Source organism: Littorina saxatilis, linkage group LG5 (genome assembly GCF_037325665.1).
Source record: "Littorina saxatilis isolate snail1 linkage group LG5, US_GU_Lsax_2.0, whole genome shotgun sequence".
In the NCBI taxonomy this organism is placed as follows: Eukaryota; Metazoa; Mollusca; class Gastropoda; order Littorinimorpha; family Littorinidae; genus Littorina; species Littorina saxatilis.
The window spans coordinates 32,848,353-32,920,441 of record NC_090249.1 but is presented as its reverse complement, the minus strand read 5'-3'; the positions used below and the strand labels follow the sequence as shown (position 1 = coordinate 32,920,441).

At 40.9% G+C, this 72,089-nt stretch overlaps 3 protein-coding genes across 9 annotated transcripts in view; all 3 read right to left on the bottom strand.

Annotated features, from left to right (window-relative positions):
- The window catches only part of LOC138966911 (protein FAM133-like), a 22,186-nt gene extending 7,185 nt beyond the window's left edge, over positions 1-15,001 (bottom strand). For both annotated transcript variants that reach the window (XR_011455790.1, XM_070339308.1), the window contains exons 1-5: positions 14,896-15,001; positions 11,426-11,929; positions 9,231-9,474; positions 2,855-2,934; positions 981-1,178 (exon numbers count right to left, since the gene is read on the bottom strand). Coding sequence is in view for 1 of the 2 variants with exons in the window: in XM_070339308.1 (XP_070195409.1) it covers positions 981-1,178; positions 2,855-2,934; positions 9,231-9,474; positions 11,426-11,929; positions 14,896-14,911 (1,042 nt within the window). In the remaining variant the exon portion in view is untranslated. The remainder of the gene's footprint in view (positions 1-980; positions 1,179-2,854; positions 2,935-9,230; positions 9,475-11,425; positions 11,930-14,895) is intronic.
- Positions 15,002-23,776: 8,775 nt separating this feature from the next.
- On the bottom strand, positions 23,777-58,988 carry LOC138966906 (acetyl-coenzyme A synthetase, cytoplasmic-like). Its single transcript, XM_070339296.1, has 16 exons — positions 58,658-58,988; positions 56,315-56,406; positions 55,673-55,776; positions 44,256-44,328; positions 39,933-40,008; positions 36,506-36,635; positions 35,870-35,985; positions 33,368-33,560; positions 32,765-32,898; positions 31,918-32,050; positions 31,442-31,498; positions 29,820-29,900; positions 28,997-29,105; positions 28,437-28,636; positions 26,519-26,564; positions 23,777-26,179 (listed from the first exon to the last, which is right to left on the bottom strand). Exons 1-16 carry the CDS (start codon positions 58,975-58,977, stop codon positions 25,980-25,982), a joined length of 2,064 nt encoding a protein of 687 aa, XP_070195397.1. The 5' UTR covers positions 58,978-58,988; the 3' UTR covers positions 23,777-25,979.
- A 4,982-nt stretch (positions 58,989-63,970) lies between these two features.
- Positions 63,971-72,089, bottom strand: part of LOC138966907 (uncharacterized) — a 272,207-nt gene continuing 264,088 nt past the window's right edge. For all 6 annotated transcript variants that reach the window (XM_070339303.1, XM_070339301.1, XM_070339300.1 and 3 more), the window contains one exon: positions 63,971-70,129. In XM_070339303.1, coding sequence (XP_070195404.1) covers positions 69,592-70,129 — 538 coding nt within the window. In that variant the 3' untranslated portion in view covers positions 63,971-69,591. The remainder of the gene's footprint in view (positions 70,130-72,089) is intronic.

Genomic DNA, 72,089 nt, shown 5'->3' with positions numbered 1-72,089 from the left:
GCCTAACTGCACGGCAGATTTGAATGAAATGTGTATGAACTGTTAGGAAAGACACCAAATAAACTTTTTGATGTAAAAAATGTAAAATATCATTCAGTTTAAGTCACCGTTTTGACGGTTGAAAGTGAATCATACCATCAAAAAACGCCATTTTTGAGGGTAGGCGTGGTCACGGACCTGTGACGTCATACCCACATAATATAATTAAAAATAACACAAAATGTTCAGATATAGACATCTATTCTAACTATCCCTTACATATAATGCTCTTACTTCATAGTTTCCATATTAAAGGTAAATGAACATAAGAAAGACAATCTAAGAACTAATGTTTCTTCATGTAAGTGCAGAGTGTTTGTAAGTGCATTGCCTTCTCCGAAAGTGTGAAGGCAATGCGTTTGAGAGTTACTCAAATGTACCATTTTTTGTCTCATTACCCGCTAAAAACTGCCTTTTATGCCTGCTGAGAGGATTGACACCTACACCGCTCAGCATGCCATAGCGTCCATGTTAGACAAGATATGTGAACAAAACTGACTGATTTGGATGCAGATTTGATTGTTCTGTCTATGGACATGCTAAACATGTTTCGATTTAGTTGTTCTGATTTTTTATCGCGGGAACATTGATTTTGCGAATTTGATTTTGGGGGGTGTCTGTGTTGTAGGTTCCACTGTATTGACACTACGTCATGTAAACTCAATCTGTTTTTTTAACAAGGTAGGGGAATTAATAGCCTTTTCAATGATATACTTGGTAAAAAATTACAATCAACAGCCTCATCAGAAAGATCTGCCCTCTGTATGGTTTTTTTATGATGAGTAGTGTAGAAAGCTGTTCCTAAAATAGTTCTTGTGCACTTTCACCTCAACATACACATATAATAATAATAATAATAATACGAGAATTTATAACGCGCACATATCTCACCACAAGGCGACTCAAGGCGCACTCATATATATTGAAACTTTCACCCTTACCTGTGTCATAACCTAGCTCGTTTTCCACTCTAGCGATAGTGGATGCAGCAAGGTTTTTGCTGCGCAGCACCAGGACGGACTTGGCTCTGCTCAGCAGCTGTAGGTCTCTCCAGCTCCCCTCACCAGAGGCGCTCAAACATTTGAGCACTGCTGCTACTTTGTACCCATCCTCCTCCACACTCTCTCCTTTCAACCGGGCTGGAGAGAAAAACGTGTCGATGTACAGTGGGACCCCTCTTTAAACATCTAAACATTCTGAGAAAATCTGATCTTAAAAGGGAGGGAGTTTGAAAATTGATGCAAATAGATGATGTTCGGATATAACTCTGTCAGGATTTCCAAGCAAATAACTGACTCCGATGTGTATGTTATGCAGTGTCTGCTCGATATAATGGCTTATTCTTTTGAAAATCTGAACGGAGCCACAATACAATGGTAATGGCCTGCAGTGGTTGTTGAGCAAGCGTGTTTACCAAACTCCCGTGATCTCAAGCGAAACTCACATGACCTTCGGCAATTTACACAAACAATCTTTGTCTCAACAAATCGTAACATCCCATGCGTATATTTTCTGAAGAAATTACTCCAACACGCCAGAGGGCTGATCGTACACCTGAAAGCGGACTCTACCAGATGGGTATTTTTTGGAAGCTTGGGGCGTCAATCCACCATGACGACCGATAAGTTTCAAATGGAAGCATGTTAATGTTATTGTAATTCAATCTGACAACGATCTCTTTCCTGCGGTTGTAAACAGACAGAATTGGTTCTGTTCTGTTCGCACACTACTTTCAGCCCACCTACCTACAAGGGTCAAGTCCCAAGAAATATGTCTCTGTATCTTATCAAGTGCTCTGCTCCTGGAATTTTTTTTCTTTCACGTATACATTTTCCCTTCTTTTTTGATGGGTTTCTGGACAGCAAACTCTAAAACAAATTCTTTTCATCACAAAAGCGATCTTTGGAATTGACTGACGTAGTCCGGAAGAATTCATGCATCAACTTACGTCACGTATTCGACGTCATCCCTTCGCATAACTTATGGTCTCGGTATTTCGTTGGCCTTCATATTTCCTACTTGTAAAATGACTCTCAAAGCTAACCGAGACTAGTTGAGGTTGTATCAATGCGCCTCGAGTGTTCATCGACAATTAATGACCAGTAATTTTTAATGAGTTGGGGCATTCTGACCAATCACAGGATCTGTTTCATTAAAACACCAACTTGATTGAATTACAATTCTTGTTAACATCGATTTTTATGTTCGGCAGGCCCCAAGCTTCCAAAAAATACCCATCTGGTAGAGTCCGCTTTTGGGTGCACGGTCAGCCCTCCGCAGTGACGGAGTAAATGGGGTCATATCGATCGGACACTGCGTAACATACACATAGTATATAAACTATGCGGCTTGAACTAGCTAGCAAGAGATCCTTTTTCCCCTGGAATGTTAGGCCATTCTGGGCTGATGATGTTAATAAGTTTTGAAGAAGAAACAGACCTTATAAAGAATCATTCACTAGCTCAAAATGTGCATGTTTTTCTTTGTAAAATGATGAGAGAACAATGCACACATAAAACCAAAAAAAACCACATGATCTACCAGCACTCATAGAGAGAGAGAGAAGGGGGGGGGGGGGAGGAGGCAGAGGAAGGGAGAGACAAGAAGGGAAAGAGAGAAGAGAGGATGAGATGGGAGGGAGAGATCAAGAAAGATAGAGGAAGAGGGAGAGAGGATGAGAGAGAGGATGATAGGGAAGTGAGATCAAGTAAGGTAGAGAGAGACCAAAGAAAGAGAGATAGAGAGAGGAAGCCAACCTGTAAAAATAAAGAATCCTAGCTTTTAATTTGTGCTTATAAAAAAAGAGTAATCTTACCTTCACTACAGTAGACATCCCATATGGCATCCAGAAATTCTGTCACATCCTCTATCATGGTGCGCAATTTTTCTACACTACTGCAAAAAGAAAAGAACACATGCAACTGAATTTCTTTTGCATTCCAACTCCAACTCCAAGCTACTTGCAGCGACAAAACAAAATGCTCATCTTTTGATTCAGTAACGAACAATAGTCAATACTCATTCACAATTTATTTGTGCAAAAAGTAAAATATAAAATAAAGTAATAGTACTAATACATGTACCTTTATATTTTCCTGGTAAATCTGCGCAGACAATCATCTTCAAAATTGGTCCTGTTTTGTGAATGATTCTGTTACATGTATCACACATTCTGAAATTGCTTCAGAGAACGTAGCTAAGGGACCAAACTGGTACGAATTGGTTATTTCCCTTCAATTAATATGAAGCTTTAAAAATGTTCCAGGAAGAACAAAGTGCTAGTGAAGATTGTTCTTCAGGTTAGACAGACAGAGTAAATCGAAAATTTTTAAGTAAATTTTCATTTCATTAATATACTTACCCGAATCACATAAAAGCATTGACGCAGTCTTACATGCTTAAGGTCTGAAAAGGCTACCCGTCTGAAACAATTTTAAAGGGGAGCAACCCAACACAAAAGTGTAAATACAGGCATGGTAATGACCATCTACCCGGGGAGTTACCTCCCGTCCGGGTTACGTGACGTCACTTCCCCTGTAAACACCACATGTCTTCATACGACTTAATAGACTCAAAAAATCATATGCGGGGTTGGCGGGAGGGCATACACTATGTGATTCGGGTAAGTATATTAATGAAATGAAAATTTACTTAAAAATTTTCGATTAAATTACATATTCTTACTCCGAATCACATAAAAGCAGATAGCTTCAACAAGGCGGTGGGAAAGAAAAATCTAACTCACCCTAAAAACCTTGCCGAAACCCTGGCCTGCTGCCAAAAGGTCAGGAAAAGGGCCCAGTGAGAAAGAAAAACTAACTCACTCTAACCCTTGCCAGGAACTGGCCCGCTGCCAAAAAGCAGAAAAGGACCTGAGAACTATCCTGATTGACAGTCGTGATGTCTCTCAGGCAAAAGTTGCGAAAGACGACATCAGAGAGCCAGAAATGTGTGCCCAGCACTTCTTCCAATCTCCTGGACCAAGCGACCCAGAAAGAGAACCCAGCCTTGGATAAAGCTGAGCCGAGTAGAGAGGGAAAGACAAGCTGCCCCCCCCCCCCCCCCCCTTTCGGATGGAAGGAAATGCACATGCACCGAAAAACGATCTATGCGTAAGGTAGTCCGATCAGTGAGGTGAGGGACAAACCTCGCGGCGACCATAAGACGATCACGCCAAAGTAATCAAACTTAAGGAATGGCGTGAAGCCCAAGTCGGTGAACCTCTTACTTCCGGCCGAAACTGGAAGCAGCTGTCGCGGACGACTGCTGACATAAGTCGAAGCTCGAACCGGGCGTGACAGTAGCCTGTGCACTAGCCGGTGAACCTCTTACTTCCGGCCGAAGCTGGAAGCAGCTGTCGCGGACGACTGCTGACGTAAGTCGAAGCTCGAACCGGACGTGACAGTAACCTGTACACTAGCCAGTGAACCCCTTACTTCCGGCCGAAACTGGAAGCAGCTGTAGCGGACGACTGCTGACATAAGTCGAAGTTCGAACCGAACGTGACAGTAGCCTGTGCACTAGCTGGTGAACCTCTTACTTCCGGCCGAAGCTGGAAGCAGCTGTCGCGGACGACTGCTGACGTAAGTCGAAGCTCGAACCGGACGTGACAGTAGCCTGTGCACTAGCCAGTGAACCTCTTACTTCCGGCCGAAACTGGAAGCAGCTGTAGCGGACGACTGCTGCTGAAGTGACCGGTGACCCAAAACAAAATGACTAAAAGCCAGAACAGTCTGCTTGAAGGTAAATGAAGGAAATTCAAAAACCCCAAGTAAACTTCGTAGCCAAAAACCTGAGAGAGGAGATAAGCCACAAAGAATGACTCCTCCAACATGCATTGCCAAAGACAATGTCCCCTCAGGAAAATCTGAATGTTACTTCCGAGGCCAACTCAAGCGCAACTTAAGTTTGGACGAAACACCAGAACACGTCTGATCGCTAGAGAAAGACGGAGTCAGACTCTGCGAAAGACGCCCAGGACCAAGTCCAGCAGCTTGTGGCAAACTGAGAAGAACGGGGAAGCCTGAAAACAGCAGCCCCACTCAAACGGAAATCGTCCTATCTCATCTCCTGCCTAAGATGAAATAAAGGAAAGAAAGTCGAAGTCCGAAGCCACAAGAACAGGGAAAACAACAACCATCCCGCCCACAGGTGGAATGGCTGTTGCACCAGCCGAGGCTAAAAACCCTGGATGCCCTAAGGTCAGCCGCTGTTCCGAAACTCAGACGTACCTATGAAGCGTCTGTGAAAGAAACAACCTCTCCGGTAAAACCGGAAGTGCCACTGCAGCAGCCCGTGGCTGAACTGCTGTTACACAACTGAGGACTGAAGCTGTAAAACCGAAGGACAGCGCTAGCACCGACCAGAAGAGACCTCAGCGGGTGCTCGAGCTGATGGGCCTAGATCACTGTGAAAGGATCGGCTGACGCATAAACAAATATGCACTCATTAGATCAATGGGAGTCCCCCGACCTCACCACTCCCACAAACTATTGGCTGTGTACAGAGACCATCCAATGAAAACTTGCAAGGAGAAGACCCGCCCCGCCATCACCAAAGTGGAGGGCGGAGGGGGGTGTGTGATCGGGGGCACTTCCTAGGGGAGAGAGGCTTGCTGCTAGGGCTGCCCTTCTCCCTGCCCAAAGGTGATCTAATTCTCGACAATCAGACAGAGACTGCCCATTGGCCGCCTGCTGAAAAAATCCCGAGGCCTGAGCCTGCTTCCCGTGAGGAGGCTAGCTCTGCTTTAACCCTTGTAGAGAGAAGTCAGAGATCCGCTGATCTCTAACCCACGGGATCTACTTTTCTTTCTGGTAACAACACCAAAGTTCAAAAAGCAGATCCCTCTACTCCGATCAAAGCCCAATTGTCCCTCCTAGCCTGCTCAGAGACCTGAGCATGCGAGAGAAACAAGTCCTCCCTACACCCGACTGTAAAGCGAGGTGAAGGGAGGACAGCCTCTTTGTTCCTCGTTCGCCCTAGCCAGGCTGAACGAGTGGAGATGCCATCAGAGTCCTGACACACACTAAGCGTGAAATGTTCAGTGACTCCAGGAAAGAGCGCGAGAGCGCTCTGACGATCATCTCCGAAAAAGAGGCAAATTCCAAAAACTGACGTCCAAATTCCTCTAAGTTCCTGCGTTCCCATTAAGGTGTACGCGGAAGAGCAAAGACGCCAGCAAACTCCGACCCAGCTTCAGCCAAGGGAACTTCCTATGACAGGAAGAAACAAAAGACGAAGCCTGAGTAGCCGAAGACAGCCGAGGCTGCGCGTGTTCCGGAACTGACCCGTGAAAACCGAGTAGCAGAACCGGAACCCGTGGATACCACTTCCGGTAGGAGATGGCCAGCCAAAACCTGCGGAAGATGGTACCCACATTGAAGGTGACTATCAAACCGGAAGTAGGAAAAACTCCTCCTTCGCGGAACGGAAGTCAGACATCGCTGAATGCAACCAAAGAGGAAGCCAATGTCCCTCCATAAAAACTCTGGAAGTAATCTCCATCGAGGCCTCGAGAGAAGCCGAGAGATTCGACAGAACGTGTCTGGTCTCTGGCTAAAGACTGTATAACAGAATAGCCCAGAGAACTGACACTGACCGAAGTCACAGTTGCAAGTGGAAAGCTACTGAACAGGATAACCGGAAAACCGGAAACCCGTTCAACCGGAAACCGTCCTGTCTCACCCCTCCCATAAGAGGGTAAGACAAAGAGGAGGTAACATCCGAAGCCACCAGAACTGAATAGACAGTAGACGCAACACCCGACCAGTGAAGTGACTACCGTCCCGGCCGAGGCTGAAAGCCTGCATGCCCATAGGCCAGCCGAAGTTCCTCACTTCGCTAACAGTGTTAGGAAGGAGAACAATGCATCCGGACAAAGCCGGAAACGCAACAGACAAAACCGCACAATGCGGAAGCAAATGTTGCGTGGACTGAGGACAGAAGACCGAACGCCCGTAGGCTAGTCCGCGGTCAACTCCAGTAGAGACACACAGTGTAATCGCAAAGGAAGACCTATGCTCCCAGTAAACCGGAATGACGACTGTCCGGATGTCCGTAGGACGTATCCTGTTCCTCACTCACTGCCTCCGTAAAGGAGCAGCAGGAGGAGAAACGGCCACTCCGGGCGGAGCCGGCAAAGCAACGGACGAAGCCGCATAAACGGAAACGCCTGTTGCGATGACTAAGGCCGAGGCCAGAACACCCGAAGGCCAGTCAACGGTCAACCCCAGCCATGACCTCTGTGAGTGCACGGGATGGAGGACCTTCGTTTTCGGGAAAACCCGGAAGCGCGACTCCCGAAAACGGAAGCCGCCCTTGCCTATTCATAGCCGTGCACGCGATGCAAACAGGCTTAGAAAGAGCAGAAGATTAAGCAACGGATGAAGCCGCATACAGCGGCAGCGTCTGCTGCGAGGACTTGGGCTGGAAGCCCGGTGGCCCGAAGGCCAGTCCACAGTCGACACCAGCAGGGACCTTCGTGGGTGTGCCAGATTGACCTTCGCTTCCGGGAAAACCCAGAAACGCTACTCCCGCAAGCGGAAGCCGCCCTTGCTCAGTCACGGCCGTACACGCTGTGCGATCAGGCCTAGAAAGAGCAGCATATCCTGACTAGCAGGAAGTTTTGCAGTCGACACCAGCAGGGACCTTCGTGGGTGTGCCAGATTGACCTTCGCCTCCGGGTAAACCCGGAAACGCGACTCCCGCAAGCGGAAGCCGCCATTGCTCAGTCACGGCCGTACACGCTGTGCGATCAGGCCTAGAAAGAGCAGCATATCCTGACTAGCAGGAAGTTTTGCAGTCGACACCAGCAGGGACCTTCGTGGGTGTGCCAGATTGACCTTCGCCTCCGGGTAAACCCGGAAACGCGACTCCCGCAAGCGGAAGCCGCCATTGCTCAGTCATAGCCCTACTCGCTATACGATCGGGCTTAGAAAGAGCAGCATATCCTGACGGGCAGGAAGTTTGCAGGTAGTGAGCCTGCGACCAAGAACTGTTGCTCAAAAGAGAGCGTCCGGTGGCTTCACGAGAGCCAGTGGAGCAGTTCGACTTACCGTCCATGCCCCCCAAGGAGGCAGCAGACGCAGCTGAAGGCCCGCGACCGGAAGCCGTGGCCGACAGGAAGCCAAAGAGCGGCCGTCACCCGCCGCCGGCGGAAGTACAACGCTGGAGACGGCGTGTGAAGCTGCAATCTTCCCTCCCAAACTGCGAAACTCTGGAAAAAGAGAGCAAAGCAGTATAGACACCAGAGCGCCGCGCTCCGATGCCAAGAGAGGGCAAGCAAGAAGCAAGACACGTCACAGACGTGCTAAACTGCCCCCCAAATTCATTTGGGGCAGAAGAAGTAACGGACAAAGCGGTTATACAAGCTTAGCACGAAACAACAACAAATACCAATGGTCTGAAAGACCAATGACACACACCTAGCCATGTTATCTCACAGTCAGACGCGCTGACACAGACAACAGGCGGCAAAACAGAGAGTTACTGGAAATTAACAAGTCCAAAACGGACGAAAAATTCAGCAACTACAACGAACTTCCTGTCAAACTAATGACTAAAAAAGGAAGCGCTTACCAACTAACAAAGCAGAAGGCAAGTAAAGAGGTAAAATAAGGTTTACCTAACCAAAACATAGGCCGTGCCACATTCGCCGTCAGCTAAGCTGACAAGCAAACATGGGGCTCCAAAATGCGTTACTGAAAATTTTACAAGTCCGCAAAACGGACGAAAAGTCAGCAACTACAACAACATTCTTGTCAAAATAATGACCAAAATGGAAAGAGCTCACCAAACACGTAAAGGCAAGCCGTTAAGACGGGTTAGGAGGCCGGTGGGTGTCCTTACAAACACCAGCACGCAGCCACACACGGAGCCAAAAATTCGACGACCTCTCTGCTGTAGGCTGAAATGTCGTATGAAGACATGTGGTGTTTACAGGGGAAGTGACGTCACGTAACCCGGACGGGAGGTAACTCCCCGGGTAGATGGTCATTACCATGCCTGTATTTACACTTTTGTGTTGGGTTGCTCCCCTTTAAAATTGTTTAAGACGGGTAGCCTTTTCAGACCTTAAGCATGTAAGACTGCGTCAATGCTTTTATGTGATTCGGAGTAAGAATATGTAATTTAACCTATTTTTAAGCAAAGTTTGAGGACAGACCAAAAAAACAAACACACAAAACACTTACTATTGTTCATTTTCACTAGAGTAGATGAACTCTTTAGCTCTTTGAACTTCGATCCTGTTGAGAAGGTTTCTCCGTTTCTTTTTCTTCTGCTTTTTCTTCTGGTTCTTTGACAGGTCCATACCGACAGAACTGTTTGTGTTCACTGTGGTTTTGGTGTCTGAATGATCTCCACTCTCTGCTGCGTTCTCTGACTTGATTTTCTCTGACGAGCTGTCTAGCCGCATGCGTTTCTTTTGGCTGGAGTCTGCAAAAGTAACAGCATACGATGCAGGTTTTAAACAAGCAGAAGAAATAATCAAAAGTTTGGGCAGGATCAATTTTTGAATTCAAATACAGTTTTAAGCTCCTCACCAGTGGTTTACTTGTGAAACAAACAAATTATCTCAATACAGTTTGTTTGTTTGCTTAATGCCCAGCTGACCACGAAGGGCCATATCAGGGCGGTGCTGCTTTGACATATAATGTGCGCCACACAAAAGACAGAAGTCGCAGCACAGGCTTCATGTCTCACCCAGTCACATTATTCTGACACCGGACCAACCAGTCCTAGCACTAACCCCATAATGCCAGACGCCAGGCGGAGCAGCCACTAGATTGCCAATTTTAACTCTTACCAGTTCGGGGGTTTTAGGGCATATTTTACAGTGCTGTTGGTGCCTACTTGCCGAGTGGCTATCTGGGGTCATATTCTAAATGAAATATAGAAAGTTATATATCAAATGAAAGGAAAATGAGTAAGCTTTTCATATTTGCAAAGAGAATTGTGCTATCTTTAAAAGTAAAAAAGGTTATGGGGGTGACAACATGAATTTTTTTTAAATTTGTACGCCCATTTTTTGGAACACGTGACAAACACAAAGAAGACATTTTTTTGTGTTCAGTTTATTTTAGATATGCTGCTTACTAGTCTGTTTTGGCATTCATTTTACATAACATAGCAAAGTTTTATTGAGTTTTGCTGATAAACAAAAAAGTTATTGTCACCTGAATACCCCCACCCAAATTTCAAAGTTGGACTTTTCATGACATACGCATGCCTAAGGCAAAAAAAAAAAAAAATAGTCTGTTACGGTATCCCGACCGACCCTATTTGTTCGCACGACCCCAGACTTTTTTTTTGCATTTGGAGGGGGAAAAAAAAAGAAAAAAAAATCCTTTGTTTTTTGGCAAAATAACTTAAAAATATGGGTTTTTGAAGAAAAAAAAATAATTAAATAAAAAAAATAACTTAAAAATATGTTTTTGGGGAGAAAAAAAAAAAAAAGTCCCGACCTACCGACCCTATTTTTTTGGCCTATATTACCGTTAACAGACTATTTATTTTTTTGGCCTAATAATGCATTCCTATAACTAACTTGTAACAAAAAACCAGCTTGTTTCTGTCATAAAGTGTGTCTAACATATGAGTTTATCCACTGTCCAACCCATCCAATGTAAAATAACCATTTTTTTCTTCCGATAATTAGATAATTGGTCAGTGGAAAACTACAGGTAAGGGAGCGAACTGGTAAGAGTTAAAGTCTTAGGTATGACCCGGCCGGGGTTCGAACCCACGACCTCCCGATCACGGGGCGGACGCCTTACCACTAGGCCAACCGTGCCGGTATCTCAATACAGTGGAACCCCCCTTTTAAGACCCCCAATTTAAGACTTCCTCCATTTTCAGACCTTGCTTATTCAGATTTTCTGTTCATAATCTCTGTAAATTTACCCCCATTTTAAGACTACCTCCTTTATAAACACCCGATTTTCTCAGCTTGTTGAAGGTTCCACTGTACCCACTTCCAGAGTTCCTCTCTCTTTTCACCCCCTACCCTCCATCACTTTCTGAGCAACAGAAACTGTAAGATTTAATCATAACCTAGAAAATTAGAGCGGTAATGACAAGAGCTTGGAAACATAAGGATGTACAAAAATATGTATAGACAAAGACAGTAAATGAGAGTTATGCAGAACCCGTCACCCGGCTGCTGGAAACAAAATAAGAAGCATTAACCAAACAGACACCCAAAGGATGAAAGTGATTTAATCATTTCAATGTTTCTTATTCTCTCAGGTGCCAGGAGACTGGTTCCGTATAATTCCCTTTACAGCTGCTCTCTTTATTAAGAGTAGAGCGCTCGCTTCCCTTTGTTTCTGGCCAAATATAGACAGCATTTACTTCAATGTTAGGCTTTGTGTCAACTTATAATTACCTGTGTCCTGATCAGAAGCGGACCGCAAATTGTGATCTCGGTAAGGACTTCGCCCATCAAGCGGAGCCATCAAAACACTGTAGAGGTGGGAGGTGGTGGTTGTGGGAGTGGTACGGGGGGTGGCGTTGCCCTTGCTGCTACTAACACTTTTGTCGTGGTTGTCATTGGCAACGGTGCTGCTATCTCCGTTATTGTTACTGTGGTCAGTTTTCACATCCTCTATGTCTTTATTGATACTGCTTTCTTTCAACACTTCTTCTTTTTCCGTGTCTGTCTTTTTTGCAGATTCGTCTTTTTCACTTTTACTTTCACTTTCAGTGGCAGTGGTCTCTTCTTTTAATTTCACAAGTGTATAATCTTTCTTTTCTTCATCCTTGTCTGTTGACTCTTTGGTGTCTTCAGATTTGACGTCTTCAGATTTGACGTCTTCTGAAGACTCCTCCTTTGCTGACTCTGTTGGGTCTGATATCCCATAGAGGCGGCTAAGGACTTGCTTTCTGAAGGCTGTTGTCAAACAAAAATAAATCAATTGTATAAATTAACTGAAAGGGAGAAAGACATTACTGAAGACAATTTAAACAAATATAATCACATAAAGCAGGCATGGGAATAGAAAAAAGTAAAAAAGGCTGAACATTTGTAAGTAATAGCAAAGTCGCCGGCGCAAAGCGCCTAGCCCTCCTAGGGAGGTTCGTCATGCCCCCACCAAAGCCCGGATTTTTGTTTTCTCCAAAGAACCCAAATGGTGCAATTTGGTGTCATCTAAGCTCCAAGTTTGCCATTAAATTCAGTTTTTAGAACCATTTTTGCCTCCCCCATTTATTTTTTCGGCGAACACTTTTGCATTTTCGGCGGAACAAAAAAAATTTTGGCGGAAATTTGCCTTTCGGCGGACAATTCCCATGCCTGATAAAGAAAGAAAAAAAAAAAAAAAAAAAAAATAAGTAAGAAATTTCTTATTTTGCAATGCAAATTATGGTTCACAATCCACGCATTCACATCAGCTAGATGTACGTATAATAATAATAATAATAATAATACGAGAATTTATAACGCGCACATATCTCACCACAAGGCGACTCAAGGCGCACTCATACACATTCTTTCGCATTAACAACTCATGCACACTCATATAATAATAATAATAACACGAATATTTGTAACGCGCACATGTCTCACCAACAGGCGACCCAAGGCGCACACACACTCATTCACACACACGGAGACTTAAAGTCATTAACACACACGTATGCATTAACAGTGCAATTTATGTAACATTGCGAGTAAAAATGAGTACAATAAGGTGCCCAAGAGATAGGGATAAAAATAAATTGTCACATTCAAATCAACCTATATATACCATTACCACAGAACAAGAAATCTACTACATTAAAGCTTTGACAAACAAATTGCTTACAGATGAGATTTGTTTTTGAAAGAATAATCCAAGCTCAATGCAAATTCAAAGCTACTTGGACTATTTAGACATTTTAACAACTTCATCCATGCCACTATTTGAAACTTCTGACATACTGAAACTTGTTGAGTCATGGCTTTCGATCAGTTTTGTTCTCAGATTGTGTTATTTGGTCATTGATGCAATACTTATTTTGATCAGTACCCATTATTCTGACCACTGGCTGGTCAACTGCCCAATATTTTGTTTACATGCAAGAGGTTTTCTGACAGAACAATGTTTCTGTATCCAGGGCATTTAGAACAATACATACAGTGTATTTTCATTTCAGTTCCTACTGACCTTTTGTCCCCCGAGTCTGGGAAAACACTGGGAACACAAGGGTTTTTCCTCTTTTGTTACTTTTAAAGTACATCTGAATAAACTTTACACACTGGCTATACGCACTCGGAGTGTATACAAGACCTGACCACTGTATACACTCCGGCTTTAACTTCCGGTCGCGAAGCGAATTTGCCATTCGACACCACTTTGCGATAGGAACGCAGAGCAGTTGATAATAAGAGTACAAAGAAACAAAAACAATCTGATGCTGCACGGCCTTTGCTGTGACGTAGAACACATTTTCAACACTGAACCGCATCAACACTTGGAGCGTCATTCGGCGATGCCATTTTGCGAAGGTACGCTTCACTTTCGATTCATGGTATCAAAGTATGCTGGGAAGAAACACAGACAAAAACAAACACACACACGAAATTGATGCTTCACGGCAGTTTATTGTCGGAGTTTGGAACACACCTGGAGTGTGTATCGACCTAGAAACGGTTGTACATTATTTGTCAACACTCCGAAAAAGAGTTAGCGGAAGTCCATACGTCAGACTGATTTTTCATTGGCTACTTCCTAACGACTTGTTAGGGGGCATTTCATTGGCGACAGATTTGTAACAGAGCTTTTCATTGCCGGAGTGTATACAGACTCATCATTCCTGTATACATGGGTGCAACCTGGAAAATTCCAAAAACCGGCAAAAGTTGGGGTCCAGCTTTTTTAGTATTTAAAATGAAAAAAAAAACCTCTCCTGGAACAAAAACATCGGCAGCCGATGAAACCAAAAACCGGCTGCCGGCATGTAGTCGGCAGAGTTGCACCCATGTGTATACACTCGGAGTGCATATAGTTTTTGCCTAAACTTTAAAATGATCAACCCTTAATCCCAATGACCGCACCTGAATAATCAGTCTAAATAAACCCTATATGGTGCAACGTTTATTTTATTCAGTTCCTCTTCAGATGTGTGAAATTTCAGTGATTTTCACAGCCTAGTGTCATTTCTCGTGGAATGGTACCTGCCTCTAGCATGGTGCATATGGCTAGTGTTATATAATATCACTTACACGAAAGTCTGAACTACAATGAGAACCTTATAATGTAAGCATCAGAATACCCCCGAAATAAGGTATTCGTGATCAGACGGGCACCTGGGGTACTGGGACGGTGTCTGTTCCGGTCTGCATGGTGCCTTATTACATAACTGCTTGGGAACTTATAATATCGGGTAGGTCATATTTATGGGATTCTAGGCTGGAAAGTAAATGTTAAATTAATTGCGGTCTCTCGATCGACCTGCGTCCGGCACGCCTGAAGTCTTGATCAGTTTGCCGCTACCAGATTGTTGACCTCGTTCGGGTCAGGGAAACCTGCCGCCTTTGTTACTTTGCGCAATCGTTGCGTGAACAGTGCGATCTTCGCGGTTAGTCGCTTGTGACCGCTCAAATTCGATAATTGAACGAATTTGGAGTCGAAATGAATAAACGTCCTTCAACTTGGCCTGTACAGAGCTATTGAAAAGATGTAGGTTGCTATTTTTGACTGACCCACTGCACTGACCTAGTTCCACACTGATCGGGTCCCTTTCTTCTCTCCCTTCCTTTGAAGCCGAAGCGAGACCGCCTGGCCTTCTTCGAAAGTTTAGTTCGAAACAAATCATACCATAGATCGAATTGCGATTAAGACTAATTTTATTTATAAAAGCATAGCTAAAGCTTACCTTCGTTCTTTTCCATGGCTCCGTGGTAGCGGAGAATTTAAAACCGTCTGCATTTGTGCCGCCTTTCTGCTCCTGATGTTTTGACTCAACATGTGGTTAGTGAGCAGTGCCGTCTGGAGGAAGGAGACAGAAACTGGGTCAAATTTAGTGAGGCCTTGCGCGGGATATTTCAAAGTACACGAAGAAGCTGTGTTTTTACCAGAGATACTCACACCGTATACCGTGGTTGCATTAGAAAAACGCAGCCGCCGGTTTTGGTTGCGCACTTCCGCCGTTTAACTAAGACACGCGACGTAAGTATCTCCACAAAATCACCTGTAACTTCTCACACATGACATATCATCACAGAAACATCGATTGTACTTTGGCCTAAGATGTTGCTGCATCAAACGATCGATCTGTTTCATTGCTTTAATGTGCTTGTGAACGTTGTGCTTCAATTATTTACACCTTTTTATGCGTATTCTGTGCAAGTTTTGACTTTCCACAGTCACGACGGACATTTAAGAGCATGATAATGATCACACACTATTGTGCTGTAATCAATGGCCATTCCTTGACATCTCGGTCAAATAATAAGTTTTAAAGTGGAGCAGAAGCGTCATATTTTATGAATCTGTGAGGACACCCCAAGATTTTTCGGTTGCACACTTCCGCCGTCTCTTTTTTGTTGCGGTTGCACACCGCCGTCGCAAGTGGTTGCACACCGCCGCCACTGTTTTAAAGAAAGAAACAGGACTTTATTTGTGTCTGTCTCTAGGCATGTTCCATACAGGTCTGGAAAATCATAAACCTTCTGGTGTATACTAATTTGGTAATATATTAAATTAAATAGCCTCTCTCTCTCTCTCTCTTTCTCTCTCTCTCTCACTCACTCTCTCTCTCTCTCTCTCTCTCTCTCTCTCTCTCTCTCTCTCTCTCTCTCTCTCTCTCTCTCTCTCTCTCTCTTATGTGGTTTTTTTGTTTTGTTATTGTCATTACTCACTGTGACACCAACATTCTGTTGTGATATGGCAATAGATGCCAAAACCCCGGTTACATCGGGGGAGAGGATTTCAGATTCTACTCAACACAACGCAACACAATACAACCAACGCTCAACCACGAATTCGAAAGGATTGATATGAACAACACAACGGAAAGGTGTGTGCTAAAACAGCAAGAAAGTACACCAAAAGGTTATGAAATCATCGTCTCCAGTGACTTTTCACCAACAGCTGGCGCAATTTGATTATACCATGTACCTTCCGGGAAAGAAAGCAAGTTTTGTTGTATTGTGTACCAAACAAAGCAATTATTTTAAATTTCCGCACTGCAAAACTTTCCCCTTCTCTTTGTAAAATATTTTGAGCCTATCTATGTTTTATGTCTTAAGACGGCTCTGTGTGGTCAGTTAGACGTTAAACAATGTGAAGAAACTCTATTTTATAAGCGAAGTAGAAAAAAAAAGCGGCGGCGGTGTGCACCCGAAGCAAAATTTCAACGGCGGCAGTGTGCAACCGACTGTGGCGGAAGTGTGCAACCGAAAATTCGTGGTGTGTCCTCACAGATTCATGAAATATGACGCTTCTGTTCCACTTTAAAACTTAATATTTGACCCCGATGTCAAGGAATTGCCATTGATTACAGCACAATAGTGTGTGATCATTATCATGCTCTTAAATGTCCGTCGTGACTGTGGAAAGTCAAAACTTGCACAGAATACGCATAAAAAGGTGTAAATAATTGAAGCACAACGTTCACAAGCACATTAAAGCATTGAAACAGATCGATCGTTCGATGCAGCAACATCTTAGGCCAAAGTACAATCGATGTTTCTGTGATGATATGTCATGTGTGAGAAGTTACAGGTGATTTTGTGGAGATACTTACGTCGCGTGTCTTAGTTAAACGGCGGAAGTGCGCAACCAAAACCGGCGGCTGCGTTTTTCTAATGCAACCACGGTATACGGTGTACATTTAGTCAAGTTTTGACTAAATGTAAAAACATAGAGGGGGAATCGAGACGAGGGTCGTGGGGTATGTGTGTGTGTGTGTGTGTGTCTGTGTGTGTCTGTGCGTGTGTGTGTGTAGAGCGATTCAGACCAAACTACTAGACCGATCTTTATGAAATTTGACATGAGAGTTCCTGGGAATGATATCCCCGGACGTTTTTTTCTTTTTTTTGATAAATACTTTTGATGACGTCATATCCGGCTTTTTGTAAAAGTTGAGGCGGCACTGTCACACCCTCATTTTTCAATCAAATTTATTGAAATTTTTGTAAAGCAATCTTCGACGAAGGCCGGACTTCGGTATTGCATTTCAGCTTGGTGGCTTAAAATTAATTAATGACTTTGGTCATTAAAAATCTGAAAATTGTAATAATTTTTTTTATATAAAACGATCCAAATTTACGTTCATCTTATTCTACATCATTTCCTGATTCCAAAAACATATAAATATGTTATATTTGGATTAAAAACAAGCTCTGAAAATTAAAAATATAAAAATTATGATCAAAATTAAATTTCCGAAATCGATTTAAAAACAATTTCATCTTATTCCTTGTTGGTTCCTGATTCCAAAAACATATAGATATGATATGTTTGGATTAAAAACACGCTCAGAAAGTTAAAACGAAGAGAGGTACAGAAAAGCGTGCTATGCAGCACAGCGAAACCACTACCGCGCTGAACAGGCTCGTCAGTTTCACTCCGTTATGCACAAGCGGCGGACTACGGTCATTGTGAAAAAATGCAGTGCGTTCAGTTTCATTCTGTGAGTTCCACAGCTTGACTAAATGTAGTAATTTCGCCTTACGCGACTTGTTCGTTCTTGGGAACGTCTCAGCATACTTTTCTTCAGATGTTTTTTTTCTTAGTTTTGTTACAACGTCTATTAGAATTTATGGAAACATGATCAAGATTTCTCATCTTAAAAAGGAAGTTACAGCACATTCAGTAGGCAAGTTCCCTCCCCCTAGAAACAAATCTAGAACATTTTAAACTCAAGTAAAACAAATTTAAATTGAATTTGGTTTCTTATTCGTCAGACATGTAAAGTGACACAACTAGTCACATGTATGAACAGATATGTTTAACTCTGAAAGCAGGAATTATCACTAAGTTGCTTTTTCTGCAACAGTAATTGTTAATAACCTGGCTTAGAACTGTACCCACGGAATACGCGCGATATAAGCCTCATATTGATTGATTGATTGAATAACCTGGCTATTGAACAGACCTCGCAACTATTCTGATAATCATCGGTCCACGCTATCGCCCAGTCTATGAGATCCGAAGGGAAGTAACTCATTTTGACCGGAGTTCAGGATGACCTCACAACAAAACAAGTCGCGTAAGGCGAAAATACAACATTTAGTCAAGTAGCTGTCGAACTCACAGAATGAAACTAAACGCAATGCAACGCAGCAAGACCGTATACTCGTAACATCGTCAGTCCACCGCTCACGGCAAAGGCAGTGAAATTGACAAGAAGAGCGGGGTAGTAGTTGCGCTGAGAACGATAGCACGCTTTTCTGTACCTCTCTTCGTTTTAACTTTCTGAGCGTGTTTTTAATCCAAACATATCATATCTATATGTTTTTGGAATCAGGAACCGACAAGGAATAAGATGAAAGTGTTTTTAAATTGATTTGGACAATTTAATTTTGATAATAATTTTTATATATTTAATTTTCAGAGCTTGTTTTTAATCCAAATATAACATATTTATATGTTTTTGGAATCAGCAAATGATGGAGAATAAGATGAACGTAAATTTGGATCGTTTTATAAAAGAATTTTTTTTTTACAATTTTCAGATTTTTAATGACCAAAGTCATTAATTAATTTTTAAGCCACCACGCTGAAATGCAATACCGAAGTCCGGGCTTCGTCGAACAATACTTGACCAAAATTTCAACCAATTTGGTTGAAAAATGAGGGCGTGACAGTGCCGCCTCAACTTTCACGAAAAGCCGGATATGACGTCATCAAAGACATTTATCAAAAAAATGAAAAAAACGTATGGGGATATCATACCCAGGAACTTTCATGTCAAATTTCATAAAGATCGGTCCAGTAGTTTGGTCTGAATCGCTCTACACGCACGCACACACACACACACACACACACATACACACACACATACACACACACATACACCACGACCCTCGTCTCGATTCCCCCCTCGATGTTAAAACATTTAGTCATAACTTGACTAAATGTAACAAGTCGCGTAAGGCGAAAATACAACATTTAGTCAAGTAGCTGTCGAACTCACAGAATGAAACTGAACGCAATGCCATTTTTCAGCAAGACCGTATACTCGTAGCATCGTCAGTCCACCGCTCATGGCAAAGGCAGTGAAATTGACAAGAAGAGCGGGGTAGTAGTTGCGCTAAGAAGGATAGCACGCTTTTCTGTACCTCTCTTTGTTTTAACTTTCTGAGCGTGTTTTTAATCCAAACATATCATATCTATATGTTTTTGGAATCAGGAACCGACAAGGAATAAGATGAAAGTGTTTTTAAATTGATTTCGACAATTTAATTTTGATCATAATTTTTATATATTTAATTTTCAGAGCTTGTTTTTAATCCAAATATAACATATTTATATGTTTTTGGAATCAGAAAATGATGGAGAATAAGATGAACGTAAATTTGGATCGTTTTATAAATTTTTATTTTTTTTTACAATTTTCAGATTTTTAATGACCAAAGTCATTAATTAATTTTTAAGCCACCAAGCTGAAATGCAATACCGAAGTCCGGGCTTCGTCGAAGATTACTTGACCAAAATTTCAACCAATTTGGTTGAAAAATGAGGGCGTGACAGTGCCGCCTCAACTTTCACGAAAAGCCGGATATGACGTCATCAAAGACATTTATCAAAAAAAGGAAAAAAACGTTCGGGGATTTCATACCCAGGAACTCTCATGTCAAATTTCATAAAGATCGGTCCAGTAGTTTAGTCTGAATCGCTCTACACACACACACAGACAGACACACAGACAGACACACACACACACACACACGCACGCACATACACCACGACCCTCGTCTCGATTCCCCCCTCTACGTTAAAACATTTAGTCAAAACTTGACTAAATGTAAAAAGAGGAAGAAAACGAATTACGGTAAAAACTCCAATTACTAAACACTTTTACCTAACACCCAGACACAAACAATCAGAACAAGCATCAAAGTACACATAAAAACACAAAAGAAGAAATACATTTGATTTGCATGAACCCTTCATCCTCACAGCCATGTATGTTCTTCCTTTGATGTTTGCATCTGTGTGTCTGTGTTTTGGTTTGGTATATATCTTTTTTCTCTTCTTTTTATTTTATGATCTTCTTTCTTTCTCTATTGTTTTAGTTTGTTGTTCTTTTTTTTATGTGTATTATTTTGCTGCTAATGTTGTTTTCCTATGACTTGCACTTGCATAAAATGTTCAAGTAAACTCCTACTTTCTCCCTTAACACACATAGATACATGTGCTGATGTGTGCATGTATCTTTACATACTTTTTTGTTAGGGGGAGGGGGTGTTGGTGTTGTGAGAGTATGATATTAAATTTATAGAGAGAGTGGGCGTGTGTATGCACGTGTGTGTTTGAGAGAGAGAGAGGGAGAGAGAGACTGGTGCTGGCGTGTACCTTTATGTATTCGTGTTTGTTATGGTAAGGGGTGGGGGACGGGGTATGTGAATGATCGAAGCAGCGAGCTAAAGAGAGAGAGAGCTAGACGGGAGAGAGAGAGAGAGAGTAAGAGAGGATGAATGACCTCATGGTGCCATTTTGTCCACACACACACACACTAATTATTAGTTCCATCTATCTTTGCATTTTTTTTATAACGCTGTTCATTCTTTTTACATTTAGTCAAGTTTTGACTAAGTGTTTTAACATAGAGGGGGAATCGAGACGAGGATCGTGGTGTATGGGTGTGTGTGTGTATGTGCAGAGCGATTCAGAGTAAACTACTGGACTGATCTTTATGAAATTTTACATGAGAGTTCCTGGGAATGATATGCCCAGACGTTTTTTTCTTTTGTCTTTGATGACGTCATATTCGGCTTTTTGTAAAAAGTTGAGGCGGCACTGTCACACTCTCCTTTTTCAATGAAATTGATAGAAATTTTGGCCAAGCAATCTCTGACAAAGGCCGGACTTTGGTATTGCATTTCAGCTTGGAGGCTTAAAAACTAGTTAATGACTTTAGTCATTAAAAATCTGAAAATTCTAATTATTTTGTTCAAAACTATTCAAAAACAAGTTCATCGTATTCTTCATCATTTTCTGATTCTAAAACATATAACTATGTTATATTCGGATTAAAAACAAGCTCTGAAAATTAAAAATATGAAAATTATGATTAAAATTAAATTTCTGAAATCGATTTAAAAACAATTTTATCTTATTCCTTGTCGGTTCCCGATTCCAAAAATATATAGATATGATATGTTTGGATTAAAAACAAGCTCAGAAAGTTAAAAAGAATAGAGATGCAGAAAAGCGTGCTATCCTGCTCAGCGCAACCACTACCACGCTATTCTGGATTGTCAATTTCACTGCCTTAGCCACGAGCGGTGTATACGGTCTTGCTAAAAAAATGCAGTGCGTTCAGTTTCATTCTGTGAGTACGACAGCTTGACTAAATGTTGTATTTTCGCCTTACGCGATTTGTTTGTAATACTTTGTTATGCAGGATGGGAGTGATCTGCCATGTGTGATTTTCCTGCTAAGTTTCTAAATGAGCTTTTCATTGGCAAATTTCATACTAAACAGGCAGTGCTCTTTGGTATCCAGGTTTCCCAATTGCTTCGTTTCCGGCCGATTTATGTGGAGCACGTGATGCGCACAAAAAATATTGGCGGTCTAGAAGTGTCGTCTGCGCAATGATCGCAGCGGCTTTCTTGACCGCCAAGGACGACCACCCACGTTGTGAGACGTCATTCGTTAGACCTCTATAGCTAGCTCTAGCCATGCTAAACAGATCACCAATTATATCCTGTATTATCACTCCAGTAGTGCTTTTAATATTCCGAAATCAAGCCACACAAAACTGAGGCGGTTTTGTTTACATTATTATTATTACTCTCTCTACAGGTTAAAAGAAAACATGGTGATCAGAATAAATCTACCATTGTCCCGTTCTATCACCGTAAAAGATATTAATTTAAAATAATGATTGACTTACTAAAATGTGCCACTTATACTTTTTCTGAATTTTGAAAATAACACTTTGATCCAGTTATGGCAATGCCCTTGCATCAAACTGGTGGAAATGTTTTTCTGCAAAACAGCAAAATCCTCTGGTATTTGCTTTGCAGGCTTGTGACCCGATTTTGAACTTCTGAGACATAAACAGTGGTCAGCAGAGAAAATAACTGCAGGCTAAGCTCCACTGATTTCACATGCTTATTTAATTGATATTTCTAGCTATACTGGTGACATGAAATAACAAAAGACATATAACATACAAAATGAACATGAGACACACGCTCTGAAGTACCATTGAACAGTTTATTTGTTGCTATACCCATAAGAAAACCTTGATGAACTCAGAGCTGTTATGCAAGACTATTACTATTATCAAAACAGTGGAATGGAAAGTGCATGGATGCATCCATTCACTGATTGAAATCTACAAGAGACACAAGATATCTACAACTGTATTCTCTCCCTCTGTATGCATACATTTGAAATAAAATCAACAGCTAGCGCTCACATTGTTACATAAACTCATGCGTACACACTCTCATACACATGCACTTGCACAGACAACAAAGTCTTTCATGTGCAAAGAATAATTTTATGAATGTAAAACAAAAATCACATGAAAATAAGTACTATCAGCAGCAACTCATAAAAAAAACTGTTCCAACTATAATTTCTTTGTAAAAAAAATTTAAAAAAAACAATAACAAAAAACACAACCAACAGGGTTGTGTATACCCTCAACAGCAGAAGTAGTATGAAAAGGAGCAAATACATGATATAAAAAACAAACATTGTTTATTTTCGTCAAGAACTTTAGCATGTGAGTTCAACAGAGTATTGCTTGAAACATAAGATCAGCAAAGGAAAAGACATTTAAGCATAAACAAAAAACATTAAAAAAAGGAGAACAAAATTAAACATAGAATACATACATTCAATTTGATTATGTGCACACACAAAAAACTACCAACTTTACTCCTTACAAATTAGGGTAGAAAAATAGCAACACAACACCATATAATCTTCATTCTTCTAACAATATCCGAGTAAAGATCCTACCTCATATTTACTTTTTGGCAAGATTTTTAACTTGGCGATTGTAAGAGCACATTATCAGTACTTTGATACAATGCATCCCCCTTTTAAGACCTACACAAATCTGAGAAAGTTAGGTCTCACAAATAAGGGAGTCTTATATGAACATTTCTTTTTACATTTAGTCAAGTTTTGACTAAATGTTTTAACATAGAGGGGGAATCGAGACGAGGGTCGTGGTGTGTGTCTGTGCGTGTGTGTGTGTAGAGCGATTCAGACTAAACTACTGGACCGATCTTTATGAAATTTGACATGAGAGTTCCTGGGTATAATATCCCCGGACGTTTTTTTCATTTTTTCGATAAATACCTTTGATGACGTCATATCCGGCTTTTTGTAAAAGTTGAGGCGGCACTGTCACACCCTCATTTTTCAATCATTGAAATTTTGGCAAAGCAATCTTCGACGAAGGCCGGGGTTTGGTATTGCATTTCAGCTTGGTGGCTTAAAAACTAATGAGTGAGTTTGGTCATTAAAAATCGGAAACTTGTAATTAAAATTATTTTTTTTATTAAACGATTCCAAAAACAATTTCATCTTATTTTTCGAGGGGGGGGGGGGGGGGAGGGGGGGGGAGGGGGGGGGGGAATGGGATAGAGCCACTTGTTAATTGTTTTTTGTTCACAATTAAAAAATTGCTCCAGGGGCTTGCGACGTAGTACAATATATGACCTTACTGGGAGAATGCAAGTTTCCAGTACAAAGGACTTAACATTTCTTACATAGTGCTTGACTAAATAAAATTATTTACAAACATTGACTATATTCTTTACAAGAAACACTTAACAAGGGTAAAAGGAGAAACAGAATCCGTTAGTCGCCTCTTGCGACATGCTGGGGAGCATCGGGTAAATTCTTCCCCCTAACCCGCGGGGGGTAGCTGTGGGGTTTTCGGTACATATGACGATATGTGAATCAACATTAAAAAGATGTAGTGGAACTGCAATGACCTGTGTACTTGTCAGGACATCCTCTCTATTCATGGGAAACAGCTACACTAACATCAGTTGTTTCAAAAATCATCTGAATCATCACCTGACTTTCAAAGTTTTGATGTTGATGCTTAAAATCAATGCATGCATTATGCAAACAATAAATTTACATAAACTGATGGGATGTGAATTGGCTTCAAACAGACACATTTGTTAAACTACAACTCCATTCCACCATGTAAATTATGCTATAAATGGTCAAAATATGTGTTTGTGAATCTAGCTGATATGCACATCGCAGGCAGTTTTGCTGCTACATGTATTCTTGTCCTTGGCCTAAAACAAACAAGAGTTCTCGTGACAAAGTACTCCTGATGCAAACTCTTGCGCTCAAATTACGCAATCTCAGACAAAGTTTTTACACACACGCATAAACGCATACAAAACTTTATAGACATATGTATACATGCAATTAAACCCTACATCCCACACAAAAATGATGTCTGTATATGTATGCATAGAATACCTCAACCCGTTCCACCAAAAATGGAGTTTACATAAATATTACCCAAATAATATTGTACAGATCTGGTCATATACATCTGTAACTACAATGCATAAAACAGTATCCTCGATAACATATTTGCATTCAAGATAATGAAACTTTAGTACATGTATACATTCCTTCCCTCACCCTCCAAAACAAAGCATCTGTGCGCATATGAGAACCCAAAAATGAAACAACACATTGACAAACTATCATATCTATGCCATTGCACATTCTTTTTCTTCAGACATGCTACTGATATAAAAGTGATTGTGTTCAACCAGAAAGAAAGAGATCAGAAACACACTTCCAGGCTAATTGCTGAATGATTTCCTGAGCTTTTCACATGAAACGATACTGCTTGTAGGAGTTAATTGCTATTCTACTGCAGTAACACAACTTAACAAGAGCACATCTCTACATTGCACACTACCACACATATTCAAACAGTATCAGTTCTGAGCAGACACAAAATGTCTTCATGCAAAAACAATGAATATGTATGGAATTACATTTCCACCTGACAACCTGCTGTTCACCTCTCGTATAGTAGCAGATGACTGCAGCTACCTCACAGCGACAAGAGTATTTTTGATGGAAAGGTTATTACAAATTGTTGTCATCTCTCTTACAATAACGTGCTTCCCCATTAGGGTTTTGTACGTCACACTATACAACACACGCTAGGCACAAAATTGCATAATACTCAAAAGATTTGCATGGGGATGCTGCTTTTAATGCGCAACTGCTCAGATGTGAATCAACAAAAGTTTGATGAATGGAAAAACAAACAAAACATAACAGTCAGACAATCAGATGGACAAGTAATTAAACAACCTAAAAAGAAATGAAGAAAAATAAAATACAGAAATAAAAAAGGGAAGCAATGTTTTCACTCGTTGCTGTTAAAAAATATAATACTTAAAAAAAAGTTGGTCATCTGAAGAAGATCAAACACAGGAAAAAGAAACATGCAAAAAAATAAAACAACAAAGAAAAAAACACCTGTAGCAAGCATTACCACAGCACTACAGACTTCCTATGAATAAACAACATAGAAGATCCATAAAGGAAAACCTAAACAACAAAAAAGTTAAACAAAAAAAAAATACCCAGGAAAAAAAGAAGAGAAGAAACAGAAAGAGAGAGAAAGAGATAGACTGAGATGGCACAGTACACAGAAAAAGATCACAAGAAAGGAATGACGATCCAGTGACAGAAACTTGCAATTTCATGTGGAGTCTTTTCTATACGTATCTAAATCCTATCTAGACCCAATTCTGCAATCAATCAGATCTACGCATCAGAAGGACGGAACTGGAACAAGAGTTCAATCACACTCTCGTCTGCCAGAGTGGAGGTGTCTCCAAGGTCGCGATCACCTCGCGCTATTTTACGCAGGATACGGCGCATGATCTTTCCTGAGCGTGTCTTGGGCAGAGCTGGAGCATTCTGTAGAAAGTCTGGCTGAGCGAACGGGCCAATCTTTACGCGCACTGCAAATGAGACGCAAACAATCAGTCTGACTGATACAATCATCGAAAGAATTAAAGAACAAAAGAAGTGCAAATAAGTGAAGAAATACTCACTAAACATTTTCTTCAATACTAACCTTCATTTTCTTATGCCAACATGATTATGATACAGCAAGTTGCTATTTTCTTGCCCGTGCTAAAATGTACCTGCATCTTAAACATTTCTGAACAATTCCTGTGTTCATTATACCACACACACTGAAGTAGGTCAAATAAACAATAAATTCCAACTTCAGCAAAGACATGAAAACATTGAAAAAAAGGAAAATGATTGAAAGTTAATTTCAAACTTTTACTCACCCATATTTTTAAGCGCCACTTTCATCTCATCGGTGAACTGCTCTCCCTGTACAAAGAAAACACAAATTTCAAAATAAAATCAGGGTATGTCATTACGAGTTCACTGTCTGGAGTAATGATTTCCTTTTTAGTTCTTTGCTTTACAACTGATCTTCTTGCCTGACATCGAATGCACACTCAGCTAAGTCTTCTATATTTTGTTTTTTTTGTCTCATAATTGTTTGTTTGTGTGTCCACTATAAAGACCATTGAGTTGATGTACTAGTGAATGGCTTGTTTTGCAACAATATCCATTGAAGAACATTCCTTGTTTTTTGATTCTGGATTTTGGAATGTTGGCAGTGTGTCTGTTATATGGGACTTCTTTTTTTATATTTAGTCAAGTTTTGACTAAATATTTTAACATCGAGGGGGAATCGAAACGAGGGTCGTGGTGTATGTGTGTGTGTGTGTATGTGTGTGCGTGCGTGCGTGTAGAGCGATTCAGACTAAACTACTGGACCGATCTTTATGAAATTTGACATGAGAGTTCCTGGGTATGATATCCCCATACGTTTTTTTCATTTTTTTGATAAATGTCTTTGATGACGTCATATCCGGCTTTTCGTGAAAGTTGAGGCGGCACTGTCACGCCCTCATTTTTCAACCAAATTGGTTGAAATTTTGGTCAGGTAATGTTCGACGAAGCCCGGACTTCGGTATTGCATTTCAGCGTGGTGGCTTAAAAATTAATTAATGACTTTGGTCATTAAAAATCTGAAAATTGTAAAAAAAACAATTTTTTATAAAACGATCCAAATTTACGTTTATCGTATTCTCCATCATTTGCTGATTCCAAAAACATATAAATATGTTATTACCAGCTATTGTGTTTTCAGCGTAGCAATAGGGTCCGATATTTAGACGAGACAAGTATAATGCGACGAGTCGAAGACGAGTCGCATTATACTTGTTCGAGTCTAAATATCGGACCCTATTGCTACGCTGAAAACATAATAGCGATTATATAGCTGTTATGACCTTGATTTGTTGTTCCAAACTTACAAAATGACAGTTTTTGCGTCGATGCGTTGATCTCAGGTTTTGATAGCAGACAAACTTCTTACGCGCATCATGTTTGCGCAGACATGCACACCGCTACACGCTTTCTGACTTTGGAAGAAAAACTGACTCCAAGTGCATTCGATTTCACAACACAGTTGTTGAAACAGCTTTTTAAGTTGTCAGTGTATGCTGTTGTCGATAGAAACATCGCCGCGTGGTACAGATGTGTAAACTGGAACCATGCGTCGGCCATTTTTCTCAATATGCTTTTGGATATTGAGAAAAATGGCCGACTTCGGCAGCAATATGCTTTGATGATGAGGAGAGACCATCCAATCACAGCCCCCGAATTCCCCCACGTGTTCATCAGAATAGCTATATATTCGGATTAAATACAAGCTCTGAAAATTAAATATATAAAAATTATTATCAAAATTAAATTTTCCAAATCAATTTAAAAACACTTTCATCTTATTCCTTGTCGGTTCCTGATTCCAAAAACATATAGATATGATATGTTTGGATTAAAAACACGCTCAGAAAGTTAAAACGAAGAGAGGTACAAAAAAGCGTGCTATCCTTCCCAGCGCAACTACTACCCCGCTCTTCTTGTCAATTTCACTGCCTATGCCGTGAGCGGTGGACTGACGATGTTACGAGTATACGGTCTTGCTGCGTTGCATTGCGTTCAGTTTCATTCTGTGAGTTCGACAGCTACTTGACTAAATATTGTATTTTCGCCTTACGCGACTTCTTCTTTCTTTTTTTCTCCAATTTACAAATTGACTGCCGACCCACTCATGCCAACCTCACAGTTTTCAAACACACAGCAACAACTCAGTGTACACATGTCCAAACAACAAGGCAAACACACCTGTTTGAGAGTGACAAAGCAGTAGATGCACTCCCCCTTGATGGAGTGGGGGTGGGACACGGACGCAGCCTCCGCAACAGCCGGGTGTTCGATGAGCGCAGATTCGACCTCTGCCGTCGACAGAAGATGACCCGACACATTCACCAGGTCGTCGATACGCCCTGTGATCCAGATGTAGCCATCCTTGTCTCTGTGAGCTCCTGTTGTCATTGAAATAAAGATCATTTTAGCGACAGAATGCTGCTGCTATTTTTAGTCTGATGGCCATCTATTACCATTTAGGATGTAAATGGTTTCTTCACTTCCTGGGAAATTTCATACACTCATGTACACATAGTGACTATATATACACAGAGTTAATAAAAAAAAACCCACACCCAGCTAACCCTGACCAGCATCAAGTATATTGTATTCTGCTTACTCCTTCCTCTCTTTACCTGCTACCCCGCCCCGCTTTTCCTTATTAACCCCCCTTCCTCCCCACCACCCTTCCCTAGCCCCCTCTTTGATTTGCCAAACTGGCAAATATATAAAGGAACTCATGTGAGAAATCTGCTTACCGTCTCCTGTGCAGTAGTAGCCTGGGAATTTCTTGAAGTAGGTTGTCTCAAATCTCTCAGGATCTCCGTACACTGTGCGCATTATTCCTGGCCATGGCTTTTTGAACACCTTGAGAGAAAAACACCCATCACAATAACTCAATTTGTGAAAACAGACATCCCCTCATAACTGTACTAAAAATCAAATCCAAAACCAGAGATACCCTCATAATTGCACTAAAATCAAAACTATGGATGAAAAAACTGAATCACAAATGATTGTACTTGCAAACATAAAACACAATATTCACATAGAAGTAATAATACTGACGCTAGGAACTGGGGTAGAACAACATCTTATGTAACCTAAACCAGGAAAGTACTGGTCACACCTTTTGACAATTGTTTTTAATGCTCACACAGGCATAGACACACAATTAAGCAAGCACACAAAATACATACACCAATATGTAAAAGCATGAACACAGAGACATACAGAGACACAGACAATTATGCGAGCACACAAAAGACACACACGCTAATACAATCATTAGCCTTCTTCTTCTCGTTTGCTCCTGCCAATACAATCATTCAAGAGTTCCCCCATACGCGGCATATGGCTACCTAAATAGCGGAGTAAAACAGGTCATACACGCAAAAAAACCTCTTGTGCAAACAACACAAGTGTACATGGAAGTTTCAGCAAATGAATGCAGAATAAAAAGAAGAATATGTAAGCGCATGAACACACAGACAGATGCATATAAACACAGACAGACACACCCTTAAACGTTTCACTGCTACAGCAATTGCTTAACACTAAGCACAGCAAACAGCAACTTACCAGATAACCTTCACCCGTTCCTTCAATCTCCTGCCCATCATCCTTCAAAATGGCAGGCTGAATTCCAAAGAAGGGGAATGTCTGACAGAAAGAAAAATAATAATGGAAAAGTGAAAATGGAATAAAGAAAAAAGGTTCTAGTGAAATGGTTCCCTTTTGGGGTATTCTTTGCAGTTACCTCCCTTTTCAAATGAAGATTTTATTTTCCTCTTGATGCGTCAAGAGAGTTAATACAAATGTTTTCCTTCTTCATTGTTTATTTAGCCTGAATACATGCAACATGTTTTCCTCGCCAATTTTGTTTTCAGGGAAAAGATTAAACAAGAAGGGCAAAGCCCATACGACTCACATGCTTGACCTTCTGCTTTACACATTTTTCCTACCAAAAGACCCAAGGTCAAGGTCATCCAAGGTCATGCAACACAAAGCTGTTAATTCAAGACATAGGAAGTACAATGGTGCTTATTGGCTCTTTCTACCATGAGATATGGTCACTTTTAGTGGTTCACTACCTTATTTTGGTCACATTTCATAAGGGTCAAAGTGACCTTGACCTTGATCATATGTGACCAAATGTGTCTCATGATGAAAGCATAACATGTGCCCCACATAATTTTTAAGTTTGAAACAGTTATCTTCCATAGTTCAGGGTCAAGGTCACTTCAAAATATGTATACAATCCAACTTTAAAGGACCCTTGCGACCTTGACCTTGAAGCAAGGTCAACCAAACTGGTGTCCAAAGATAGGGCTTACATTGCCCTGTATAGCATACATAGCTAAGGTTGCCATTCTCGATAACTTCAGAAAAAAATGCGAAAATGTGAAAAATGGTCGTTTTTAAGACAACAATTACGGCCCCTGTGACCTTGAACTTGAAGTGAGGTCAAGTTGCCGCACATGTTTTTTGAGATCTTGTAACCATACACCATCAGGCCACATCAGGTGTTGATAGACTTAATAGTGTCCAAGAAATATCCAACGTTAAAGTTTTCCGGACGGACGGACGGACGGACGACTCGGGTGAGTACATAGACTCACTTTTGCTTCGCATGTGAGTCAAAAAGGTTTTGAGTTTGTTCAAACCAGGCCTACTCTTGCAGTAACAAAGGAGAGAAAGCAAACTTGCACATGCGCAAGTATCATAAATTGGAGGCACATGAGAGCATTAGTCTGTGCGACCACACACGTACATACACACTAACCGGAGAATTTCATAAATGACATTAATTCTCTTGATGTGACAACATAGTTTTGAGACGAGCATTTGGCTTTGCCTTAGCCGCTAGGGTTGGTGTAACTTACACCTCTGCGTATCAGTCTGACTGGTAGGTGAGGACAGTTGTCCAGAACAGCAAGGTGCAGTTTCCTTCAATGAGGGTGCAGTGTTCTGAATAGAACTAAGGTGCGTCAGCCACAACGGTACCTGAGCTAAACATTGGCGGGCACTGCTCACTGCCCCGGACACTGCACTGTAAACATCCCCCTCCCTCCACCTCTCTCGCCACCAACCGCCCCCCTACCTTTGGTCTCATAACTAAACCAGGAGATCCTATTCACCAACACATGATGACTGAGGCTGTGTGTAAGTTCAAGTGTCCAGTCTTTACGTGTTGTACTTACCGCTGAGCCAGGCTTGGTGGGTGTGGCTCCTGGTAGAGGTGTGATCACATGACCTCCCTGCAAGAAACCAACAACTCTCTCTTATCTAATAACAATAACATTTTGAAATGTAGAACCTTGAAAAAATAAAAACACTACCACTACATTCTAATCTGTTGGTAGTGTTACGTACATCTGCTGGAAATCAGCAACGATTGTATAGACTTTTTCAGTGGAAAAATCAAGGGAACAAAACAAACAAACAAAAAAAGGTTAAGAATCAGTCTGTAATTAGAGAGAATAAAAAATAAATAATAATAAAGAAAACACATTATTTATTCAAAATTGCAACTAAATACACAATCAAGACTGGCAAAGAAAACAGCACATCAACTCATGTCAAATGCTTCCCACTAGCCCAAAAAATGAAGATTGTATTTTAAGCTGAAGCAGTTCTGTAACTCTGAAAGGAAACAAAAAACATGAGTATTGTTTACCGTTTCTGTCTGCCAGAAGGTGTCAACAATGGCACACTTTGAGTTTCCAACCACGTGATAATACCACAGCCACGCCTCTGGATTGATTGGCTCTCCCACTGTACCCAGAATCTTCAGCGATGTCCGTTTGTGCCTACAAACAGTACACATCATGCTCACTGCCCTGGACACTGCACTGTAAACATCCCCCTCCCTCCACCTCTCTCGCCACCAACCGCCCTACCTTTGGTCAGACCAAAACAGACTAAATTTCTTGAAAAAGTTATTTTTAAAACAACACAACAGAACCGAGTCTCAAGGATCAGTCGTAGCTTCTGATATAATTGAAAGAACATCATTCATCCATTCAAAGCTCTACTGTACATCACTTAAAAAGGGACATTTTGATGCATCTGGCACAAATCCACTACATAAATTCATGATGCACTTCATGCCTATGCATCACAAAACTTTTGCCACAGACAAATTTAAATGTTCTAGATCATAATAAATTAAGAGCAAAGGCGAGATTGAATCCTAGTTCCACTCCTTATATGTCAATCTCCTTGCTAGTGTACCACTCCTTATATGTCAATCTCCTTGCTAGTGTACCACTCCTTATATGTCAATCTCCTTGCTAGTGTACCACTCCTGAACAGTATGCCAACATGTATATGAAGAAAGTGGGGGTGGGAGTGCTGACTCTAGACAAATAATCACTGTGTGAACACCCTTTCAAAAACACACAAAAACAAAAATCACCCAAAAGCAACAACAGCCTCAAATGCTTGGCCTCCAGATGTTTGTTTGTTTGTTTGCTTAACGCCCAGCCGACCACGAAGGGGCCTCCAGATGAATCCTGACTCACCTTTTCACGTGCTCATCCCCAAACTTCATGAGCGATCTGATGGCGGTGGGGGCGGTGTAGAACTTGGTCACCTTGTACTTGTCGATGACCTCCCAGAAACGTCCAGCATCCGGGTAGAATGGTGTGCCCTCAAACTGTTGACCAAGAAAAGGAAAGTAGAAGCAGTCTAAAACAATTACTGTTGATTCGTTAAAAAAACCACCAAAGAAAACAGTTACTAAATTCACATGCCAATCAAAGGGAAATATGCAGAAGCAGCAAAAACTGCACAAAAGGAATGCATCATTACATACAGTAACTGACTGCAGCAAAGTCTCAGTCAACCCCTTACAATTTCACAAATGTGTGTGTGTGTGTGTGTGTGTGTGTGTGTGTGTGTGTGTGTGTGTTTGGGGATGTAACAAAGATCACAAACATGTCTCTTCTGACTGACAAATCCTACTTCTGTGAGACATGTTACAGTTAACATACTTTTTTCATCCTCACGGGGAGTCAACACTCAAGCTCAACTAATCTCAGACTTATTTCACAGAGTGAGCTCATACTTCTCGCCAAAGTCACTTGCATCTAAAAAAAAAACACACCCAATAATCCCAAACTCACAATAATGCTTGTGGCCCCATTTGCCAGAGGTCCATAAGCAACGTAGGTGTGCCCGGTGATCCAACCCACGTCAGCTGTACACCAGTAGACGTCGTCTGGCTGGTAGTCGAAGGTGTACTTGAAGGTGGTGGCAGAGTACATCATGTAGCCCCCCACTGTGTGCAGTACACCTTTCGGCTTGCCTGTGGAGCCACTGAAATGAGAAAATGGATTTCAACAATAACAAATCATTTTTGAGAAAGTTCAAGTTTTAAAACCCATATGTGAGAGAGAGAGAGAGAGAGAGAGAGAGAGAGAGAGAGAGAGAGAGAGAGAGAGAGAGAGAGAGAGAGAGAGAGAGAGAGAGAGAGAGAGAGAGAGAGAGAGAGAGAGAATTGAATTGAACTTTATTTTACAAGGATTAAGACTTAAAGGCTGCCATATTCGTAGCGTTCATTAATTAATTCATATTGTTTACATGTGCCAATAATGTTATAAAACTGTACCTAAGGGGATATAATAACGATTGGCTGTAGCTTTTGAACAAAAAAAAATTATTTCAGTATTGCAAAGTGGTGTTGATAGTGTCGAATGTAAACAGAACAGTCTCAAACGCCATCTTTGGTTTACGAAACATCACAAAGTGACGTCAACGGTCTAAAAATAGCCCAAGTCCTGGAGAACTGTTGCTAAACAATGCAATAAAGAATTAATTATTTCTCGTAATTGGTAAGGACTTCAAACCTAAAACTTTGCAGGAAGCTTAATTTATACATCCCCGCAACAGTGGGAAAATCCCTGGAAGTAATTAAACAAATTAAATAGGACTATGTCAGCCTTTAACTTAGAGAGAATACGAATACGAATACAAAAGTTTAATAGCTATAGGCCATCGGCCCCTTGCAATGGGGATATTACACATCACGCGCAACGAAGGTACGGTACAAAACAAAACGGGTGGAAAACCGAACCCGGAATTAGTATCCACTTGGTCACATCCAAGCCGACAGTGTCTTTCGTCTGAGACCAATGTCAATGTGATCGATCGCGAATAACGATGCTGTTTATATCAACACAAAGGCAGAGACATTCACAGTCTTTCTCCAGTCTCGAGGAATGTTCGTATTACACGCACATATTCATGCAAGTCTGTGTTTAGTTGCTCAATTTCTTCCTTGAGGCGGACCCTGTTCACCTGCTGCCCTCTCCGTAGGTAAAGCATGTCCCGTCTCATGTCCTCCGAAGCTGTTTCTGCTGCCACTGGTATTACGTCATACGTTCTGGTTTTAAACATTTCACAGTCAAACACTAGAATACAATCGTCACTTTCAGCAGGAAGTAATTAAACTAATTAAATAGGACTATGTCAGCCTTTAACTTAGAGAGAGAGAGAGAGAGAGAGAGAGAGAGAGAGAGAGAGAGAGAGAGAGAGAGAGAGAGAGAGAGAGAGAGAGAGAGAGAGAGAGAGAGAGAACGAAAGAACCAGGCTTGCAGACAGATAGATACAGAGAAAAAGAAAGAGAAAGAGAGATTCAGGCTTACAGACAGATTGATAGAGACTCAGACTCAGAACTTTATTACAAAAGGATAAAGGTTTTAGGCAAAGCCTATTCTTCCAACCTGTCCTTTATACAACACATAAAGACAGACGGACATAAAAAATAAAACTTCAATCATATAAGATACAGAATTACATTGTATGGATTGCAACACAATGTGCATTTAAAGGTACTGAACTTGTCAAATCCAGGTGCACGGAGCCCCTGGGGCTTTTAGTCATACCTCAGGCAGCTATCCGTTAGAAGAACTACCAAGTTTCATTGACTTGCACCCAAAGAGTCAAGAACTGCGATTTTTTTACGAATTAATTTCGTACTCGGACCCGGCTGGTCTTGACCTATTTTTGGATCTAAATTTAGATCAGGTAGATCACCACATCATGCACAAAAAGACACGTCACTAGCAAACTATGTCAGACGTCATCATGAGTTTGTGTAAAACAAAATGGAGGCCGGAATCACTCAGTTGAATCGAACTCCGACCAAACACCACGTAATAACTAGGTTAATTTATGCACTCGCGTGAACAAGAAACTGTCCAGCTTCACAGATGTCGTCGTTGGGTAGTTTTGGGTTTGTTTTATTACCATAGGAGGATTTTTGAACTGTAAATGCACTCAGCTGCAACAAAAACGCAAAACGAAGGCTGTGAGCTGCACTGTGCCTTTAAGGAATTATATAAGGAGAACTCAAAAATTACAAAATTACATTGACATAGTTAAACCTTTCATTTTGAGAATTAAGTTGCTCAAATCAGCTACACATCCGTTAACACTAGTACAAAATGTAGAGAAAGAGAGAGAGCCAGTTAGAAAATGACAGAAGCAGACTGACAGAGAAAATTGGGTGAAAATTTGAAATACAACAATCAATAGTTTGGATAGAAAAAAAAGTCACAGAAACAAGTAAACCATCATCTGTTACAGCTAACATCACCACACAAACCAAGGTGTACAAAACTCACCTGGTGTAGAGCATGAAGAGTGGGTCCTCAGCGTCCATCCACACCGGGTCACATGACTTGTCTGCCGTCTGCATCACCTCGTGCCACCACACATCTCGCCCATCCTGCCAGTGAAGCTGTGAAAGATGCAAGAAATAATGCACACTTTGATTTGAACAGCTGGATAGCACAAGACCAAGTGCGCACGGAAAAGATCCTGTAATCCATGTCAGAGTTCGGTGGGTTATAGAAACATGAAAATACCCAGCATGCTTACCCCGAAAGCGGCGTATGGTTGCCTGAATGGCGGGGTACAACCGGTCATACACGTGCAAAAGCATGAGCAAACGTGGGAGGTTTAGCCCATGAACGAAGAAGAAGAAAAAGAAGAAGAACTGGATGGACATAGGTGATTCGCAGATCATGCTACAAGGCAATAGACGCTGTTCCAAAATATCTCTATGTGGATTTTTATGGGCTTTGGAATAGTAACTGTTGTGTCCCTTAAAAACAATGGGGCAAGCAATCAGACTAAGTCAGTTAAAGTGTGCGATCAAGGCGATCACAGTGAACAATTATCTCCAGTGTGTATTTTGTGCAGTGTGTGACGCTTGATTGCCAAAGGTCAGGTGTTTTTGTGATTTCATTGCGACTAACCTTGAGTGTTCTGCAAGGTCGTTTGGCGATGGCATCGTCCGCCATCTCACCGTTGGCATCACCAGAAAGAATGACCTCATCTTTTGGACTAAGATGTCGCACAACAATGCTCTTCTTTACTGCATGCTTTCTGCAAGTGGATTTTTTCTCTCAACAAAATTGTCTTTGAGATACAAATTTACAACAAGAAGGGCAAAGCCCATACGACTCACATGCTTGACCTTGACCTTTATATGACCTGCTTTACACATTTTTCCTACCAAAATACATGTGACCTTGACCCAAGGTCAAGGTTATCCAAGGTCATGCAACACAAAGCTGTTAATTCAAGACATAGGAAGTACAATGGTGCTTATTGGCTCTTTCTACCATGAGATATGGTCACTTTTAGTGGTTCACTACCTTATTTTGGTCACATTTCATAAGGGTCAAAGTGACCTTGACCTTGATCATATGTGACCAAATGTGTCTCATGATGAAAGCATAACATGTGCCCCACATAATTTTTAAGTTTGAAACAGTTATCTTCCATAGTTCAGGGTCAAGGTCACTTCAAACTATGTATACAATCCAACTTTGAAGAGCTCCTGTGACCTTGACCTTGAAGCAAGGTAAACCAAACTGGTATCAAAAGATGGGGCTTACTTTGCCCTATATATCATATATAGGTGAGGTATTCAATCTCAAAAACTTCAGAGAAAATGGGAAAAATGTGAAAAATAGCTGTTTTTTAGACAATATTTATGGCCCCTGCGACCTTGACCTTGAAGCAAGGTCAAGATGCTATGTATGTTTTTTGGGGCCTTGTCATCATACACCATCTTGCCAAATTTGGTACTGATAGACTGAATAGTGTCCAAGAAATATCCAATGTTAAAGTTTTCCGGCCGGCCGGACGTCCGTCCGTCCGGCCGGACGACTCGGGTGAGTACATAGACTCACTTTTGCTTCGCATGTGAGTCAATAATGTTTAATCTGTTTTTATTCAGCTTTCAAAAGTCAAACTTTCAAGTCAAAGTCAAGGTAACTTTAAAATCTCAAAAATGTCATTTCTCATGTTTGAAATGATAAAGTTACTTTGACTGGGAAAGTATTCACCTTTTATATGTTGTTGTGATCTGATGTTTAACGATGTGCCTTTTTTATGCATGACAAACCAAAAGACAGATTCTTTGTTATAAATGTCACCCTCATAATAAAGTTGTATTCTATTGTATTGCAAAAGCGTGCCTGCAGTTTTCAAGACTCACACTAACTAAATGAACATTACAATCTTTGCATGTTCATATGAACAGTTTCTTAAAGTTGTGATAAAGGAAATTTACAGTGACTATATCTGCGAAGAGTAATGAACAAAAATAAACTGACAATAGACAAAAACGAGCTGCAAATTCACACCCTCGGTATCACAATAAATAGGAAGCTCAGCATTTGAAACTCTGAATAAAACATTATGTGAAGAATAAAATGCGTGTCGACTTCATTGATTTAGTTTACACAAAGTGTGAACGAAACAGAGTGGAAAACAAACCAAAAGATGAACCAATCAAGCCAAACCAATCTTATAACTAACAAAGCATGTGGAAGTTATCCATATGGGTTATTCTCCAGAGCTATGTACAAGTGAAAACCATGTTACGAAGTTGACATTTCCTTACTTAACTGGGACAGTTTAACAATACACATTGATTTCATTAATAAGAACTTGGCCAGCAGATAAAGAATTAGAAATACTTGCACATTTTGTTTGTCTATGTTCAGTAAATTACAAGGGTTATAAAGTACATCAACTTTGTAACAAGGAAACCAAAGGTTGTGACATGAATGTGAACACTAACATAACAATAATAACAAGTCGTGTAAAGCGAAAATACAACATTTAGTCAAGCTCAGTCGAACTCACAGAATGAAACTGAACGCATTGCATTTTTTCCGCAAGACCGTACACTCGAAGCATCGTCTGTCCACCGCTCGTGGCAAAGGCAGTGAAATTAACAATCCAGAAAAGCGCGGTAGCGGTTGCGCTGAGGAGGATAGCACGCTTTTCTATATCTCTATTCTTTTTAACTCGCTGAATGTGTTTTTAATCCAAACATATCATATCTATATGTTTTTTGAATCAGGAACGGACAAGGAATAAGATGAAATTGTTTTTAAATCGATTTCGGAAATTTAATTTTAATCATGATTTTTATATTTTTAATTTTCAGATCTTGTTTTTAATCCGAATATAACATATTTATGTTTTTTGAATCAGAAAATGATGAAGAATACGATAAACGTAATTTTGGATCGTTTTATAAAAAAATCATTTTAATTACAATTTTCAGATTTTTAATGACCAGTCATTAATTAAGCTGAAATGCAATCCCATAGTCCGGCCTTCGTCGAAGATTGCTTGGCCAAAATTTCGATCAACTTGATTGAATAATGAGGGTGTGACAGTGCCGCCTCAACTTTTACAAAATGCCGGATATGACGTCATCAAATTCAAAGACATTTATCGAAAAAGTGAGAAAAAAAAGTCTGGGGATATCATACCCAGGAACTCTCATGAAAAATGTCATAAAGATCGGTCCAGTAGTTTACTCTGAATCGCTCTACACACACACACACAGACACAGACACACACTCACCCATACACCACGACCCTCGTCTCGATCCCCCCTCTATGTTAAAACATTTAGTCAAAACTTGACTAAACGTAAAAAAATACAAAAATATATACCAAGATTTTTGTTGCATGTCTGTATCATTATCTAACTGGAGAAGTATTGAAAAAAGTAAAGAGAATACATTCTAGTTGACTCTGATTTTTTCCGGGTTACAAGGCGCTACATCTTTTTAAACAAAATTGTAATCCAGTCACCCATTGGGCGCAGGGGGCCGATAGGGCACCAAAATTAAAAAAAGTATACCCGTAACAAACCTTCGAAGAATGAAAATAAGCCGCACATCAAAGGAAGAATACAGAGTGGAAATATGTGTGCTCTGTGTGTGCCGCGAGATCAAAGGCAGGTCCATTGTGATAGCTGGGTTGCCTTGTTTAGACACTGACCTTCTTCCCAGGGGTCAATGACCCAGTTTTTGCTATGAGAGGTGTTTCCCCTGTCATAGATCTGAGAGAGGAAACACTTCCTGCACCCGGGTCAGTGAGCGAGTTTAACCTATGGGGGGTCTCTTTGATGTCTTGAGAGGAAACTTGGCCAGGGTAGTACCTAGTAGCTGAAACATGCATTATCACAAGTTGTTTGACTGGTACTCAGGCGGTCTCTTTTATTTTTTTGGTATTTCATTCACGGATTAGGCGCTTGTTATACAAGACGCAGGGGTCAAACTCGAGGAAAAAAGTCGCGCCTAGTACGGTACACAGCTCTGGAGAATAACCAATATACAATATAGAACATATGAGCGCAAGTATTGTTACCTTTCACTGCAGATGTCCAGAGCCTTGTCTACAATGGATTTCAGGTTGAGAAGCTTGTTCCCTCGCCACACCCCATCTACACCAACACAAAGCTTCAATCAGATCATGAAAGAAAGTCAGAATAAAAATATGCCATTACCATTCAGAAGTAACTGTATTCAAATGTAGTGCACACAAACAATTTTAAATCTTTGCACGATTTTTCAACCAGCCAAATTCTACCTAATTCTACAAACAAAAGGGTGAAAATTTTTAATGATTCAAGTTTTCTGTAAGTTCATTTTAGGTAATGAAATACATATTTATACATACATTTTATCACACATTTTGTTGATCCGACTCCTCATGAATGTTTTGTTTATTCACTAATTATTTGTCCCTTGAACTTTGAAAGGTCCAATTTGCCAGAAAAACTATCTCAAAATGGCTCCTTAAACACTATATATACACCTGTAAATGTAAGTACAAACCTGAGCAAGTCTGATATGGTGAACAGAACTGTGTTTACATGGTAAGGAATGTGCCTTTGAGTTAAGGGACTGATTACGATTATGAAAAATAAGCCAGGGTGTCTACTAGAGGACCAAAGGTGAAGACAAACATGAAGCAAATTAAAAAGCATAATATTACGGAGCTGTTACACATTGATAGGTTGTTGATTTATACCCCCCCCCCCCCCCCCCCCGCAAGACACCTTGATCGTACATGTATTTAGAACACTCTTTTTTTCATTCTTGGAGCCTAAATTACACACACAAAAGCATGAGTTAGAGTTAGCAAATCAAAATAAAAAAATTTAAAAAAAGTAAATAACAGTTAAGTAGACCAGGTTAATGATTTAGTTCAGTATTAAACAAACACAACAAAACAAACAAAAAAAAGGCTCAAAAACAAAAAGTAATTTCGTGAAAGAAAGTGACTTGTGTGTCAAAATGTGCGAAAAAGAAATAATAACAAGTCGCGTAAGACGAAATTACTACATTTAGTCAAGCTGTGGAACTCACAGAATGAAACTGAACGCACTGCATTTTTTCACAATGACCGTAGTCCGCCGCTAGTGCAAAAGGCAGTGAAAGTGACGAGCCTGTTCAGCGCGGTAGCGGTTGCGCTGTGCTGCATAGCATGCTTTACTGTACCTCTCTTCGTTTTAACTTTCTGAGCGTGTTTTTAATCCAAACATATCATATCTATGTGTTTTTGGAATCAGGAACCGACAAGGAATAAGATGAATTTTTTTTTTAAACAATTTCGGAAATTTAATTTTAATCATAATTTTTATATTTTTAATTTTCAGAGCTTGTTTTTAATCCGAATATAACATATTTATATGTTTTTGGAATCAGAACATGATGAAGAATAAAATAAAAGTAATTTTGGATCGTTTTATAAAAAAAATAATTTTAATTACAATTTTCAGATTTTTAATGACCAAAAGTCATTAATTAATTTTTAAGCCTCCATGCTGAAATGCAATACCGAAGTCCGGCCTTCGTCGAAGATTGCTTGGCCAAAATTTCAATCAATTTGATTGAAAAATGAAGGTGTGACAGTGCCGCCTCAACTTTTACAAAAAGCCGGTTATGACGTCATAAAAGACATTTATCGAAAAAATGAAAAAAACATCTGGGGATTTCATACCCAGGAACTCTCATGTAAAATTTCATAAAGATCGGTCCAGTAGTTTAGTCTGAATCGCTCTACACACACACACGCACAGACACACACACACACACACACACACCATAGACCATTTATCCTGGACCGCCAACTAGCTCTCTCTCCGCTCTTTCTCTCTATTACGAGGTAGCGGCCCCTCGCATTTAGGAACGAAGAGAGGTACAGAAAAGCGTGCTATCCTTCTCAGCGCAACTTCTTGGCCTTTCAGAAATCAGGGGGATGTCATATCCGGTGTCGATTGTAAACATGGACGAAGTTGCCGAGGTAAGTTCTGAAAATGCTAAAATAAACTCAGCTAAAGTGCATATGGAACATGTTTTTCGATGAGTTTTGTTAAGTTTAGTTTGGAGTTTTGGAAAATCCAGTTCATTGTCACCTCCCATTGTCACAAATAACTGGAGCGTGCTTTCTTTTCACTGTCTTTCAAACCGGACGCTAAGCGCCCCTGTGAAAGTCGAGCGTCGTAACCTCGAAGGGTCATGTGACGAGTTGGCGGTCCAGGCTATTTGGTCTATGACACACACATACACCACGACCCTCATCTTGATTCCCCCTCTATGTTAAAACATTTAGTCAAAACTTGACAAAATGTAAAAAGCACACACCAGAAAAAGAGACAGGACGGGAGAGAGAATAAAAAGAGTGAGTTAGAAAGAAACAAGAAGAGCAAACGCTCGATCGAGTCACTTTCGCAGTTCTGAATATTATATGAGGCATCAGATGGACAGGAAGAAATTGCTATTCACAACACAATACAGATGTAAATAATTTGATGTAAAGAATAATCCTATAAAGTTTGAATCAAATCCGATGAATAGTTTCAGAGATATGATATTTCAATTTTTTTCCTTCAAGACATACCTGTGACCTTGAAAAAGGTCAAAGGTCACCAAAGCAGACGTCAAAGTGTAGAGGTCACTGGGAGTCACGTTCACATAAAATTTGAGCCCGGTCACTTTTATAGTTTCCGAGAAAAGCCCAACGTTAAGTTGTGTGTTGCCGAACAGAAAAGGCTAGTTATCTCCCTTGTTTTTCTGATAACGTTCGTAAAAGGCTACAGATGTAAATACTTTGATGTAAAGAATAATCCTACAAAGTTTCAATCACATCCGATGAACTTTGTCAAAGATATAAAATGTCTAATTTTTCCTTTGACGCTGACCTGTGACCTTGAAAAAGGTCAAAGGTCAACGAAACCATCGTTAAAGTGTAGAGGTCATTGGAGGTCACGACTAAACAAAATATGAGCCCGATCGCTTTGATAGTTTCCGAGAAAAGTCCAACGTTAAGGTGGTGTCTACGGACGGCCGGCCGGCCGGACAGACTAACACTGACCGATTACATAGTCACTTTTTCTCAAGTGACTCAAAAATGGTAGAGAAGGGGAGATGGGAGGGGGGGGGGGGGAAGAGAGAACTTTTGAACTTTGAATTTTATTTATTTATCGAGGGTAACAGAATAAGCAAAGTATACATGCTTTTTTTCGTCCGGCCCTCGTAACTCGATTAATAACAAGAAGAAATAGAAGTTAAGTTAATTACAAAACAATTTATATAATTAACATGTCAAAAAATTAAAGACATTTCAAAATGCATTATGAATATCAAGCAATGATGTAATATTATCACATAATTATTTACTTGTTTCCAAGAGAAACAACATGTACATTTCTTTGAAGGAAGTTTCACTGAATTGCATTTTAATTAAATCAGGAATGGAGTTCCACAATAAGGCGCCAGAATAAGAAAGACTTGATTTGTAAAGGTCAATTCTAGGGGTTGGGGTAATTAATTTGTTTAGTTTTATTGAATTATTCAGTTTGAAATTTGAGGCAATGAATGTTGGTGCATTCCCTGACATAATTCTATGCATCATTGCACCTTTGTTATGGGTAAATCTTGATTTGATAGGAAGAATCTGTAATTTTTTATAATCAGACGTAGAGAGAGATGCATTTTTTAAAAGAATTAATTTAACAGCTCGTCTATGTAAAGAGCACAAGTGTTTCAAAGTGTTTGTGCAGAGTCCCACACTGTGGACGCATAATCAATAGTTGATTGAATATATGTCTGAATATATAGTTTCCGTGTGCGTAGGTCTAGAAAGTGTTTAATTTTTGATAACTGATACATTTTTTTTTAGAAGTATTTTTACAAAGTGTATCTAAATGTTTTGACCAAGACAGATTATTTTTATTATTAGAGAGAGAGAGAGAGAGAGAGAGAGAGAGAGAGAGAGAGAGAGAGAGAGAGAGAGAGAGAGAGAGAGAGAGAGAGAGAGAGAGAGAGAGAGAGAGAGAGAGAGAGAGAGAGAGAGAGAGAGAGAGAGAGAGAGAGAACAAACACCAGAAGCAGAGAAACATGCTGTCAGGGGAAAATGAGGAAAAGCAAATGTGAGAGGGAGCATAACATTGGACGATCAAGTCCTGATACAGCGGAATCCCCTTTTTACGCCCTCCAAAGATCTGGGAAAATCAGGTCTTAAAAAGGAGGGAGTATTAAAATGGAGGTAAATTTACAGAAGTTATGAACAGAAAATCTGAGAAAATAAGGTCTTAAAAGGGGGTTCCACTGTACACACACCAAAGAAGCGAGGCAGTAACGTGCAAAGAGAGAGAATCCAAAACCACAGAAAGCTTGCAGTAACCTGTCGTAACAATAGCACAACATTCCGCATCTAGTATTCGGTCTGCCAGCGACTCCGAGGAATATCCAGCAAACTAGAAACATAACCATACACAAAAATGTTCAACGTAAATATGTAACAATTAATTTGACAGCCATAAACTATGAACATGCAATGCCAGGCTATTGGAGCAGTCTGAGCCCATCTTTTCTGCAAAATCAGAAAGAATAAGGGGAGAGTTTAAACAACATAGGGAATTTCAAATTAAAGGAACAAATCACCATCCTTCCCATGCAGGTGTGAATGATTGTGTAAACCATCACAGATATGTCCAGGATTTTACATAGGATAGAAGCACCCTTCCTCAGAAATCAACAGCCTTCCTGCAGTTGTAGAGTCGGGATTTTTTGCTGAATTGATTTTGTGAATACAGTTGAACCTGTCTATGACGACCACCCAAAGGGTTATATGAAGTCATACAGCATGACTTCCCTTCTTTGTCTCTGTTAATCTAGGGAGAAAATATCCAGCGATATTTCTCCGTAGGCCTAAAGTTCGGCCATGACCTAGGCAAAATAACTTGCGCAGCCGCAGAAACAAGAACATGGAAATCTTATGAAGCCGTCATCAACACGAACACAATGAATGCAGAAGCAAACTCTGTACCTACACGACCGAGACACAAGACTGATTATTTCACAGCTGCAAAGGGTAAGCTTACTCACGTCAGGTCTTCACTGACAAGCTAGGAACAGACGGAAAATTCCAAACAAAAGTAAATGACGTCAAAGTCTCTTTCGCTTTGCGTGTAACTTTGTCATGACGTCTTTTTGTGACGACAGTATACGCGACAATTTGTTCGCTTCCGGTGTCATTTTATACTGAAAAGCAACTCAAAAGAAGGAGCTAAGCCTGTGTCTTGAAACAGCTGAAACACTCTTTTGGATTGCCGTTTCAATGTTAACCAAAAAGTTAAAGAAAAAAACAAGGTTCAGTTGCGAACTGACAGCGGATTGAGCATTTATTCCTGTTGATGAAGGTACGATTGAAGCTAGTTTATTCTCTCCGTCAACCAACAAGACTAGATTTGTAGCAGACGAAAAACAAAGTGTGCGTTTTTTCTGTCTTGTGAAGGCGATTATGTCGTTATAAGTTATCTGTACGTTGTAATGACATTTCAAAACAAAATTTAGCTTTGATGCGTCACGGGATAATAAGCTTATACGTTTTCATCCATGGAATTGTTTTTTTTTTGTCTCGGCAGGGTGAATGAATTCATGTCTTTTCCGGAACTGGACAAAACTGGCCTTGCCAAGACTGAAACAAAATATAGTTCTACAACTTCTAGGCTTGCGGTTGATTGCCCATGGTGAATTTCCAATGATTTGTTTCCGCATCCCATGACAAATTCTCTTTACTTTGGTCATGCCATATACGTTACAGCTCCGTCCATCCATGGTATCGCGTGATATTTTGTCTCGACGGGGTGAAAGAATATAATGACGTCACTCTCGGCAGAGCCTCGAGTGACGTCATCATATTCATTGACCCAGTCTCGACAAAATATCAGGCGATACCATGGATGGACGGAGCTGTAACTTGTACATACAGCATGACTTCCCTTCTTTGTCTCTGTTAATCTAGGGAGAAAATATCCAGCGATATTTCTCCGTAGGCCTAAAGTTCGGCCATGATCTAGGCAAAATAACTTGCGCAGCCGCAGAAACAAGAAAATGGAAATCTTATGAAGCCGTCATCAACACGAACACAATGATTGCAGAAGCAAACTCTGTACCGACACGACCGAGACACAAGACTGATTATTTCACAGCTGCAAAGAGTAAGCTTACTCACGTGAAATCTTCACTGACAAGCTAGGAACAGACGGAAAATTCCGAACAAAAGTAAATAACGTCAAAGTCTATTTCGCTTTGCGTGTAACTTTGTCATGACGTCTTTTTGTGACGACAGTATACCCGACAATTTGTTCGCTTCCGGTGTCATTTTAGACTGAAAAGCAACTCAAAAGAAGGAGCTAAGCCTGTGTCTTGAAACAGCTGAAACACTCTTTTGGATTGCCGTTTCAATGTTAACCAAAAAGTTAAAGAAAAAAAACAAGGTTCAGTTGCGAACTGACAGCGGATTGAGCATTTATTCCTGTTGATGAAGGTACGGTTGAAGCTTTATTCTCTCCGTCAACCAACAAGACTAGATTTGTAGCAGACGAAAAACAAAGTGTGCGTTTTTCCTGTCTTGTGAAGGCGATTATGTCGTTATAAGTTATCTGTACGTGGTGAAGACATGTCAAAACAAAATTTAGCTTTGATGCGTCACGGGATATAAGCTTATACGTTTTCATCCATGGAATTGTTTTTTTCGTCTCGGCAGGGTGAATGAATTCATGATGTCTTTTCCGGAACTGGACAAAACTGGCCTTGCCAAGACTGAAACAAAATATAGTTCTACAACTTCTAGGCTTGGGTTGATTGCCCATGGTGAATTTCCAATGATTTGTTTCCACATCCCATGACAAATTCTCTTTACTTTGGTCATGCCATATATACGTTACAGCTCCGTCCATCCATGGTATCGCCTGATATTTTGTCTCGACGGGGTGAAAGAATATAATGACGTCACTCTCGGCAGAGCCTCGAGTGACGTCATCATATTCATTGACCCAGTCTCGACAAAATATCAGGCGATACCATGGATGGACGGAGCTGTAACTTATACATATTGAGCGCGTATCTCCAGACTCGGACTCAAGGCGCAGGGATCTATGTATGCCGTGTGAGATGGAATTTTTTACACAATACATCACGCATTCACATCGACCAGCAGATCGCAGCCATTTCGGCGCATATCCTACTTTTCACGGCCTATTATTCCAAGTCACACGGGTATTTTGGTGGACATTTTTAATCTATGCCTATACAATTTTGCCAGGCAAGACCCTTTTGTCAATCGTGGGATCTTTAACGTGCACACCCCAATGTAGTGTACATGAAGAGACCTCGGTTTTTCGTCTCATCTGAAAGACTAGCACTTGAACCCACCACCTAGGTTAGGAAAGGGGGGAGAAAATTGCTAACGCCCTGACCCAGGGTCGAACTCGCAACCTCTCGCTTCCGAGCGCAAGTGCGTTACCACTCGGCCACCCAGTCCTTATAGCCCAGGGTGTCCTTATAGGCAGGTTCTCGTCATGGAAAGGTGAATTTTATAGAAAAGAACCTTGTTGGCCGTAATGAGCAGGTGTTTGTTATCAATAATCAAGAGTTGGTCGCCACGGCAAGTTCAACAGTAATTTAAACTGACGCTAGTGTCATTCATGTGAAATTGTTAAAATAAAAAACTGCAGCCGGGCTGTTGATTTTTGGGTGTTCGTTCTTGTGGAAGGATGCTGTTATCTCATGCAGACTTTCTTTCTTTATTTGGTGTTTAACGTCGTTTTCAACCGTTCAAGGTTATATCGCGACGGGGAAAGGGGCGAGATGGGATAGAGCCACTTGTTAATTGTTTCTTATTCACAAAAGCACTAATCAAAAAATTGCTCCAGGGGCTTGCAACGTAGTACAATATATGACCTTACTGGGAGAATGCAAGTTTCCAGTACAAAGGACTTAACATTTCTTACATACTGCTTGACTAAAATCTTTACAAACATTGACTATATTCTATACAAGAAACACTTAACAAGGGTAAAAGGAGAAACAGAATCTGTTAGTCGATCTCATGCAAACGCCTTGACAGATCTGTGCTGGTTAAAACGATGGTTTACACTAGATAGGTACCCTTAGTTAATGAATACAACTAGGGCAGCAATACTAATCCTAGATAAGATGTCCTTGTGTGCTATGATTACAGAGACATGGATAAAAGAACAATTATTTAGGGAAGATGTAGTTAGTGATTAACTATACATTTAAAATGTTCCACATGTATCTGGAAGAAGAGCTGTACGCCAATCCAATATACGTGCATCCCATGTTACAGTGATATACAATAGTACCTGCAATGAAAGGACACCCTTAGGACAAGCCTATTGCATGCAGTTGGCCTTTAGTGAGAGGTATGTATATGTTACAGTAAACTTTTTTTCTTCTTTTTCTTCTAACAGTAAATCTATCAGAATCAATATGTAAAATAAAGAAAACGAACTTTTTATTTTTATTTTTTTTTTTTTTTAAGAATTGCGAAAAAATGGCATGCTCATTTCAGGAATTTTGCAAATTTCCTAGAATTTTTAGGAAATTTGTGAAATCCCTGAGTGAAACAGGAAATTCACAAATTTACTGAAATGTTCAGGGATTTCGCAAATTTCCTAGTTTCGAGAATTTACTGTAACATTAACAGCTATTGTGTTTTCAGCGTAGCAATTGGGTCCGATATTTAGACGAGACAAGTATAATGCCGACGAGTCGAAGACGAGTCGCATTATACTTGTTCGACACTAAATATCGGACCCTATTGCTACGCTGAAAATACAATAGCGATTATATAGCTGTTCTGACCTTGATTTGTTGTTCCAAACTTACAAAATGACAGTTTTTGCGTCGATGCGTTGATCTCAGGTTTTGATAGCAGACGCTGTTTTTTTTATGCGCATTAGGTTTGCGCAGGCACCACACTGATTTTGGAAAAAAACTCGATTTGACAACACAGCTGTTAAACAGCTTTTTATTAGTTCATGCGTATACAACAAAAAGAAGTTTGAGTTTTTTTAAATTTGAACAAGACTACTTATGAAGAAGACCAAAACACAACATCAACGGAAAACAAGAAACAACTGAAGAACTAGGATGCAACAAGGGGAGGAGAAGAGAACAGCTAATCCGTACAACGCGAGCAGACGGCAGAGAAGTTTTCAGTTTGGGTGAATGGCATTTATACTTGTCTCGTCATGAAGCGAATTTTTCAACCTCAGTTATAAACGACTACATGAATGTTAGTGCCATGGGTTGTACATCAATACTTCAGAGGGGAAGTGGGGTATTTAGTGTGGAGTTACGAGATAAGAAAAGCCGAATGCGAAAGTTTGTGTTAGTCGGCAACTGAGCTCACACAGGCACACAAAAACGGCTGTTCCGTTTTACTCCCCTGTTTGTACTACATCTTTCGACTTTGGGCATTTTGTGGTGTTTAGGGACAGAAAATAATTGGTTTAGTCCTGTTTCATCGGGAAGTTAGCAGAAAAGGGTATGCTATCGACATTTGTAAAGCTGAAAAACATTCCCGAGAAGAATTTCAAGTTGTCAGTGTATGCTGTTGTCGATTGAAACACTCGTGTGGTACAGATGGGTAAACCGGAACCATGTGTCTTTGTTATTGCCAATATGCTTTTGGATATTGGCAAAAATGGCAGACTTCCGTAGCATTAATTTATGCTTTGATGATCGGAAGAGACCATCCAATCACAGCCCCCGAATTCCCCCACGTGTCCATCAGAATAGCTATATATATGTATATATTTTTCAGTTGAGATAATAGACAGTGGTGCAACATAAGGTGTCCACTTTCTATGGGGTGTCCTTTCGTTGGAGGGGCCTCACATTGCAGGTACTACTGTGCTAACATTATTGTACAAGGCTGTGAGCTATCACCAACAGCAGCAGTTCATGCACCGCTAACTTGCAGTAGACATTCCACCCACCAACAGAACATTCCAACCATTCCGACCCTTTCACCCACTTCTTAGACAATACAAATAACTGATTCCTGTGTCCCTGGATGATATTTGCTCTCTTGCCAACTACATCTCCATCATACAACATGCACAAGTCTAGCACATCCCTAACAGTAACACTGAAAGGGGTTGTTAAAAATAGTCAAATTTTTCTTTCTTTATTTGGTGTTTAACGTCGTTTTCAACCACGAAGGTTATATCGCGACGGGGAAAGGGGGGAGATGGGATAGAGCCACTTGTCAATTGTTTCTTGTTCACAAAAGCACTAATCAAAAATTTGCTCCAGGGGCTTGCAGCGTAGTACAATGTATTACCTTACTGGGAGAATGCAAGTTTCCAGTACAAAGGACTTAACATTTCTTACATACTGCTTGACTAAAATCTTTACAAAAATAATAGTCAAATCTACAACATTAATAAAGAGGGTATACAATTTGCGAAAACATGCATGTTCTGTAAGAAAGCTGATAATAATGACCGCACAGTTACTACTATGAATCACACCTGCAGTCACTAAAACTTTGGCTTGAGCCCCCACAAGACGCTCTGCCAGAGACGTGTCTGAAAAGCCTGCAAACTGGGCAGTAGAAGAAGGGAGAAAATAAAGCAAAGAAATAGCAAGCGAGTCAGTATGTTAACGCACATCTGCTGATGGGGAGGAAAAAGATCCACAACACGGAAGAGCTCCCATCTTACTTAGTCCGTATGTCACTGTTAACATATCCAGGGCATCATTCAAGTGAAACCGATCTACCCGCCTGATGAAAGTGTATCCTTATTTCGTACAATTGCATAAGGTACAGACTTTTGGGGGTTGGGTTTGCCATTGGTGCACCAGCTCACTATTTTATGCTTCCTACATTAGTATGTGACACCTCAGAAGCTCTGTGCCCACGTCATTTATCATTTTCTTCAGCATCAGATGCTGATAGCCGTACTATAGTTTTGCATATATATATAATATGAATCGATACGACTTACTACTAGACCTATTCTTACTTTCAGCAGAAGTGCACTGATTTTTTATGTCACTTTCAGGGATGTCGTTAGGCGTCGGACATCGGACATAGACCGATTAAAAGGCTCAAATGTCTGATTCACATAGCCGCATGGCGGTCACATGTCCTATCGTTTTCAAATGAGCGCGGTCATTGTCCGATAAGAACTCAATTCCTTCGGACAGCGCGTTATTTGATATTGTCCTTTCATGACAGAAATCTTTAAAAAGCGACCGAGCGCTCTCGCGTACAGATGCACTGAAGTTGTGCAGCGCATATCTTACGTTTTTTGAACCATTTGCGGTATGAGCCATTTGCATACACCCGTCTATAGCACACTAAAGTTAGAAGTACGGGAGACAACTCCAACTGACCAAGGCTCGCTTTAATTTGCTTTTGGTTAGAGATGAAGCGCACGGCACTGAATTATGCCACCGAAAAAAACGAAAGCCTGCCCAAGAACAGCAAAAGCTGAACACGTTTGGCGTTTCAACAGCATCTTGTACTACATTAGGGCTAAGAACATGGGAAAACACGGCTAGCATCATTCTGGAAAATGACAATGCCAATGACAGTGTCACAGCTGATCGAAACCTCTACAATCACAAGTAAAGTTTCATCACTTGTAGATAGTGTCGCAGGGCCGGACTAGGGGGGGGGGGGGGGGGGGGTTACAGGCGTTGCGCAAACCCCCTGGCTTAAGCCTGTACCTCCCAAACGCTTTTTTTTTTTTGTGGGGGGGAGGGGGTTGCATCTGGATCAATTCTTCTTCATTGCCTATACAGCTTGCTGTTGAATTTACCTTTTTCGTTCAAGGAGAGGCTTCCTTTCCCTCCAAAAACATCAAAAAACGTTCAGCTTCAAGGGGGCAAAGCCCCCTTGCAACCCCCACCAAGGGGCTTCGCCCCCCTGGACCCCCATTTGTAACCCCCCCCCCCCCCCCCCCCCCCCCCCCAGTACTTACCTAGTCCGGCCCTGTGTCAGTACAGCAGGATATTCACACAAACGGTCTTTTAATAAGGTTAACTATTCATGGCTGACCATGTTTAGTACTACAGCAGACTTCCACTAACTCGCGGTCCACTAAATCGCGATTTAAAAAAAAATTTTAAACATTTTTTTTAAACAAAATTAGTCACGTAAAGGCCAAAAAATAGTACAGATCATGAAAAATTTTTCTATCATAACCACGCTATCTCTCTCTGGGTCCGATGGCCTTTCATCATGCAGTAAATTGTCATTTCATCTTATCAGTCTCTCTCTCTCTTTCTCTCCCTCAGCCTCTCCAAATAGTGTTCTACGTGTGTGTGTGTGTTTTCAGGTTGTGTACATTACGGGTTGATCGAGACCTGCGAACAAAAGAAAAACAAATCCTTCACGCGCACGTGCCCCACTCAGTCAAGAACTTTCATGCCACAATCAGTATCGTCAAATAGGCCACGTGCCTATAGAGGTTAAGTGTCTGACCAGTCAGTATGGCCAGTCAGGCGTGCAGTTGAACACTCGAGTCCAGCTAATTGCGATCTCTGCTAGACGGTCCGGGTGGCCACAGGCGCCAATCAAGTGCTTAAACTGCGCTTCAGTCTTCTGCAATCTAGTCAGGCATGCAATTTAACACTCGAGTCCCGCTAATCGCGATCTCAGCTAGACGCCCCGGATTTTCTACAGGCGCCATGAAGTGCTTCAGCTTCTTGCGTTATAGCTTGCGTGCGTGCGTGTTGATAAAGTAACAAGTGCGCGTTTCCAAACGAAATAAAATAATGTGGTAATTCACCATGGCTTGCGTTCTGTTCATTGTCAGTTAGTGTGTGTGTGTGCAGCAGTGAGTCGCTATACGCGTACAGTGTACATCTGTGTCTGTCTGTGTCTGATTAACTAGTAAGTTTGTGACGACGTATGAGTCGGAGAAAAAAGAAAAGAAATCGTCATCTGCTGATAAAAGAAAACGTGTCATCGCAGTTAATCTTTAGAGAACTTAGTTGCCAACAGAAGCGTCACACTTGCGAGAAACGCAGTAACACATACACATGAACATTGTAGCACAACCACATGCCAGGCGTGCGTGCGCATGCGCACACACGCACGCACATACACACACGCACTCACTTGGCAAACGCACACACGCCAACGTGACGCTCACAGGCTTTTTTTGTGACCAGCAAGGGAAATAACCGCGTTTTTCTCTGACTCAGAAGAGAACGCGGTTTCTTCCCTTTAATAGGACCCCAAACTGCATCGCGAATCGGATATATCGCAATCAAAACTCTTTGGACCCCAAAGACCGCGAGTTAGTGGAAGTCTGCTGTAGTTGGTTAGAATTTGCCAGCAAAGAGACCATCTATGTAGGCAAACTTTGTGTTTTGTCGAATCTGTCAAGAAAAAGCTCTGTCAGGAAATCATGCAGTTTGTGTGCCAATCAAAGTAAGGGTGCTGAAGTTTTTGGTTGCTTTTTAGTTTAGTTTGTTTCTTTTGTGGGTGTGTCCTGTTTGAAACCAAAGTAATAAAACAATATACGCACACACTATTAGTGTATATATTGATATGTGTGTGTGTGATCATGATTTTGTGTTTTGCACAAAATTATATAATGTTCTATTAATATGTCTGAAAGCAGTCAAATGTCCTATTGATGCCGAAGTGCTCAGGACATTTGTCCTACAGGTATGAATTTGTGGCAACATCCCTGCACTTTGTACATCTTGTCCTTACAAAAGTGGGACAAGCACGAACAGTGACAAGTTTGCACGTTAAAGTTTCGTCAACTTAAAGAAAAGTTTATATGGAGAAAATTCATCAATTTTTCTTCTTTCGCTGAGCAGGAACCAATTGGGGAACAGACAGAAGAGAGACACTGCAAAATGAAGCTCTAACTAGTCTAACCATTAGCCAATATCCCTTCGACACACACATCTGAATCTGAGCAGACAAACAGCAGTGGCCCTACAGAAAATAGTGTTGACTAGAATCGTTATCTGCACACTACATTTTTTTTTCAACAAGCACCTCTTTTTTCTTCTTCTGTACTAAATCTGGAAGCTATCTGTGAATCGAAAATTGCAGACAGTTTTCAAAAGGCTCAGCATTAAAAAACAAGAAGGGCAAAGCCCATATGACTCACATGCTTGACCTTGACCTTGACCTTAACTAAACCTAGCAATGACATCATACACTAAGAACTGCTTTACACATTTTTCTTACCAAAATACATGTGACCTTGACCCAAGGCCAAGGTCATGCAACACAAAGCTGTTAATTCAAGACATAGGAAGTACAATGGTGCTTATTGGCTCTTTCTACCATGAGATATGGTCACTTTTTGTGGTTCACTACCTTATTTTGGTCACATTTCATAAGGGTCAAAGTGACCTTGACCTTGATCATATGTGACCAAATGTGTCTCACGATGAAAGCATAACATGTGCCCCACATAATTTTTAAGTTTGAAACAGTTATCTTCCATAGTTCAGGGTCAAGGTCACTTCAAAATATGTATACAATCCAACTTTGAAGAGCTCCTGTGACCTTGACCTTGAAGCAAGGTAAACCAAACTGGTATCAAAAGATGGGGCTTACTTTGCCCTATATATCATATATAGGTGAGGTATTGAATCTCAAAAACTTCAGAGAAAATGGGAAAAATGTGAAAAATAGCTGTTTTTTAGACAACATTTATGGCCCCTGCGACCTTGACCTTGAAGCAAGGTCAAGATGCTATGTATGCTTTTTGGGGCCTTGTCATCATACACCATCTTGCCAAATTTGGTACTGATAGACTGAATAGTGTCCAAGAAATATCCAACGTTAAAGTTTTCCGGACGGACGTCCGGACGGACGGACGACTCGGGTGAGTACATAGACTCACTTTTGCTTCGCATGTGAGTCAAAAAAGCAACGTCCTAACGCCTAGAAGCCCCAAAGCAAACTTTTGCATGAATTAATCTATAGGTACTTGCTATGTGCAACTGCAAAGCAAATAGAATGTGAACCATGTTTACCATGTCTACTGTTGTTCCTGCATGTGATCCTAGTAAATGTTTGAAGTCTGATTATTATATTAGTGACGGTGCTATAACTATGGGTTAGATACACAGACAGATGCGGGGATATATTAATTGTGAGCTTAAAACCTGAATTCTATGTTAAAATATATGCATAACTGATGAATAAATTCACAATACACAAGTACACTTAGTTGTAAACAAGAAATAACCATAAAAGGAAGGACAGATCTGACTTCTCTCCTCTACAAAACAAAAAAGAATCAAAGCATAAATTTAATGAAAAAATTTGATACAGGTTGCAGAGCAAGCTAGATAATGCAAATAGTCCAATGCTTTGCCTGTAAATGCACCCCCCCCCCCCCCCCCCTTATCTCTACTGCCTTCCACCTTTATAAATACTGTAAGTATTCAGATAGATCTACACAATCCACTTTGAGCCTCTGAACATCTTACATCCTGGACCCTTTTAAAAAGACACATATGATAAATGAAAATAAATACAACATGATACAGGCACATCTGACCATTCAGAGCCAGTGAATATGCTTACTCAATTAAAAAACTCTCCATAACCAATAAAACAACAGACAGAAATATCTCTCTCTCTCTATATATATATATTATATATACATATACATATATGTATCACATACACAATTGTTCACAAAATACACGTGAAACTGCCTGCAAAAAAGTTATTTTGAAGCAAAATTAAAGTCATAGCTTTTAGATCCTTTGAAGAAAGTGTACACCTACCACAATAGAATGAATAGCACCAATGCGAGCACAGGCCAGCAATGAGATGCTCAGCTCCACAATCATGGGCATGTAGATGGCAACACGGTCTCCCACCCCAATGCCTGCACAAGCAAACAATAACAAAAATGTGAAAATTAGTTACATAAAAATGCTATTAAAAAAGGAGAAAAAAAACGAGAGAAAAAACACCAAAAGTACACGTACAAATATAACATCTTACTTCTTAGCAAAAGTTTTCAAACAAAACTGCTATTGTGTGTGTGTGTGTGTGCGTGCGTGTGTGTTATGTGTGTGTACGTGTGTGTGTGTACGTGTACGTGTGTGTGCGTGCGCGTGTGTGTGGATTTGATTATGTGTCTGGAAAACAAGGCAGTAGCTTAAAAACACACACTTGTTACCTGCAAACTATTCTATGCATGCAACAAACACATTCTCTCTCTCTCTCTCCCTTTTCTCTCCCCTCCCTTCAAGAAAAAAATTGTTTTCAACAAAAAATGCAAGACACAAATCTCAAAACTCTGCCAGCAAACTGCAATGTTTGTACAGGCAGCGAGAGGGCAGTGTCACGGGGTCGCACAGCCAAGGGAGCCATGTGGTGTAAGGCAAGGGGCACATTTTCTCAGACAGGTGATAACAAACCTAAGCTCTTCAGGACGTTGGCAAACCTGCACACTTCTTCCAGTAGCTCAGAGTAGGTGATTTTCCCCTGGTCCGAGGGGTAGTTGCCTTCCCTGCAAAAATATGTTAGCATTAACAATGAACAGTTGCTGAGCTTACTGCAGTTGACAGTACATGTAGTCAATAGAAATTAGAATCCCCGCCTTTAAGACCCTCTCATTTAAGATGTAACCCTTTGTAAGACGAAGACCATGTTTTCTCAGATTTTTTGCAGTTTTAAAACAAAAAGAAAGCTCAATTATTACATTTTGAGGGGAATTGAAACAATGAAAGGACCAATTTTTTTTTTCTTGTCTAACAGTAATATTCTCTTCATAAAAGAAACTTGTATACATGTGACATGCCTGCATGTTTTAAAGTTACACCTACATTACAAGTTGCAGACATTGAAAACTAACGTAGCATGCCTTAAATGTTAACTAGTTTAAGTTATAGCATGCCTTAAATGTTAACAAGTTTAAGTTAAAGTTAAATTAAAGATCTTACTCTCAGTCCAAGCATGCATGTGAAAAAAGCCACAATTAGTATCAATAGTATTGACAATACACTAGAGACACTTGAGAAAGAGAGAGGGTATACAGAGAGACTGAGAGGGGTGAGATTGAGAGAAAGGGGTAAGAGAGAGAGAGAGTCAGAGATTCTTAAGTTAGATTCTTTGAATGTAAGAAAAAATCTATACACCATTAACTGAGTTATGGGTAAAAAAAATGAAAATCATGTAATAAAAGTAGATTAAAAAAAATGCATAAAGGAATGAGAAGAAGAAAAAAGTCACATCAGGTTTTGCAGCATTCTCTCAGTTATACTCAAAATTAAATTTATGATAAATGTAAGCATGCATGCATAGATCTGGCTGCACTAATTCAGCAGAACGTATCAGCGTTTATCACGCAACAATCAGGCCATCCATAAGTCGTATGACCTGATCGAGCTAGATCGGTACAGTTAAAGTATAGCGTGTCAAGGCAGCTGATAACAAACCAAAAGTTAAACAGCTGATTCACCTTTTAGCAGATATGCATGGGTTGAGAACATGACATGGAGGCATGAATTTAAAACCAACTCCTGACCAATATTAAGGCTTCCTTTTTCTGAAGTGCATTTTCTCCTAAAACTGAACAGTGCATGCTCCCTAAATAATCAATTTCCCCTCTTAGTCTTACTAAGTTACTATTACAATACTATCGGACTCTTGGGTCTTCTGCTTATAAATTTAGAAGTTGCTGAATTTTGATGCCACATGCTGTTTGCACTGAGCAAAACTTGTTCCTATAGTGATGTCTTGTTTGTGTGAACATGCAACATGCTGCAAAGTACAAGTGCAACTTATTCAGCACATTTAAAATGAAAAAATGAAACTGAAAGTATGCATGATTCTGAACACTGAACCTGTAAGTGTAATGTACAGTCAAATTTTTTTCACAGCAATCAATTCATAACTGTTGTTACACTCAAAAGTCCTAGCACAGCAACTTGCACTTTTAGTGTGTCATTCAAGAGTGATCGCACTGCAAGTACTGTGTCAGTGTGTTACTACAAATTGTAATTCAATCAAGTTTGCGTTTTAATGAAACAGATCCTGTGATTGGTCAGAATGCCCCAACTCATTCAAAATTACCGGTCATTAATTGTCGATAACCACTCGCTAAAAAATCCATTAACAACCTGCTGGCGAGGCGCATTGATACAACCTCAACTAGTCTCGGTTAGCTTTGAGGGTCATTTTACAAGTAGGAAATATGAAGGCCAACGAAATACCGAGACCATAAGGTATGCGAAGTGATGACGTCGAATACGTGACGTAAGTTGATGCATGAAATCTTCCGGACTACGTCAGTCAATTCCAAAGATCGCTTTTGTGATGAAAAGAATTTGTTTTAGAGTTTGCTGTCCAGAAACCCGTCAAAAAAGAAGTGAAAATGTGTGTGAAAGAAAACAAAACAGGAGCAGAGTGATACGATAGGAATACAGAGACATATTTCTTGGGTCTTCACCCTTGCAGGTAGGTGGACTGAAAGTAGTGTGTGAACAGAACAGAACCAATTCTGTCTGTTTACAACCGCATGAAAGCAGGAAAGAGATCGTCGTCAGATTGAATTACAATAACATTAACATGCTTCCATTTGAAACTTCTCGGTCTTCATCGGGCTTCAATTAGCTTTTGTCGGGCGTCAATCCCCGATAAAGACCTCGAAGTTTCAAATGGAAGCATGTGTAATTAGCAGCAAGTTGAAGTCCATCGCTTACGTTGTGTTGTGTTGCTGCATGTCAAAATCTGCAAGTAAAAATGAAAATCGTGCTCACCAGTAAAAAGCGATTTTATTTCCCAATCCTTTCTCCACGTTTCTGTCGAGTGCATTGTAGCAGATATTTGTTTGTGCCCCTGCCATCCATTTGATTGAGATAGGCCCTTTTCGAACATCAAAATTGTAATCAAGGAAAGGGCCTGTCGGCGGAGATTTCCAGTAGAACCCATCGTAGACACGTCTCCAGAATGTTTCTGGATCATTGATAGATTCTTGGTACAGTTCCTCGTACTCTTTGAAACTCTTCACGTGAGCCTCAGCCTGCAAAGAAGCTGGTGGCTGAAAGATCTCGTCTGCTTCAGGAGGTGAGGCCGCCATCTTCCAACAAAGCGCGCTGCCGAATGACGTTATGAGAGCCGAGCACTGATTGGATTACGTCGGGCCTCGCGTCCACACCACTTCCTGAACAGAGAGGCTCTGTTAGGGGTTATATAACAATAAACGAGCCTGTGCAACACAAACAAAAACTAAAACCAAGAAAGAGAGAGAGAGAGAGAGAGAGAGAGAGAGAGAGAGAGAGAGAGAGAGAGAGAGAGAGAGAGATAGGGGACAAAAATGACTTGTCAACTTGACCCGAGCAAATTACAGACTCAGCCTACAAAACTGATCCGTTTCACCCCACCCTCCAAAAAAGCATACGCGTGCACACACACCATTTTTTGCAAATCCGCTTCGAAATATTCCACGTAACCATTGGGGCTGGGGACGGGCTGGTGTCCAGCTTAAAAGTGATTGTTGCAGTGTCACCGCTTTTTCATGCCTCACTTCAGAAGGTTTTCGCATAATTTTGCAAGTGCCGAATATTTTCGCCTGCCCGAGATCCATCTGAACACCATGACTACTGACTAAAGGGACAGAAATTAACTTCACTACTGATAACGGTAAATTTTTGATCGAGAAGGTGTTATCAGTAAATATAACTTATTGTGTTCTTTCGGAAAAAAAACCATTCCACATTTTAAGAATGAGTTAAGACGTTTGTTTCCCACCCCCTTTCGAGTTTTTTTTATTTTTATAAAAGTTGGACAAACAATGATGATAATAACTGTTGTTTTACGCCCTCACGGTGAAACCATTAGGGGCATGTTCCCGGGTGTTACCCCAACTTTAGATAAAACACCCAGTATGCGTGTTTAGGTGGTATCAGCCACCTGCATTTAAGTCAGAATGAGCGAGACCTTTTACGTGCCACTGTGGTGACACGGGGTCGGGACATGGATACCGTCTCTGAGTGCACATGAACGGTTGAAAAAAAGCCCACAGTCCGAGTCACAAAACAAGGGTAAACTACTGCTTCTTACACTTGGCAATCAGCGCTAAAATGGGTTGTTTCCCTTGGATCAACGTGCACAGGCACTGGAACATTGCGAATATTTAAATCCAGCTTCATTACATTAAACTATGTGTGTGTGTGTGTGTGTGTGTGTGTGTAGGTGTGTGTGTGTGCAGGGGCGGATCAGTTCATTTTATGGGGGGGGGGTTCAAAAGTATATTGTGAAGATATGGGTGTGAAGGCGCGAAGCGCCGAGCCGACCCGTCGGCGCGAAGCGCCTAGCTTGCTAGGCCCGGGGGGTCCGGGGGCATGTCCCCCCGGAAAATTTTGAAAAAAAGATACAAGATACAAGATACAAGATACAAGAAGTTTTATTGACCTCATCAATACAAGGAAATTTGGCATGTGTGTGGCAAGACATGATACACTGATACATAGACATAGTTTACAAAACACAACTGAAGTTCAATATCAGCACACCCTTACGCAACATACCCACTACTTCAGACACACAGGCTACATGTGCCCCTCGGACGTACGCAACCCACAATTCACCCAGCCATACAGCTCCACATGCACTTACTCATTCATGCAGCACTCTAGCACCCGGCCATGTAGAGGAAAGGCTCCTAATATGGACCGGCTCCTAATATGGACCACCTCCTGTTCTGACAAACTAACGGCGCTAGAGCGCTCAAAACAATTTCATTCGCTTTATTCACCCTCTCTGGATGAGTTGCACATGTCAAAACAGTTGCAGAAACACAAACCTCAAAACCGTTGGGCTTTTTCGCTTTTTTTCACTTTTGGCAGCGTTCACTCTAAATGTGCCGCCTAAAACGGACTCGTTTCTGTCCACAGCCAAAGCTTTCATAACACAAAAATGGCTATATATGACAGCTAAGGCAGTATTTGTTACATTTTAACAGTGTGTACCCCGAGTTTCTACTGCAAACAAAAAATAATAGCAAAACCTCAAAGTATGTGTGAGTCCCCTAATATGGACCACCTTCAACAAATCGAAGAAAATAAAAACTAAAGGCAATTTTAATTAATTCATTAAGAAGCTTGCTGAAAATAACCTATAACTAGCCCTCGAGATTTCAAAAAAATATAACAAATAGTCTTTTTTTTTTTTGGAAGTTAATAATTTTATTTATAACCACTCTGTTTTTGATCAATTTCCTTAGTTTCCTGTTGTGCTTCAAATAATGTTCTCATCAACACGAAACATATGATATCAATCTTAAGCATATTTGAATAAGCCTGATTTGCACACTAAGTTGTATCATGTTATTTTGAAGTATAGGGGGCTTTTTACAGTGATTCGTGAAGGCCGCTTCACTGGTCCATATTGGGCGCCCAGGCTCCTAATATGGACCATTTGTGATTTTTTTCTGTATTTAATTTTTGCTGAAGGTCTATCAAAGCTATTTCACTTTAATTAGACCTAACTGTTCAACTAAGAGAGAAGGACTACCAACCTCAAAATGAAACTTCTTCGCAAGAAATCAAGCTAGTTATCAGCAATAAACAAAAAGCGGTCCATATTAGGGGTCCTTCCCCTACAACTCACACACTGGAACCCTCATACGGCCACATATTACATTATAACACCCGCACAAACATTACAACCTCAAACATCGTACTAGATCTACAACTAACAAGCATACATCCATTATCATGCACCGAATACATCATCATACATTACATCATAACATATTGCATTATAACACACGCACAAACATTACAACATCAAACATCGTACTATAATCTACAACTAACAAACAATCATACAATATAAAACACCAAGTACATCATCGTACATTAAATTACATCATACCCCCCCCCCCCCCCCCACCCCAACCCACCCCACCATACATTCACAATCGACACAGAATAAATCATCATACATATATACATTACATCATAACCCCCATACATTATCACAAATTACATTACATCATACCCCACCCCCCTATACGTACCACAGTTCACAGCACTCATTGTCCTTCCGCAGTCACAGTTCGCATCACCCATAGTCCTCACAGCACAGTTCACATCACCCATAGTCCTCACAGTCAAATTTCACAGCACTCAAGTCTATCTAGTATACTATCACATTCACAGGGACTGGTTGTAGAGTCGTACAGCCATCGGGAGGAACGAGTCCCTCATCCGGTTCGTCCTGGCCCGCCAGCACCTCAAACGGCGTGATGACTCACGCGTGGGCTCGCACGATGCGAGCGCCTGGTGCAGAGGGTGGCGGTCGTCAGAGCGGATCATGCTCAGCTTCTTCAGCGCCACACTCGGAAATCGAGTGCTGAGAGGCTGAAGCTCAGAGCCAATGATGGAGCCTGCTCTCTTCACGATCTTCTCCAACCTTTCCATGTCGCCCTTCTTTGCACTGCTGTGGTAGCAGAGCTGGTTGAAGGAGACGACACTCTGAATAGTCGCCTGGTAGAAGAGGTGGAGGATCTGTGGGTCGACGTGGAACTGCCGCAGCTTCCTCGGGAAGAAGAGCCTCTGGTTTGCCCGCTTGCACACGGCGTCCACGTTTGGCGACCAGTCGAGCTGGTTGTCGATGATGGTGCCCAGATGCAAAGGATGCAAAATGGTGCAATCTGGTGCATTCTGAGGATGATCATTACCAGTTTCAGGCAGCAGATTTTGTCACTGATTAATACCCCCAAAATTGAAACTCAACCCAAAAAAACAAAAAAATTTTTGTTTAATGTTTTGGCTGGGGGGGGGGGTCCGGAAACCCCCCAAAAAAACCTCGTCCGCCCCTGGTGTGTGTGTGTGTGTGTGTGTGTGTGTGTGTGTGTGTGTGTGTGTGTGTGTGTGTGTGTGCGACAACCCCCACCTCCCTTTAACCTGTATCTAAAGTACTGGCATTTGGTGTGTATTCGTGTGTGTGTGTGGAGGTGTTGTATGTGTCTATACTGTGAGTGTGTTTTAGTGTGTGCGTGTGTGCGCGTGCGTGTGTGTGTGTGTGTGTAGGGGGGGGGTTATACATTTGTCATATGAACACGGCATGCGTGATTGCTTGCCGGCTTGCTTGCGCGTGCGTGTGTGCAGTTAAAAAATAAAATAATCCAGAAGCGGTGCGTTATAGTGTTTCTGTTCGTACAGTATCTTTGTTCACAGTTATATGGCTTGATTCTAACCATAAGGACTGGAAGTAGAGTTAAAATAGGTCACACGCCAAATTGACCAGTCCCAAAGAAAAAGTTTATTGAAGCCGTCATCGTATATTTTTTCTTTTAGATTTTACTAATTTATGTAATAGTGATTCTTGTGCAAAAGTCTAATACCCCATACCCACGTTTCATACATTATCTTATAAATAACGGCTAAACGCAGCTGCCTCTCTTTAGCAATCCTTGACCTTACGTAAAACTATCTTTGAAAAATGTAATGTCATTTTTTTTAATACATTTCCTCGTGTGAAGACTATAGAAAGAAGTGTGTTTTCTGACCAAATGAGCGGGAGTAGGGGTAGTACAAGTATCATAGTTCAAAATAAAAGTAACTGTGTTTTTTGTGTTCTGTTTTGTTAGCATAAAAGTAACAGCGTTTTGTGTTCTATTTGGTTTCTCTTTCAGTGAACTTCATGTGTTTTTATTATTTATTCAGTGAAGGCACTAAGCGTGCTTGGTAAGAGTGAAACAGAAAACAAACCTATAATGACTTAAAACACCCACGAACTCTTCCTGGCTATCCGTCACACACACAAAACAAGACACAGTCGGGGCTGAGACACGCACGCGCACATACACATTCACACTTGTACAGACATAAAGACACAGACAGACAGAGTGACACACAGATTTACATACACACAGTTGCACACACAGAGCGACACATACCCTTATATAGTGACATTGACACACACACACAGTGACACACTCACATTGACACACACACATAGTGACATACACACTTACACGCACGCACGTTGACACACACGCTTTCACACACACACACACACACACACACACACACACACACACACACACTTAACCAACACAGTCACTTCTTCATGTCTTTTAATAAAATCAGTCTTGGCCAACAAAACAAACAGCATGTTCTTCATTTTTTCATTTATTTTCTTCTTAGATCGCTGTCGCTTAAATTGATATTGTAATTGTAAGCCTGCAAGAACGATAACAAAGATGTCACGCGACGAAATACGTGATGCCAATTTACAATGCATAATGACAAATACATTACAGATCACAATGTCATGAGGCGAAAGAAAGCACACGCAGTCTAGGTCGATTTCCTCGAGTCAGTTTTATACGCACTTAAAAACAAATTGGAAAACATAAGGGGAACAATAGCGTGCCCCCGGTCTTTCAAAGATCTATTTCCTAGTGTTTCACTTTATGTGGAACAACACATGAACAAATCGTAATAATCCGTCTTTCCCGGTTCGATGCCTAAAAAAACCCATTGTTGCCTCGAAACTGTACAGCTCTAAAAATTGATTTTTTTGTTGTTTATATATCTACCGACAAAGAAACGTCCCCATAAAAACGTAATACGTTTTTGATTATGAATGTTCCCATAAAAAGCCTTCAACTTGTTTAAAAACAAAAATAACAAAGCATGTGGTTAAAAAGATAACAAAAACGCTTTCGGGAAAGACTTGCCTTGGCTCAAGCGACTGGAATTAAATATTAATGATTCAAAACTGTTTACATCGAAGCGACTAGATTTTCAAGCAAAACACTAATGGGTTATGTACGGATGAAAATTTCATTATGGTGTTTGAAATAATGCAACCAATGCTAGAAATTCAAATAAAAATGAACCCTTTACATGATTTCCAAACGTGCTCAGCGAATGAAAGTTTGACACTTCTGTAACGCTGCAGCTGTACGTAGCACAGTGGTTGTCTGGGTAAGCGTGCACATATCACTTGCTTTGTGATAAATAACAAGCTTAACTCATATCAAAAAAATTATATTTCAAATCTTTCTCATAATTATGTATCTGCTTTTACAAAAATATATACACAGTAGGACAAGGAGAACCAACCAAATCGAAGAAAGCGCGTACACTTACAAACACAATGGAAGATATTGCACTAGACTCTGAAATGTAGTTTTTCTTTTAAGGAAATATGCGGTTGCTCGCCTGCATGTGCACCTGATACACACGTTCAAACAACATACATTCACACTCATATATATATATAGAACTCACAGTTGTACAACCTCAGCCACGAAACTGGATTTTTCACACAAACATTCTAATCAAAACGCGACAGAAGAATGGACTGACTGCTTCACACAAGGCAAAAAAGACACAAAAACGCCAATAAACATTACCGGTCATGAATTAATCAATCAAAAAGCAAACCCGCAGACTAATATACATGTTCATGATCAATTAAATAATACTAAAAGCTTGTGACGCACACGGCAACTACACAAGACACTTCAGATCAGGACAAATATACTTCAGGAATGAATGATCAATTAGAACGTCGCGTAATAATCTGAAGACAAGAAAACGCCTGGTCAAGCAAAAGGATATTTCGATATGGTAACTTACGGAATAATAGCTATAGGATGTTCAATGTGTAGAAGTCAAGCCACAGCCTTGAAGTATACACAGTACATGCTCACATGATCAACAACAAATGATTCATTTTGTTTCTGAGCTGTACTTTCTTATTTCAGCTTTTATCAGCTTGTTACCTGCATCTGAATTATTATTATTTGTGTAAGGTCATACATAACGTCATGGTAATTAAAGCACTTGTTGCAAAGTCGCAGGTTTTTTTGCGACAGAGCAGTCACTGAGTGAGTGACACAATGATTCGAATGAAGTGAAGCTGTTTAGTCCTTATGGGAACAATTGTCGCACCATGTTACTGTTAGCCCTAACCTTGTCATACTTTGCCCCAGTAAGATTTGCACTGCTCAGCTGGCCGTGCTGATCATAACATCTGCAAATGATTATCGTTCCCTATTACACACGTCGATGGCGGAATTCACTGGCAAGATAAGACTGTGTGTGTTCATGAATAGGCTATCAAATTAACCATGAAATATATATATATCTATATATATCAACAACAACAGGAAATTGTTAATGAATGGATGAGTGCCTCTGAAGGGGTACCTATGTGTGTCAGTGAACCATGTCTAGTATGATCCAGGAAAACTTTATATTTTTTCGGAAGCTCTAATAAATAAAATCGTTCCAGCGTCTGGGGAAGCCGAGATAGGAAGGGTGGTACTGGTAGGGCTGAGGTGTTGTGGATAGGGACAATGAAAGATACAATTCATATTGTTCTCACACAGCTTTCTCCAATCACAAAGAAAACCAATTTCTTGGTGTGTCTGCATGATTTCCTGTGTGTACACAACCCTGTTCTCTGCCATATTTTTGTCTTTTTTTTTCTTCTCCAATTTTTTTAATTTTTTTTAATTTTTTTACCGCATCAGCGCCGAGGAGCCAATTAATTCACAAACCATAAATACTTCTCCTTCAAGATAATATCGGCACAGTGGATAGCAGCACCTGTGTCTATAAGCAGTTCGCCAGCACGCATCTGTCTTTCGAGTTTTCACTAAGAACACTGCTGCAATGTGGCGTGTGACGTCACAACTTCCTGACGATAAAATGCTTGGCTGTCACCGTAACGCATGCTCGTGCAATGCATGATATTTATTGATCGTTCCTATCGAGAGATCCGATAATTGATGTTTGGCAAAACAAAACCCGCGCCCACACTAAATGCGCGGCATGCAAATTCATCCAATCATTGATAGAAAACGTCCGCCGATTAATCGGTGGAACATGTTGCAACCATTCTCTTTTATCACTTAAAAAAAAAAAATTCTTTCAACAAAAGCAAGTCTACGACTGTTCACAGTGATGTAATTGCTAAAACGGTCACGCAGACAACGCCCCCACCCCCTCCCAGCAAACAAAGAGAATTTTACCACATGGAGTTAGTTACTGGCTCAGTTGCTCATGATTTGTGTGTTAATGCAATTGTCTATGCTAATGCTATCATAAACATCGCGCTGCTAACAGGATTACATGAAATATTCCGATTCCGACTAATTAGCACCGAAACCGGCTGTGACAAATATGCTGCGAAAAGAAATAGAGGGATGTTGAAAGAGAATGGGGGTGGGGAGGGGGGCACGAATGTTGGCTCAGGAAGGGGTGCTAGGACGAGCTAGAGCACGTAATCTGAAACTGATCGAAAAGCCAATTTCTAAGTAGCTTTGCTTGGTATTTTACTGGTATTTTACAACAACAAAGGTTTTACAAAGACGCCTGACTCAGTCCGTAGATTTTCAAACCGCTTTGACAACGTTGAAACAATATCTTTTGAAAGAAGGTCTTCTCGTTGAATTGTTGTATCGAGACAACCTCTCCGCGAATGCAACTCGACGGTGCGCCTTCGGTTTCTATGGCTTTTAACCATAACGACGTACCCGTTTTCGCTGTTGTCCTACTTACGCGTTACAGGCGCTATACCGACCATTACATCTTTAACCAGTGCTGCCCTCAAGCAAAATATCTTTAAAAGACACAACTGAATCTAGCTGATCTTTACTAAAATTGTACACTTTTTTAATGTATCTCTTTATTATTTTTTTTCAAAGGGTTTTGCCAAAAAGGGCAGAACAGCAAAACGCTGTCTCTCGTCTTTTATTAAGCCTTCTGTACCCCTCTTTTAGAGGGGAACCAATATTTTTCAACCTGTTTATTATCAGAGGCTCTCTGAAACGACGAGGAACAAAACTTGACATTTACCCACATGCAATGTCCGAATCCTACATAAACTGAAAGGTACGCTTAATATGTTTACTTATCATCCTACCCTCATCGTTTTGTTTACTTGTTTGTCTTTTGTTGTTGTGTTTGTTTGTGTTTTAATGGCGATTTCTTAACTACCACCTTTTAAAATTTTGAAACTATTGTATACCTAGTCTGAAATTGTGCAGTGGAACGTAAGAGGCAATAATACGAAAACAAAAAGAAATCAGCATCTCACATAATTATTACATTCAGATTCATCATACTGTGACAAACATAATATTAATAATCTGAAACTAGTATAACATGCTCTTGAGAATCATCAGTCTCACACTGTACCACCAGTTTATTCACTTCACCTTAAACCCCAGTTGATCATAGATTGTATCACATAGCCATTAAAAACACCATAATCGCATGGTATTGTACGTCTAAATTTACACATTAAAAACTTTACAAAGGAAGCAAAACTAAGACGTGCAGAGAAACCTGATTCTACCTTTTGAGAAATTTTTTTTGTCCATCAAGCTTTAATTCCACAATGAAAAGTAATGTACTGCTTATAGAGTGAAATGCCTATCAAAGCAGATTGTAATGGCGTTGGAATACAGTTGAAATGATCTCCATGGATGAACTATAAGCTCCAGTCACCGAAAATAATGTTCTCTCTAAAAAAAGGAAGAAAAAAAGAAACAATGAATTTCAGGGTCATATATTATAAACTTTGAAACGAAGATGCCGACACAATGAAGTTCAGATTCACGACGACTTAATGAAACTTAGATCCTGTGGTTCAACTTCAAATACACACATATAACCTAAATGGAGATTCTTCAAGCACGTTTTGCAGAATGGCGAAAAAATGGCAACACATAAAATCGCAAACCACAGAAAGAAGACACTGACGATCAAAAAGCGTTACGTTCCATTCCCGGATTTCTGCAGGCGGATGATGACATAGGCGTGACGTCACGTGCTAGCTCGCCAATCAGAATGAAGATGCGAAAAAATCCTTAGATATGACAAAGAGGGAGCTTTAAGGAGACGTTATGTTAGTCTGTTTCGTTACTTCATAGCGTCAAATCCACCAAGCCAAATCTTTGTTGTGTATTCCAATCTACAAGCTAAGTACTGCTTCGCCTCACCAGGTTTTAACACCTTGAACTTTTTCTCTGACTCATCTTTTGTCAGGTCACCAACAGAAATAAACAACACTGACACCAAAGCACATGGAACAAGCACAAGTAGGTATCCATGTTCCTTCCCATTTATGTAAACGTGAATCTTCTCTAACACCCAATTCACCAGGATTCTCGACCTCTGGCGTTTGCAAAGGATAGCCATCACCGTGAAGAACACAATCCTTTCGAATCATCCCACTTGCCTCCGAAAAGGATTTCTAACAGTCACGATTTCTGCTCCCGAAGGGTCGGTATGACCCATGCCCACGGAAACCCGAGCAGAGAGGTCGGGTCGGGATGGCGGGTGAAGGAATCTAGTTCTGCAGCACATCCTTGTCGTTGAATTAACTCGTGTTCAGGAAGGGTGTGTGTCTTTCTTTCACGGTCCATGCAATTGCAATATCGCTAAGTCATATAAGATAAGCTTTCTCGATCACTCAGCTGTATTAAGTTGACCACTCACTGCACAAGCTTCAATCTTGATGATGACGCTTATGGAACGCGAAAGTAAAAAGATGCCAGGAGAAGTAGTAGCAGTAGTAGAGATTCCGAAGACAAAGAGAGAAACCAGGAGACGTTGTTTCAGTTGTAGTTGTTGTTGTGTCCAGAAATGAACCAGAGAAATGAGACGCGAAAAACAAAGCACAAACAAAAAAGAAAGAGACGTTTCTAGAGAGACTATCGCTACATGACCGTGCAGCACTTGGGCCGCCGTTTGGCTTTGTCCTTGTCCTGCTGATCACCACCAACACCAGGGGCTGCCCCCGCATTGTCATTCCCCACCCCTCTGCTCCCGTCAGCTGTGGGGGACCCCCCGACCTCCAACCGCACTCCGTCGGGGGACGTGCCCCCCACCACGCCGTCTCCAGCCTTGCCGTTCACCCGGGGAACCGCCTCCCCCGGTGCTGGTGCTATCCCGGCTTGTGCCTTGCTGGCTGAAGAGGGGGAGATTCGTTCCTCCAGGACTGCTGCTGCAGCGGCGGCAGCATTGTTGTTGTTGGCGTTGGCCAGTAACGTGCCGTCGGCGGCGTCGTAGCTGGTGTCGCCCGTCGGGTGGTGAGCCTTGCTCGGATCGTAGTGCTCGGGACTGCTGTGCTGGACGTACTTGCCCTCCTGGTTCAGATAGAACTTGTCGCGCACGATGGTGGCTTTTTTCAGCAGCTCCTCGGCCTCCTTGCTCAGGTCCCCGCCCGGCAGGAACGGGTTGTCACGGCTTTCCAGGCTGTTAACATAGCAAAGAATAAATGGTGAGTTGGCGATTTGAGAATCGAATCAATGACAAAACACGGTTGGTTGAATTCAATGGCAATTCAATGACAAAACAAGGCTGGGTGAATTCAAGGGCAATTCAATGACTAAACAAGGCTGGGTGAATTCAAGGGCAATTCAATGACTAAACAAGGTTGGGTGAATTCAAGGGCAATTCAATGACTAAACAAGGTTGGGTGAATTCAAGGGCAATTCAATGACTAAACAAGGCTGGGTGAATTCAAGAGCATGTTAAACACACCGGAACAACGATGATCTGTTATAATATATGAGAAGGTGCAACTTAAAAGATCGAATCAAGTCAAAAACAAAACCAAGTAAAGACAAGGACAAGCTGTGGCAGTACAGGTTCTTCATGCTAGCATCACATGCAAAAATGATGAGTTAGAAGAGTTTGGGGCTACTTTATTGAAAGGTCGAGTAAATTTCTAAGAAAAAGTCTGGTGAAGTCACGAACAAGTCATAGATATAACCGTTCACGGGTTGTCAAGCTGCATTTAATACTGCTATGCGTCAAGACAGTACAACGGCATGGTTGCACAATACCCAAACACAAATGAACACGCAGAAGAGTACCTGGAATCGGAAGCGAGTTTCGATGTGGGGGACGCCAACAAATAAACACAGAATACACCCACATACCCCGACTGGGCAAAGTCATGCGAAGATAACTGATGTGAAATACCAAAAACCGTATACAAATAGAGATAGAGAGAGAGAGAGAGAGAGAGAGAGAGAGAGAGAGAGAGAGAGAGAGAGAGAGAGAGAGAGAGAGAGAGAGAGAGAGAGAGAGAGAGAGAGAGAGAGAGAGATCATAGGGGTTGGGGCAGGGAGGACGGGAGTCAGTGATACATTCATTATTACATGTTACACACAAGGTCTCAATATTCCAATTTAATATTTAGGCCTTTCTCCAAGTCATAACGCATGGCGAACGCATAACAACCCCTTTGTCTCTGAGGTCGCAGAGTTACGAGGTACTATGTTGCCACCTTTCTCTTCCCAGTTCCGCGGCGCAAGGTAGGGTAATAACTTTCTCCTGAAAGTACCCCCAATAAATCACGTGAGTTATTGTACCTACACCCTCCTACCTCATAATCCCACTGTGAAGTAAGATCGCTTGACTTTCATATATGATAGCACAACAGTACCAAAAGTGAAAATTACGGAGATCACAATGATGCCTGCTATCACCACCAAAATATTCAAGAACACTGTTAGATACCGTTAAAATATGTATATTTGGATCTGTGGACGCAAGTGTGCCCCGTAAGAGTGACCAGAGAAAACAGTTGCATAAGTGATCTCGGCGATTATGATCAAAAGAACCACCTTGTTCTTTAATATTTGTGGGTCCCTGTTCTGTTGGAACAGCGCCATAAAGTATTGACAGTAATAAACTTGCATGGTACATCGGCATTTTAAAGGTGTTCAATTATCAAAAGTACACGTAGTACTCTCAGTCAATGCCAGTGACGTATTTTCGACAAACATCTTAATTGCAAGGGTGGCCACGGCAATGATTCCGAAGCCTACAGTGGTCTTTGTTATGTTCAATGATTATAAATATCATCACAAGAATTTTCACTTCTGGCGCGAGAATACTGTCATACTTTCAGCCACTCAAGTTAAGTTTCAGGCTGTGCAGCTCCATCGCCAGCACACAGCAGAGCTGCACGTGCGTCCTAGAAGAATAAATAGTGTGTGGGATGAAGTGTGGGCGCTACTCGAGGGTTTGTTATAAACCAAGCATAAACACTATAAGTGTGTGGGGGTTGCGGGGGACGCTTTTGAGTCGGTCATAAAACATGATGATGATGGAGAGGGAGAGACAGAGAGGGAGAATCATCCACAAACACACACACACACGTCTCACGACGAACTGGTATTAATGTCAGTTCTGCCGAACAAAA

Coding starts and splice junctions, on each gene's coding strand:
- LOC138966906 (XM_070339296.1), bottom strand. CDS start 58,977: ATGGCGGCCTCACCTCCTGAAGCAGACGAGATCTTTCAGCCACCAGCT. Junction 55,777..56,314: donor CAACGTCCTGAAGAGCTTAG/GTTTGTTATCAC, acceptor TTGCTTGTGCAG/GCATTGGGGTGGGAGACCGT. Junction 26,180..26,518: donor AGTGGCGCTTAAAAATATGG/GTGAGTAAAAGT, acceptor TCTCATTTGCAG/TGCGCGTAAAGATTGGCCCG.